Source organism: Leptopilina boulardi, unplaced genomic scaffold (assembly GCF_019393585.1).
Source record: "Leptopilina boulardi isolate dan_hultmark-lab unplaced genomic scaffold, ZJU_Lbou_2.1 LbouV2_389, whole genome shotgun sequence".
Taxonomy (NCBI): Eukaryota; Metazoa; Arthropoda; class Insecta; order Hymenoptera; family Figitidae; genus Leptopilina; species Leptopilina boulardi.
In genome coordinates, this window is record NW_026137961.1 from 150230 (window position 1) to 222318 (window position 72089).

The 72089-nt window shown below is 30.5% G+C and overlaps 2 protein-coding genes across 2 annotated transcripts; both read left to right on the forward strand.

Annotated features, from left to right (window-relative positions):
- Nucleotides 1–22279: 22279 nt before the first annotated feature.
- Nucleotides 22280–22870, forward strand: LOC127288481 (uncharacterized). The gene has a single exon (XM_051315957.1). It carries the CDS (start codon nt 22280–22282, stop codon nt 22868–22870), a length of 591 nt encoding a protein of 196 aa, XP_051171914.1.
- A 3221-nt stretch (nt 22871–26091) lies between these two features.
- Nucleotides 26092–36933, forward strand: LOC127288482 (uncharacterized). The gene is made up of 4 exons (XM_051315958.1): nt 26092–26146; nt 33486–33829; nt 34248–36391; nt 36822–36933. The coding sequence occupies exons 1-4, from the start codon at nt 26092–26094 to the stop codon at nt 36931–36933; spliced, it is 2655 nt and encodes an 884-aa protein (XP_051171915.1).
- The last annotated feature ends 35156 nt before the right edge of the window (nt 36934–72089 follow it).

The following is a 72089-nucleotide window of genomic DNA, read 5'->3' on the forward strand; positions in this document are numbered from 1 at the left end:
TAGGACATTATTGAGTAGTCGTTGGAAAGTGGGGGGTGCATTTTTAATTCCCATTGGCATTCTCCGATACTCGAAATGTCCATTGCGTGAGGAAAATGCAGTTTTGTGTCTGTCATCCGGGTGTGTTTCAACCTGGTGAAAACCGCTCGCAAGATCGAACACAGTGAAGTACCTAGCTTTCCCGAGACGGTCAAAGATGGCGCTGATGTTGGGGAGGGGGAAAGCATCACCTATGACCTTTTCATTTAGGGCCCTATAATCGATAACAACCCTCAACTTTTTCTCGCCAGAGGCGTCAAGTTTTTTCGGTACTATCAAAAGTGGAGAATTGTAATCGGAATTAGAATTCCCGATTATACCGCTATTAAATTGTTTAAGAAGCTGAGTGTCTATTTGCTCTAGGGCTTCATTAGGGGAGCGATATTGTTTTCTTCGGATAACCTGTTCATCGATTGTCGGGATTCTATGTTGGATCAGATGGGTGCACGAAAGCATTTCTCCATTTAAATGAAAGATATCCGCGAAGTCCTCTGCCCATCGATTCACAAAGTCTTTTTCTTCCGGGGTCAAATGGGACACATGTAGGGCATTTTTCACTTTCACTACGCGATCGGAGTACTCGGTTTCGGTATTGATTAAGGGACTTTCCGTATCGGAATCTGAAAATTCTTCTCCTGGAAATTTACAAAAATCAAAAGGAATTATTTCTTGCGGGGTAATATGTACATCAACGTCTTCCTCGGTAGTGTTGATTGCCATTGCATGGCAAATATTGTCTTTGTTAGATACCAAGGCCTCGCCTAGATAAATTCCCTTTGGAGTTTGTATTCGCGGGAGGTATCCTTCACATAGTTCGGGGTGAGTAGTGTCTATTGCCACGGGTCTTCTTGTCCTTGCTTTTAAACTAAGGACTCTGGCAAAAGGTTTTATTTGTGGTTTGAGAATCTCTTTCGCTTCCAGTGATTCTCTATCTATAAAAGGGATAGGGGTCACTCGTTTAGAGATAGTGACAAGAGCATTATGCCTAAATGAAATTTGGGCCTGCTCTAGTCGAAGGTAGGGCCTTCCTAGAATTCCATGTGTAGAAATAGGGAAATTATTTCTAACTATGTGAAATTCTACAGGAATGTCGAAGAGTGTTAGTTCGACAGTGCCTAATGTTTTCACGGTGTGATTCGTGATTCCAGTGATCTCAGCACATTTACTTCGTGTAAATGTGAGGTCAGGACTTAATACACACACTTTGATCAAATTTGTGTCGGATCCAGGATCCACTAGAAAGTTGACCTTGAGTATCCTGAATTCAGGTGCAGCTAATTGCACTACTGGGGAGTCTTCGGCTTGGGATCCTGCTCTAAAGACCCTATTTGGTTGTCCGCAAAGTGGACGCTCCGTTGACGCTGGGGAGTGGGACTCGCTGCCGCGTCTAAGCGTCGAGTCGGCTGAGAGTTTAAATTTCCTTGTGGGGAATTTGAACTTCCTTGCGGACCAGGGGATACCGACCGGGGTGGGGTGACACTTGGTTTAAATCCTGAGTGCTGCCGGTTGTAATTAGGTTGGTATCCCATTGCCTGTCCAGGGGTAGGTTGGTAGACCATGGGCTGCATAGGAGAGGGTTGGTACGCCATCGGTTGAAGAGGGGTTTGGTAATTCATAGGGGGAATGAATTGAGGCATCATTGTCCTGTAAAAGGCCATTGCTGCTCAGGACTAAACTGAGGCGTCTCGTTATTTGATCCTCGTGATGATCTCAGAATCGAGGTCTCCTTTTCGCCGTCGGATTTCCGTTTGTCCGAAGATGGTTTCTCGGCTTGTCTGGAATAAGGGCTGGGGGATCTTGGTCGTTCCTCAGATCTAGTAATGTGATACGAGGATGCCCTGGTTTTATCAGAATATTTTTGGCGCTCTTCTGCGCGAAGGGCATGTTCGCAGGCCTCTTCTAAGTCCACGGGGTTTCTAGTGTCAACAAAAATTGACATTTCTTCCGGTAGTCCGCGAATGAAGGATTCGAGGGCACAATCTATAATCGGTTGTATTAGGAGTTCACTTTCAGGAAACACACGAGTACGCGCGTTGGGGACATCGGCTTCGCGAAATCGTCTATTGTACTTTGCTTCAAGGGCATGTTTTGCACCACTTAGAAGTCCGCGCAACCTATCGTTATAGTCCCGCACAGTTTCGGATTGTTTCATCCTTATTGTCATAATATTTTCAAAATACCATTGGTATTTTTTTGTAGATGCAAATCGTTTTTGCAAATGAGCGACAAGCTCGTCCACCCTATTAAAATGTTTATCTCTAACACTTTCCCTAGCTGCGCCCTTTAATTTGCTAAGGACTGCTTTAAGGAAACCCGGTTCTGTGGCATCGGTGGTGAATACGACACCATTTGCTACATCTTGTAGAAATTCTCTTAAGGGTGGGTTCTTTCCGTCAAAGAAAGGGATGTGGTATGTACTCTGTTGTAGGGTCATACATTCGAGGACAGATGCCATGGCGGCCGTAGTGTCCTGGTTAATTTGTCGAAGTGTTATGTTGGCATGTTCTGTCTCTAATAAAGAGTGATTATTCCCGCCCCTCGCGCCGGGGTTATCTTCGGGATTGTCCGGCATTTTTGCCAAAAGGGTCTTAATTGACAAAAAGGAATAAAAAAAATTGATTTGTTACAAGGGGTGATGATATGCGTGTTTAAACATACATGCATATATTATATATATATATATATATATGCCCACGAACACATACATATATACTTATGTGCCCCTTTTTTTTGTGTTTTTTTTTTATACGCAAACTTGGCAGTCTCTTCTTTTCGAGAGGGGAACAAACTATCTCTCTTATTTTTTTTTTTTTTTTTTTCTTACGCCACCGCGGAATATTCCTGCAAACTTGCTTCAAGGAAATTGAGCATGCGGAAAATTATAATCTGTCGCGTTGGCTGATTTTGTTTGTGTCGCTAATGATGGTACTTGATTTGAAATTTTTGTTTAATTGGGCATAGTCGACGTAGAATCGGTTATTCGCTTTCTTAAAAACCAGTACTAAGGGGATGTTACAAGGCGACGTCGGCATAGGTGTTAAATCTTTGAGTGTTTTGTCAGTCAGAATAGGTGAAACCATTTTATAAAAATTATTAATTATTTTCAATCCAAAATTATTACGTCACTGTCATATGCCGTAGTCTCGTCAGAGTCGTTTGAATTATCGTCTAAATGTTGTTGAAAAAGTTCTATTCTGCGACGAGCCAATTCCTCCTCTCTTTCAGGGTCAATTACTTGAGCTTGTGGAGGGGGAACCTGGGGGTTACTTGGACCTGCTATGGGGAGGACAACCGGGGACAAAGGTTTTACTTTATTAATGGGTCTGATTTTTAATGTCGGTTCAGTAAGGTTATAATAAATTTCCGAACTCGGAACTCTTGTCACTGATTGTTTTTCTGTAATTGTGGGTGCACTCCTCTTTCCCGCAATTTTTCCCCACCTTTTTCCTGCTCTTTTTCCTCTAGGGTTTTTATTGAGCAAAAATCCGTTTATACTGGACATTTTAAAGTATTCATTATCGAAAATTTTCCTTTCTTTTCACTGATTTTCATTAATTCCACGTCAGGAATTCGTTACATTTATATCAACTCAGCAAGAAGCTTTCCTCACGGGGAGATCGTACTGAAACCAGCGCTTTTGAATATTACGAGATGCGAAAGAGAATTTGATTTTCTTCCTATCTCGCTTTTCTTTTCAGAAAATTATTCAAATGCAGCATAGGAATTTCCGATCTCGCGGTGTCGTACTGGCAACAGCGATGGAGAGTAACTGGTTTTATAATCAATTTAATGATTCTAAAACTTCGTTTTGTAACGGTTTTTCTGCATGGATATTAAGGAAATTCTCAGGATTCAGATTTTCTTTTAAGTTTTTCCGTATTAGAGAATTTTCGCAGTGTAACAACTCAGCAAGAAGCTTTCCTCACGGGGAGATCGTACTGAAACCAGCGCTTTTGAATATTACGAGATGCGAAAGAGAATTTGATTTTCTTCCTATCTCACTTTTCTTTTCGGAAAATTATTCAAATGCAGCATAGGAATTTCCGATCTCGCGGTGTCGTACCGGCAACAGCGATGTAGAGTAACTAGTTTTATAATTAATTTAATGATTACAAAACTTCGTTTTGCTACAACTCTTTTAAAGGGAAAACCTTAAAAAAATTTTTTTTTTTTTAAAGAAAATTTCAAACAGTATTTATAAATTTTGGAATGATAGTAATCCCAATTCGATGGCGCTTTGTCTGCCAATTATTCCCGTTGTAATGTGACAATCTTGCGAGAAGAAAGAGTCCACTAGACAAAAACAGATCTCGATTCCATTTACCGGTAGAAAAACAATGCCTAAGATTTCTGCATATTCGTCATTTATGCAGTCTCCCGACGGGAAGCCAAGAATCGCGCAGTCTGTCTTAAGTTGTGTCTCACAAATATAGTTAAGTTTAGTATCGTTATTGACAGGGATTTCTAAACTATTACAGAGGTGTTCTGAATGTACTGTCACAGTTTGTGCACTGTTATATTGTACTCGAATAGTCATAGTAATTTAGACATGACACAAAAAAAAAAATTTGTTTATGAAAAAATTATTCTTCCGTTTAGTCCTTTAAACGAGAAACTGACCGTTTCTATTCTTCGAACTCTAAGGTCTTGTTCAGTCGTATGAGTAAGCACGTCAGCTGATCCAACAAGTGTGAGTGAGAGTCTCTGTAATTCTCGTCGGTTAACAATGCCTCCGTGGTGAAGTGGATGTTTTGGGTTATATGTCACAAAATAATCTAATTTAATTTGTGATTCTGGTTTTGGTCGTCTATTTAAGGGATGAAATTTATATTCTGATTTTACCGAAACTTGATTTTCCTTAACAATTTCGTTTTTAACGGGGGTAGTCTCTATTTTCGTATCTGAAGTTTCCGATTTGTTTTGAATATTTTTATTGCGTGAATTAATTCGTTTTTTTGAGCGACCGCCACGGGGCCTAATTTTATGTGGCATAATTTGAATTATTCATAGCAAAAAAAAAAGAAGAAATAAAAAAATCAATAGTTTTTAATTACTTCTTTAACAGAGTAAAGTGGCCCTTAAACAGAAAAGTTGAAATAAGATTCTTAATAATTCCGTAATTAGGGAGAGCGAAAAGGTGACGATAAGTAACACGAAAGTAAATACAAGAAAAATTTCTATTAAAGACATGTTAAGTATAGAAGAAAAAAATAGGTTTCTTTCTTTTGCAATGAGAATTTTTCTTATTTCAAAATGAAACAAATTTTTAGGACTTCGCTGTTATGAATTTTGATTAGTCATCATCAACGACATAGTCGGAGAGCCAGAATCAAAAATTGAGAATAAGTCATCATCAATGACCAAGGTCAGAGAGCCAAATTCACAATTTTTCGCAATTCAAACAGGTTGTCACTTAAATCTTTGAATACATTAAGAAATTGAAAATTTTCCTTTCGAAAAATTTTCTCTTCTGAATTTTCAAAGTAAAGTATAAAGAATGGAGGAAAATATTAGACAGTTAAAGAAAATATTACTTCTTTTGGTTTTCTCGATGAGAATTTTGTCTTTATTTCAAAAGATACAAATTTCCAGAGTTACTGTTATGAATTTCGATTAGTCATCATCAACGACATAGTCGGAGAGCCAAAATCAAAATTGTGAATGAGTCATCATCAACGACCACGGTCGGAGAGCCAAAATCACAATTTTTCGCAATTCAAACAGGTCGTCATGTACTTTTTGAATGCACTTAGAAATTGAAAGGTTTTTCCTCGGAAAAATCCTCTCTTACACAATTCTCAAAAAGAAGTTTGAAATTAGTTGATTAAAGTTTTTAACTATTCTTTTCTTTTAATTGAAAGAATTTTCGGAACCAATGTCTCAGATAATGTCATCATCAACGACCAAGGTCGGAGAGCCAAAATCATAAATTAGGATTGCGTCATCATCAACAACATAAGTCGGAGAGCCATAATCCAGAATTTATTTTTAAGACAAAGTCATTATGTACTTTTCTTTCAATACAAGGAAAAGAAAATCAAACACTCAATAAATTAGAATGATTGATTTTTAGTTTTGAAATGTTAGTAAGGTATAAGTATAAGAATCTTTCTTATTATATTAAGTTCTAAAACGACCGACACCGACCGACACCAAAAACAACTTTTTCGTTTTCTTTTTGAAATTATTTACAGTTTTCCTTCAAAATTTGAAATCACATGCCTTACATACATGTCTATTCAAAAAAAAATGCCTAATTTTTTTTTTTTTTTTTTTTTAAGTTATTTGCATGAATTTTGCAAAAATTTCTATTATGAAACTTGTATTTAATATTACATCATTTTCTGTCTTTTTTGTCTTCGGATTGAAAAGGTAGAAAATAAATACTATTTATGAAATTCATTTAAATATTGTGGTTTTATTATTAAAAAAAACAATAAATGTATGAACAGTAATTCATGAAGTAAAAGTACTAATTATTAATTTCATTTAGAAACTGTCTTTTTATTAGTATAAAAAATTTACATAATGGTATTATGAAAAGTAATTAATTAACTAAAAGTAACCTGCCTAGAAAAATTAATATTTAAATGTTTTTTACGACATTGATTTTAGGCGCAGCTGCGATTTTCCAGCGCAGCCATTTTATATGTATATTTGTTTGTAAAGCGCAGCCGATGTTTCTGAGCGCAACCATTTATTTTTTATTAAAATTTTTAAAAGGTGCAGCCGCTCTTGTTCAGCGTAGCTTTGTATTTTTTTAACTTTTGAAAGGCGCAGCCGATAATTTCTAGCGCAGCCTTTTATTATTAAATTCTGTATTATCATTAAATTGTTTAGAATAATTTTTAGTGCACTTGTTTGTATTTATGTTCAAACAAGGAGAAGTTAAGTTCTGTTTTCCACATGGTCCATGAATCATAAATTGCTTTACTAAATTAAATAATCGTGGATTAGTTATTTCATCAGGTATTTCTGCTGAAATAAAGTTGTCGACATCGTATGTTGTTCTTATTTTGTCATCTATATGTAAATATAGTAATAAGTAAATATGCGGTAATCCTCTCTTCTGAAATTCTATTACATATGTGTAAGCAATACAAGTACCAAATATTTCTTTCACAGTAATTTTATGAAGCTATTCTTTTACTTTCTGTTTAAATACTCTTGCAACTATATCTGGCCTATTTATTACATCTTCATTTTTTTAATATTATCAGTAATTTCTTTCCATTTAGGATTACATGTCATAGTTATAAACAAATCAGGTTTACCATATTTTTGAACTAAACAAATTGCATCACTAAAAGTTTGTTGTAATGCTCTAGAGCTTCCAACAAAACTAGATGGCAATATAAACATTTTACGAATTTGAACAATTTTCTTCTCTTCTTTTCTCTTATGTAAATAATCCATTAATCCAGAGTATAATTCAGTTCTCAAGATATGTTGTTGTTTCTTTATAAAATATAATCTTGCACCTTCAATTTTTACAAAAGCATCGACAATAAATTGTTGGCTTAATTTACCTAAATTAAGAAATGGACTAAACTCATCTCTAACACTAATTTTAAATGAGTAAAACTGTAAAGCTGTTATATTTTTTCTTTGATCTTTTGATAATAATTTCGGCATCCAACCACTACCTCCTGCAGGATATATTAAAGGATATGTCATTGGATCTACATATCTACTTATTGCAGGGATGCTAATTGGTTTATCAAATTTAGAATATACACAAAAATCGCGTTTTATTGGAGGTTCATCATTTTCATCAACAAATACAACAGCAACTTCATTTGTAACAGGAGAGTTATATCGGTTTTTATCTAAATTAATATCTCTTTTCATAATCATTTTAATTTCTCGAGGTAGATTATTATTATTAGTAACAAATTCTTGTTCTTCTTTTTCTACTTCGTACATCATTTTGTACGCTTTAGCATAAGGGTTAATTTTTCTGATCAACTTATCTAAATTAGATAAAATATAATTTCTGCAGTTATTATTAATATCTTTACGACTTTGTGTAGCTAATTCATTGTCAATTATATACAGTTGACCATACTTTCTGAATTCATTTTCTTTGGGATGTAATGAATATGTGTTATGGTAAATTTGACCACACATTTTAAAGACTTGAGGACCTTTATTTTGTAGAGAAGCATATGTTGCACCAAATCTTGCAAACGCTATTGTATTGTTGTAGCTTCTTATACATTTTTTATAATGATTACTACTTGCAGTTTGACCACAAACTATTTCCTTTAATTCTACCGGGGGTAATGGATATTCAGTTAACAAAACTTTGCCTTTATGACAACATGTACTAAACTTTTTATCCTCTGGCATTTCTGAAAGAAAATGCTTAGCTGGACAAAATTATCAAATAACATCCAAATTACTATATTATTTGCTAACTTCAAACATTTTAAATTAATATTATTATTGGCTTCTAATTTTCTTTTTCTACAATTTTCTCGATATTCTTTACATTTTTCAATATTTTGTAATTTTATTTCTTCATTCTTAATTTTTTTTTCATTTTTCGATATCTTTTACATTTCTCCTTATTTTTTAATTGAATTTTTTAAATAACTTTTTCCTATATAAACATTTTAATTGATTTTTGTCAGAATATAATTGCTGGCATTATTTTTCACAAAAAATGAAAATTTTTAATTTTTTAAAACTAATAGTATAAGTTCTGTTAATCAAGATGAAGAAGCTAAATATTTTCATTAAATGAACCACTTTATTAATGTGTTGAAATCATGGAATTGTGTTATAAATTGTTATTTAAATAATCAGGAAGATTAAAAAAAATTTAATTTAATATAACCGTGGAATATTTCATCCATATCACTGGAATATTCCCTCAATATTTCTTGGATATATATATATTTTTTGGTTTTCTTAGAAAATCATTGGAATATTCCACGGTGATATTCAAGGGATGTTGAGGGGATACACCGTGCTGCTTGGGTTCCTTTATTATATAATATTAAAAAATGGAAATTGAAAATGAAAAAATGTTAATAATTTCATGCATGACTGTAATTATGGCGTCGCAGATGACTTTGACACAAATAAGACTTCTTATGATTTAAGAATTTAATTATTATTTAACAATAATAATTTAAAATTTGATATATGTTTATTTTTTTCGATATAATGAATCAATAAATCCTGTTTTTTGAATAGATGTTTCATGTTTATATTCATTACATTGTATTATAATTTTTCATTAACAGCAACACCATAAAGTTTTTTTAAAAATATTTATAAAATTTGAATTTTAAATTATAAATTCTTGACAATTTTTCTAAAAAACAAAGAATAAAGCATCTCATGTCACTCCCAATTTTACACAAATGCACTCAATCAATGCACACTTCCGAAGATATAACCCTTTTAGATTTTTAAATCATTGATTACGGAGATAGCTAAAACGATTTAACATGCGTTTTGGCTTTGATAAATACGAAGTTCAGTTCGATTATATATTTAATTAAATAATCAATTAATAGTACTAATTAATTATATTGAATTAAAAATATATTTTTAGATTTACAAATTTGAATACTATATAATACCAGTTTTCCTTACATAGCATTTAGTAGCAATTGAAAAAAAGAGAAACAATTTACAATCAATATTGTAGAATAAAATCAGAATTTAAGTCAACAGACATATAAAATTTGTTTTATTACATTAAATTAAATTTTTTTTAAAAAGTAATTTGAAAATTAAAAAAATTGAATTATTATAATTTATAATGAAATAATAATTTAAAACAAAAAATAAATATACATATGAATAAACTACAATACGTAAAGAAAAAAAAGTAAAACTTCAACCGAGCGAGCGTTAGCGAGCGAGGAATATATCGCTAGTTTTAAATTAAAAGTAGACGTGAAATTTTTGTCAAAATTAAATTTTTTTGAAAAACTCTAAGGTGACAATTGATGAAAATCAATTGTTCCGATAACGTAGCTGACAGCAACGTAAGGAAAAATCCCACCGCTGCCACCATCAGCTTGTTACGAACCGAAAAAATATTAATTATAAAAATTATTATTTTCTATGTCCTGGAGGCACCAAGCTGCCGAAATTAAAAAATTCCGTTTAATTTTATGGGATCGTGTATCCTATTTTAAAAGAAACTGCCAAGTTACGTTATTCGAAAATGAATTTAAGGGATAAAACAATTAAGACCCTTTTATACATTTATTTTATATAAGAAATCTCGACTTTAAAATGTTGAAATAATACAATAAGATAAGAAGATGGAACGATACATGTTTAAAAACTTACTCTACTGCTTATTATACCGTCGCAAGCTAACGAGGGCGACTAAGGGTTTTTAACACGTGAACAAGGCGTGAGCTCTGGGCCTGTTACTATGCCAATAATGCTGAGTTTTTATTTTCTTTTAATGGTATAGCCAAATATAATAATATGCACTTGATAAAATCAAGCATAATTATTATTGAAAAGACTTGTTGTCCTTTGGATTTATTTTATGAATTTTCCTTGTTGGAAAATGATTTGATTTTTGGTATTTTTACCCCTTTTTTATTTGCGACAATTACAACTTTGATGTTGTGTTGTCATGAGCATGTAGGATTGTTAGGCCCAGAATACGTTATATATAAAAAAAAAGAGTGGGGGGGTAGAGTAAGAAAGGATGGAAGCTGAAGAATTACGTTCAAGGAAAAGCTCATCGCGTAGATTTATTTGAATTATTATTATTATATCCTTTTTTTTTCCGCGAGAAGTCCAATTTCTAATGTGGCTCCTGTACTTATCCATACTCATTTTAGACCCGCAAGTGATAATATCGTGCCTCTCAAAACAAGGTATCCATTATTATCATTTGCAATCAATAATTCTGTTAAATTTTAAATTATGAACATTGCCGCAGCGTCCAATGCATTCAGGGAGCTGCCGCAATGTTCGTTAACGCACTCGCAACATTCGCAACATTACCATTCGCTACTTCCTTCAATTTTAAGTGGGGAACATTGCCGCAACGTTTAATGCGCTTAGAACGCTGCCGCAATGTTCACTAACACATTCGCAACATTCCCATTTACTAACTTCTACAATTTTCGTTTGGGAACATTGCCGCAACGTCCAACGCACTCAGGGCGCTGCCGCAATGTTCGTTAACGCACTCGCAACATTCGCAACATTACCGTTCGCTACTTTCTTTAATTTTAAGTGGGGAACATTGCCGCAACGTTCAATGCGCTCAGAACGCTGCCGCAATGTTCGTTAATACATTCGCAACATTCCCATTTGCTAACTTTTACAATTGTGGTTTGGGAACATTGCCGCAACGTCTAACGCATTCGGAGCGTTGCCGCAATGTTCGTTAACGCATTCGCAACATTTGCAACATTAAATTCAAAGATTGTCGATTATATTTCATATATATAATGATTTTCACCTTTTAAGGTTATATTTAATTATAAATGCCCGTAGAAATTTGAAATTATATTAGAGTACATGCACATATATCCATTGGTGATATTTGCGATTTACATTTTTATTCTAAATAGTTATAATAATAATATGTGCACACATAACATTCCAAGAACAAGGCCCGAGTCCGTTCCCATCGCATTATGCTGACGATTGAATTTTTATAATCAAAGTATTGTGTTAAAATTTACGAAAAGTAAATTTCAGCACAATACAAAAAAAATTAAATTTTTAGGTACCACCGTGACAGTTCTCATTAAGACCTTGTAAGTCCTTCATGTTAAACTTTGAAATATTTTCGATTATATTTGGACTTAGAAATATTTTGCGTGATTTCGAACTTGGAAATATTTTCTTACAAAACTAGACTTTTTATTTCAGTGTATTTTAAGTTTTAGTTGTAGATAATTAATATACTTTAAAAAATTTAGGAATAAATAATATAATGTACAAAAATTTTATTTATTTATAAACGGATACATGAGTAATTATTAATATTTATTATTCAACTTCTATTCTGTTTACTGGAATGCCAATGAAAATTTCGTTATCAATATCCATATAAATACAAACTTTTAAGATACATGTAATTGGAATAGCTATAGACTCTTTCGTTAATTCACATCTGAACAAAAATGTACTGCTATCAAATTCACAATGATCTCTTTGAGCGTGGAAAGTTTCGCGTTTTATACATTTTTGAATAATAGCATAATGTTGACAAGGACATTGGAACAATAGATTAATCCAATTTGCAAAGTATTGTTCACGTGATACTGTACTGCAAACGAATTTGTTTGTAAATTTTGTTTGTATATTTGTGATACATACAATTTATTACCTTTCAATAGGCGCAAATACTTCAACACTTTCGAATTATGTAATCTAATTCCTGAATTATAAAAAGTATTTTGCATAATTGGTGGCAATACAGTAAGACATTTATAAGTACCTACACTATAATAACTTGAAAATATTTTTTCTATAATCTTAACTTGTCGCTTTTTTGTAAACAGAAATCTTTAACAGCACCATTGTCTAATCTCTCTATTTTGTTCACCATGCTTATAAATAGCTGATGTAATTGTACAATTTGGGTGTCAAGATGATTAGTTCCATGCACAAGTTTTAGTAATTGACCATTAATATTTTCATACTCATAACAAGAATGTACCCATAAAGGACCAAATTTTAGAACATCATCAGGTAAATGCAGTAACTGGTGAAAATTAATTGTACAAAATCTTAAATCATATAAATTAGGAAATTCTCTAACAAATTTATTCAAGAGATCACGAGCAATTTCAATCCTATTGAATAATATAAAATCATGATTTAAAATAGACAAAGCATTAACTAATAATATATAATGTTCAAAGTAGTTGGTCTCCATAACTCCATAAAAAACTGGTAACGAAGAGTAAAAAAACCACAATTTTAATTCAGAAGCTTTCCAGTGAACTAATTCGAGAACTGAACGTGGCATGCGATGTACGAATTTGGGGGGTTTAATTTGACATAATTTATTATTAATAATATTAACAGCGTTTATTAAAGAAAAGTCATATGTTCTATATTTAGTGTCAAATAATAAACTCAATAAAGTTTTCACCACACCACCATCGACCCCATGCATCCGGTCGATGGCCATTCCTTTAATAAAATCAGGCATTAAGCGTGAAAGAATTGTTGGACCTTTAAAGCCCATAATTGGTATATCGGTTGTTGCAACATTACCATATTCCTCACATTCTTTTAGAGTCCTTAGTTGAAATCCATTTGTGTAAGGAAAAACGTGAACATTGCCTCTTGTTTCTGGTACCTGAAGTGTTTCACCCTTATCAAAACAAACTGGACAACCATAGCTACCATTGTATTGTATAAAATTTAAACAGCTAGCCTTTGCTGGCAAATCACACGTACCCGTTAATAATATTCCTTGAACATTTATCGCAGCATTTTGATGTGGTACATAGACTTGAATACCCTGCGCAAGTTTTTGAAACTGAGAATAAAAAGATAGAAAGAATATATTCATGTCCGGCTTTCGATCACCGTACCACAATCCAGCGAGGAATATATTTTATCTAAGCTTTCTTTCATTTGCAGGTAATTCGTTTATACTCAAGTACATCGGCCACGCACTTATTTTTGATGATTTAAAAACAGGTATTCCATCTGTATACCAACTCAATGAAATATTGTTTCTATTATTGAGAAATTCATTTTTTATCCATTCTTCATAAACTGAACCATCGTAAATGTCACTTAATAAAGAATCCTGAACTGGTCTTTGAAATCGATGTTGAAGTTTATTATAAAAATTTTCTCTCTGAAACATTTCTTTTAACTGTTCTAGGAAAGGTAATTAAACAAAATATGAATTTTTTATCGCGGACACGATGGACAATGAGTAACAGCATTGTTTAATTGCCTAATACACGTGGAACAGTAGTAAATTTTTTAATGATTTCCTTTTTTGTCAAGTGAAAAATATTTCTGAAATTTGTACAAACTTTTTTTTTTAATTTTCATTTATACAATGAAAGTTTATAACGGTTATAATGTCCGCAAGACAAGGTAAAGGAACTTTATGATGCAAAAATATAGCTAATATTAATAACATACTTTCCGCAACTGTTAATGGTGCTCTCAAATATAAAGGATTATTATCATTAAAAACTTGTACAAATAAGTTATTCTCATCTTCATCTTCATCAACATCTGAACAAACAAAAATCGAATAAAACAAATAACGGAGCAAAACCAAAAGTTTTAACACAATCGAAATTTAATAATACAAATCATTCAGAAACGCAAACACACTCCCCCCTTCATTACGATGACACTTTAAAATCGAATTGTACCGTTTTCATAGAACGTGATCCAAAATCACATGACGCGAAAAAAGACCTTAATAATATGTCTATAGGACGTATCTTACACTCTACTTTTCCAGAAAAAATTATTGATATTAACCGCAGTGGTTTCGGCAAGGTAAGAGTTATATTAAATTCAGGTAAAGCTGCCAATCAACTCCTTAAAGACGAATCGCTTTCAGCCAGGGGTCTAATTGCTTTGGTTCCTGCGAATTTTGTATCCTGTCAGGGTGTCATGAGTAATGTTCCAGAGGACATGACAATCGACGACCTTATATTCCCGGTCCTCGCATGTGTTTAAAATGCTACAGATTTGGACACATTGCCAAATTCTGCCGTTCAGATCCACGTTGCCAATTTTGCGCATCAAAAGACGCCCACAACATTGACAACCCTTGTCGAGGATCTAAAGAACAACCGAAATGCCTCAATTGCCAAGGTTCTCACTTCTCTTCCTTAAAAGAATGCCCGGAATTTATTTTTCAAAAAGAAGTTCGCACTTATGCTACGATCCACAAGCTCTCTTTTAATGAAGCAAAAGCAACCCTCCGCCCACCAAAACGTCCGACTTCAAATAAAATCTTTAATTTCTTCGATTTTCCTGAATTCGGTGAATCTCCTGCTCCCTCTTATAATACAACTCACAACATTTCTGAACGGCTATTCTCAGAGGCAATCAATGTTTCCTCTCAACATTTTAGAAATTTCAGAAATGTTCCCACTGTTATCTCACCCAACTCACAACAACCGAAATCAACACAATCGCAAAATCGAAAAAGATCTGCAACCAACACTTTTTATGCAGCCCACTGGAACAATGGAAGAACTGAAAGCATCCTTCCTAATGGCTCTGCTTTATCTTCTACTCCATCTCAAATCTTCTCAAATCGAACCAACTAACCACCTCCCCACTCAGATCCTCTTTCAACATTCCTTACTTAGCTCAATAACCAAGTCACACAGATTTCTTCCACTTCTTCTCCGGATATAGCAAAACATAATCAGGATCACCTCTCTAAAATAACAGAAAGTCTGCTTTCCCTTCTAAAACTTACATCTTTTAATAATGACAAACCTCGATAGTTTAAACGTTATGCAATGGAACTCTCGTGGTGTCACTAATAAGACACCTGCCATAATAAGATTATCCAATAAATTTGACATCCTCATTCTTTGCGAAACATTTCTTAAACAAAACAAAAAAGATAACCTCAACTCACTTAAACAATTTAACATCATTAGGTCCGATAGAATAATAAATAAGGGTGGTGGTCTAGTTATCGCCATTCGTAAAAATTTAATATTTTCTAGAATCCAAACTATTTTTTCTCAGAAAAATGAACTTGAAACACTTCCTGTCTGAATAAATTCTTCTAGAGAAGAAATATAATTAGTTTCAATTTACAGAGTCCCTGGAAAACAGACTCCTACTAATCATTGGAAAAACTTATTTAACTCCATAAAAAATTCAGGCATTAAAAATGTCTTGATTTGTGGTGACTTCAATAGTCATAACACCCTTTGGGGCAGTACACATAATTGCACCAATGGTTATAATCTATGCGAAGAATAATATAAAACTGATTTTATTGTTTTAAACAATGGTACTTCTACTCACGTTGGCCGTCCTCCTGATTTAGCTTCTTGTCTAGACCTCACTCTTCTTTCTTCAAATCTCTACTTGGCCTCATCATGGAATGTTCATGACGACTTAATGGGAAGTGACCATTATCCAATTTTTACTACTCTAAGCATTACAATTCCAATTTCCCCTTCCACTTCTTACAAATATAATCTCAGAACAATAAATTGGCCTTTATTTTGTGAAGATCTTTGCTTATCATTGGAATCAAATCTTGTTCTGTTAAACACGCAAAATCCAATTTCCGATTACAATCACTTTGTAGAACTTATTGATAAATCAATTAATGTTGCTTGTCCCCAACGTAAACCGAACCACACCGTATCTCGAAATTCGAAATTAATCAGAAAACCTTATGTTCCAGCACCTTGGTGGAATGGTAAAAGCGATGACGCTGTAAAATCTAGAAAAATAGCCTTATCTACCTACAGAAGAACACCTAATTTCGAAAACTATATTGTTCTTAAAAAATCTGAAGCTATTGTAAAACGCACTTTAAACGAAGCCAGACGCCATTCTTTTAGAGAATTTTGTGATACATTAAACAGACATACCCCCCTTACAAAAATTTGTTCCGTAATAAAATGTTTTAAAAACCGTTATACCCAACCTACAACATCTTCCTGTTCAGCAGACAGAGCAGTAATTGAAAAACTTTATGCTCTAATAGAAGAAACTTGTCCTCCTACTGTTGTTTTTGATAACTTTCCGGATAACTTCAATAAAGAACCTTTCTTAGAAACTCCCTTTACTCTAACCGAACTTTTATTAGCAATCAAATCTTCAAAAATTAAATCATCACCTGGCCTTGACAAAATAGATTATGCCATTATCCAACATCTCCGTAAAGAATCCTTACCAATTCTCCTTTCACTATTTAACAGAATTATCTCTAGTGGCTCCTTTTCTTTTTCGTGGAACAATTACCTTATTTTTTTTATTCCTAAATCCACACCTGGTAAATTTAGACCTATTTCGTTAGTCTCGTGTCTTTTTAAAACTGCAGAAAAATTAATTTATAATAGATTAATCTGGCTTATTGAAAGAGATCACATCCTCAGTCCCTATCAATTTGGCTTCAGAATGAGTAAATCGTGAGCAGAAAACAAAACTTTGCTTTCTACAGAAATTTGGACTGGTCTTGCTGAACGTCAATAAGTAGGTGCTTTATTTCTTGACATAAAAAGCGCATTCCCCAGCGTAATCCCCAACATTCTCATAGAAGATCTTTGTACAATAGGAATCCCTGAAACTATTGCTAAATTTATTTACAACTCTGTTAAATGTAAAAATATATTTTTTAAAATTAATGGAGAAATAATTGGTCCCAGAACAAGCACTACCGGTCTCCCACAAGGAAGTATTCTCAGTCCGATAAACTTTTCAATTTACACTAGAGAATTAAATCATCACATCCCTCCAAATTGCACTTTAATTGAGTTCGCAGATGACCTATCCGTCATTTGTCGTTCTCCTAATTTAAATCAAATAATCACATCTCTTCAACATTGCCTTGAAAATGCCTCTGATTTCTTAACTAATAGAGGTCTAGATATTTGCCCTGCTAAAACTAAATTAATTATCTTTATCAATAAAAAACTTAATTTGGATGACCCAACTCTTTCACTCTGTTTGAGAGGAAATATTATTAAACCATCTCCCTCAGCTACATACCTTGGAATACAATTTCAAGAATCGGCATCTTCCGATTGTCACTTTAATTATTTATGCGACAAAGGCAGAAAATTTTTAAATATCTTTAAAGTCCTTAGAGGCACCTATTGGGGTGCTGACCCCTATATCCTTGTCCGAATTTATGACTCCCTTTTTAGAAGCCAAATAGATTACTGCTCACACGCTACAAAATTTTTATTCCCATAAAAACTTTTCTCGGCTGGAAAAATCCGTAACCAAATTCTAAGACTAGCCGTAGGCTATAGAAACAGCACTCCTATTAACGTCATGTTAGCAGAATGCTGTGAGCCACCGCTTAGAACAAGATTTAATTTCTTATCTAAAAAATATCTTATAAAAATCTACTCAAATTCCGCTCATATTCTACTAGACAAACTTTCAACTCTCTCACGTCTAACTGCCGATTCTAATGTAAAATATAACTACCCCTTATTAATTCCTTATGAAAAAACGAAAAATTACAAAGAATTAATTAGAAGTAAGGATCTTGATCTCTTCTACGAATTCCTTTATGAAGATCATACATTCACTCCTCAAGTTATTCTTGACTGGGGTAATTCACTCCAATCCTCATCAAACTTTCCAATCTTATTTAGTGATCTTATATATCGGGACTTCCCTAACCACACCTTCTTTTTTACTGATGGTTCCAAGGTGGATTCGGATCATCTGGCTGGATGCGCATTCGTTTGCCCTTCTTTAAATATAACCTCTAAATATAAAATTTCAAATTTTGCTTCTATTTTTATCCTAGAAGCATTTTTCATTTTATTTACATTAGATTAATGCCAGTTTAGCAAGGAAAAATTATATTACTTCCAGTGACTGTCCATATTGTCCCGGTGTTGATGAAGATCTTGATCATGTCCTTTGGTCTTGTCCTAGATTTAATGCCTTTCGCCCCAATTTATTGAAAGCTCTTACAAGAGCTTTAAAATGCCTTGCACCCTTTAGTAGCGTACAATTCCTTACAAACCCTCTCTCCTAGAATCGTTTCTCATGTTTTTCGATTCTTAAAACTAGCTGACATTACAATATAAACAAAAAGATTAACTTAATTCAATTCATTTTATTTAAATCAATTAAACCAATTCGCGCCTTTATACTTAAATCTATGCATTACATGGTCATCCCTGGCTCGCGTAAAATCGAGACTAGATATGTATAGAGCTTAACAAATAAAGCTCTTCTCACACGTCACCTGGTCATGGCTTGATATACACAGCGAAAAGCTAGTATAGGCCAACGTCAAATCAAATACTACTACTGCTTGTAGCGAATCGCATGCACCAATACGTCAGTTCTCTGTTTTTTGAGATTCAAATTGGAAGTGTTGTGAAAGTAAGTGACAAAAAATGGTTCCACGAAAAAAGTGCTTTGCTTTAATATGGTGGCTAGGTACATCTTTAAAAGATGTAATAAATTTAAATTATAAACCTAAAGGAAAAAAAATATTGGTGATATTGCGGATATAAAGTGGTCAGCAAATAAAAAAGGAGAAAAAGATACATTTCTGCCCGACTGATATGAGCGCGTGCGGTCCAAGCGAAGAGTCGGTTCTACGATCTAGCTCCTCAATTACTTCTCATTTTCATTTTGAATTCTAATTAACATTTACATGAAAATGGAACCTGAATTTTATTTTGACAAGAAGTTTATTTCTAATGATTCCTTTTCCCCTAAAGATCATTTAAACTAATTTATTTTTTAAAAATTTTTATTCTTCTGATTTTTTAATTATATAAATAAAAGATAATTATAATTTTTTTAACTGCAAGCAATTTAATATTTTTATTGTATTAGAATAAATAAATTTCATATTTTTTTATTACATTATTATTATAGATTATTAAATTATTAATTAATTACATCTAGAGAAAAGATATATCTGTCTCAGAGCCAAATAAATATTTGTGGAAGTACATTTTATCCATTTTATCTCTTCATAATGAGCATTGCGCACTGATTGGTGAGTAAGGGGTTGCTGCGCACGATGAGTCCAGGCTGAGGATGCTTGGGCCTGGTCCGAAACACAGGACTCACTCAAGTCAGCGTTTTCCGCAATCACGGTCCTAATTGAAGGATCTATAGATCTATTTCTGTTTTATATAACTAGACGCGAGGTCTACATATCACGATTCCAAGTTACTGTATTATAAATTATTGTGCAATCTTATTCGGTTATCCAGAATAAAGATATATTAATTTTTTATAATTAATTATTGATTTGTGAATTCCTGCTATTTAATCCTTCTACAAATCAGAAGTGGGATACATACACGCGCTAGTGCATTACAAGGAACAATCACGGAATAATAATCAATGTAAACAAGTAGGGGGTCCTTTATGTTTATTTCATAAACATTATGCTTCCTCATTGTGTGAAGCAAAAAATTCGCTTCCTCGTAAAGGAAGCAATGAATTTGTCCAATTCAATTGATTGATTTAAAAACTTTCGAATTAAAAATGTTTTAAATTAATTAAATTTTTTGAAAAATAAAGAAAATTTTAATTAATTTTGAGTGTAACATAAACTTTATATATACGAATCGATTCGTTTTAATGCAAGGAATACAATTATTTTATTCATCAACTTGAATTTAAAAAAACACAAAATTTTTTAGCTAAAATATGAATTTTCGATTTTTCAATTTTTATTAATTCTCAAATTTTAAATCAAATCTATACTTTATATATACCAACCAATTCGTTTCCATGCAGGGAATAAAATTATTTCATATATAAACATGAATTTAAACAAACACATCATTTTTTAGCTAAAATGAGAATTTTTGATTTTTTAACTTTCTTTAATTCTTTAAATTTCAATCAAATCTATACTTTATATATATCAATCGATTCATCTTGACATAAAGAAGACGATTATATTATATATTACCTTAAATTTTTCGATTTAAAAATTTTTTCAATTAAAAAAAATTTTTTGGAAAAAAGACGATAAAAATTTTTTTTTGGGGTATTTTTAAAAATCCTCTCGTCATTTTTGAGAGATTAATGTGTTAAATAAGCCTACCAAATTTTATCCAAATCCATTAAAACCTGTTAAAGATATCGTCTTCACAAAACCGATCCACACACACATACACACACACACATACATACACACATACATACATCCGGACAATTGATCAGGATCTCATATAACATGTTTCTATATAGAGGAAAATTTGTTTTCACCATTTTTAAAAAGTTTATAAACGAAAGGACTACATAGCTTCCTCCACGAGGAAGCAAAAAGAAAAGTGAACATAGTTTGCAGTGAATTAAACTCAGTTATCAGTGATAATGCCTTCCAAAGACCTACATCGATCGCGATCTATCAGAAGGAAGAGGTATCGAGACGAACGCTCAAGATCGTTTTCACGTGATCGGTCAGTTCGCGTTCAACAAAGAAGAATATCGCGCTCTCGTGAGAGGTCGTCACGCAATCATGAGAAAAGATCACATTCGCGTGAAAGAAGATCACATTCTCGTGAGAGAAGATCACGCACACGTGAGAGATCGTCACGTATGCGCGAGAGGTCACCCTTAGGGATGTCATGGAATAGCAGCCGGGCGAGTGTTGAGTCCGATTTTGCAAGGTTAACCGAGGTGTTATCGGGTATAGTACAGTTAGGTTCGAGGAAGGCAAATAAGCATATTAATGAGAAAATTCTACCGGACTTTGATCCGGCTAGTAAAGATTTATCGGCATCTGAATAGTTAGATAAAATCAATATGTTCGGGTCAATGTATGATTTGGATGATGCACAAAAGTTGTACATGTCAATACTGAAACTTCGTGGAAACGCGAAGGCTTGGTTTGACAGGTTGAAAAATCCTCCGGTTTCCTGGGAAGTTTTTGTAATTTCCTTGATAACACAATTTCCTGGGGAAGAGAATTTCGGCAAATTGTTTGAATTAACAGCCTCGCACTAGGCTACGTCGGGTCAAGACTTGCAAAAGTATAGCTTTGAAAAAGTTAAGAGAATTAATAAATTAAAAATAGATATTCCGGAAAATAAAATAGTAGAATTAGTAGTACCCGGAATTGTTGACGATAATATTCGAATGCACGTAATGTCATCTAAAAATAAGTCGATCGCGGAATTGATACAATGCTTAAGTATGATTCCGATAAATGAAAAGCAATCCGAAAAACAAGATTCTAAGGAATCAAAAGGGTCGAAGGACCACCGAGATTCGGGTGAACGGAAACGGAATTTTAACCGTGACAGCAATAAACCCACGTGTTTCAATTGTAAAAAGGTGGGCCACAAATAAATAAATTGTCCCGAGGCGAGCGAGAAAGAAAAACGGTCAGGCCTCGAAACTAAAAATGCGAGTCCACCCGGTAATAAACCAAAATGTAATTTTTCTGAAATTCCGGGCCACATTGAAGACACATGTTATAAAAAGAAAAACGCGGAAGAGAAGGAAGAAAAAATCAGCATAACTAACCAACAATACTGAAGACCCTAATTTAAGTGTATTGCATGTCGAGGGTACGGGTAAAGTAAATAAACCTCTTAAGATGTGTCGGGTAGAGAGAGAGGAAAGATCTTGCATTATTGACTTAAGTAGTGAATACTCGATAATAAAAGAGAGTGTTGCTCGACACTTTAATTTGCCTCTTAAGGAAACAAAGAAGGTCCTTTCCGCCTTTAATCATGCCGTAGTTGTCCCTCTCGGTTATTCCAGAATGAAAATACATGTCGACAATATACCGTTTAAGGTAAAGGTCTATATTGTGTCTGACAATGAACTCTCAACCGAAATTTTGGTTGGGCGTGATTTGCTATCAAAAACGGGAACGCTCGCGATAACGGACGCTGAAGGGGTCACTTTTACCTTAAAGAAAAACGTGTCTGTCGATGAAAAATTAGATGTTAATCTGGTAAATTCGGATTTGCCAAGGATTATACATGAAGCAGATGTTATCTGCGAGGGAATAAATTTGTCTGAAAGAAATCGTCTAATAAATTTACTAAATAAATATCGGAAAACTATAACCCTCGAAATGAAGGAGTTAGGTCGGACTGCCGCCGGGGAGATGAAAATCGAGTTAACCTCAGACGAGCCGATTTACCGTAAACCATATCGAATGGCTAACGATAAACGCTAAGAAGTTAAGGAAATAACAATGGAACTTGAGCGTAATAAAATGATCCGCGCGAGTAATTCTGATTATTCAAGTTACGTTGTACCGGTACGAAAAAAGGATGGACGAATATGGTTAGCGGTTGATTATAGAGGAATTAATCATATTACGAAACTTATTCATTACCCTATACCCGTAATTGACGATCATATTGATCAACTGGTCGGAAAAACGATTTTTATCCTATTAGATTTAAAGTCCGGGTTCCATCAAATTCCGATGCACCCATATTACGTGAAATACACCGCGTTTTCCACACCCGATGGCCACTGGGAGTATCTGCGAGTACCATTTGGCCTTGCTAATGCACCCGCGGTGTTCCAAAGAATAATGAACAAGGTCATAAAGGGTCATGCATCAATATATTTCGACGATGTATTAATTGCCGCCAAGAATGTTGAAGAGGCGTTCCGAAAGTTGGAAGTCGTTTTGAAATTGTTCTTGGAAAATAATCTGACATTAAATTTTGAAAAGTGCAGGTTTTTCCAGAGCAAAATTGATTATTTATGGAGAGAAATATCGAGTGAGGGCGTAAGACCAGGTGAATACAAGGTTCAAGCGGTTCTAAACGCGGCCGACCCGAGGGACGTGAAGCAAGTTCGTCAGTTTTTGGGATTAGCCGGTTATTTCCGTAAATGTATTCTTAACTTTGCACAGAAAGTTAGTCCCCTAACAAATTTGTTAAAATAGAATGCCGTCTGGGTCTGGGGGAAAAAAGAATCAGAGGCTGTGAGGATTATAAAAGAGCAATTGTCTACTCGACCCGTATTGGAAATTTATGATACGGAACTCGAAACTGAAGTTCACACTGATGCTAGCGCAATAGGTATTGGCGCGATACTAATTCAAAAACATAAAAACGGGAAGCGTGTTGTTGCTTATTACAGCCGTAAAACGACGCCTGTGGAACAGCGGTATCACTTTTACGATCTGAAAACTCTGGGAGTGGTTGAAGGGGGCGATCATCAATTCGCTCCCGTGAGGGGAAGTAACCTTCCTCCACCATGCGGACAGGAGCCTAAGTTCGAGTGTCGGAGCGAACTAGCACCGCGGGAGGCCGGATCCCTTAATCCCTCATAAATTAGATTTTCCAAGTTTTCCTTAATGGCTTTTTCTAAATATAAATAAATTTTTTAAATAACAACATTTTTAAGTTTTTTTTATCAAATTCGAAATCCTTACTTTATTACAATTTCATACATATGTTGTTTGACTTAAAAATGTTGATATTTAAAAAGTTTATAATTCGAACATTTTCTAAATATCTTTCCTCCTACAAATAACCGATTACTTGTCTATTATGAAATACACTATAAAAAACATATTTTCTAGTTCCTTATTTATTTAAAACATAGTTTATAATAAAAATAGATTCAAATAAAAATATTATAAGTCAGTTGTTTTATTATTTATTGAAAGTGAAAAAGTAAATAAATATTTTAAAAAACAATTCTTCCTTCACACTTGTGTTCCAGGCTTAGGACTGTCAGCTTAAAACATTTCTATATACATATCTTAATGCTGGCGTTTTTAAAAGGATTAGCAAAGGTGATGATATAATTCTAAACTTTTTAAAAATTAACATTTTTAATGCAAACAACATATGCACAAATTCGCAATTAAATAAGGATTCCGAATCTAATAACAAAAACTTAAAAATGCTAATATTAAAAAAAAAATTTTTTTAATGAAAATCCATTAAGGAAATCTCCTCACTGAGGGATTAAAAGAACCCGGCTCCCCGCGGTGCTACCTTCGCAGGCCTCTGACCGCGTGATGGGGGAAGGTAACTTCCCCTTACGGGAGCGAATTGATGACTGTCCGTTGAGGGATTGAAGGCCTTTAGAGTATACCTGTTAGGGATTAAGTTCACTGTGGTGACCGATTGCAGTGCTGTCAAAGCCACAGTAAATAAAAAGGATATACAACCTCGTGTGACAAGATGGTGGATATACCTGCAGGATTTCAATTTTGTAATTGTGTATCGCCCAGGTACACAAGCGTCTCACGTTGATTATTTTAGTCGCAACCCGATTCAATGTTTTTCGGTAGATATTACTGAAGTAGAATGGATTAAGGCCGCCCAAGCTCAAGATCCAGATATTGAGATAATTGCGAAAATTTTCAATTCCGGAGAATTAAAGCGAGAAACAAAGCAATACTTTGAGCAATTTGACTTAAAGAGGGGGGTTGTTTTTCGGCGCACTAAGGGGGGAAATAGGTGGCTTGTTCCAAAAATGTTGAGGTTTAACATCGTTAAATTATGCCATGATGATCAAGGTCACTTTGCCTTTGAGAGAACCCTTGAAAAGGTGCGAGAAAATAGCAATTCCCTTTCATACGTTGCACATTGATCATATTGGTCCATTTGTAAAGAGTGTACACAAAAATACACAATTGCTTTCTATTATTGACGGTTTCACAAAATTTTGCATTCTCAAGCCTACTCGTAGTACGTCCGTGAAGGGAGTTTTAAAAGCACTCGGTCAACTAATTGCAATATTCGGCGTACCATCTCGAATAATAAGTGACAGGGGCACAGCGTTTACTTCAAAACATTTTGCGAATTTTTGTACTGAGTATGGGATCAAGCACGTGCTCAACGCAGTAGCAACGCCACGTGCCAATGGACAATGTGAAAGATTAAATCGCACTGTCCTTAGTTCCCTCATAACTACCTGCGCTGGCGAACCGGAGGATAGATGGGATGAAAAGGTGAAAAAGGTGCAAAGTGCCATTAACTGCACAATAAATAGGACGACTCGCATGAGTCCTACACAATTGCTATTAGGGTTTAAACCTCGAAGTCCAGCCGATTCCAGACTGCTTTCTGAAATCCAAAACACCTTGGATCAACTCAACCTGGCTGAAATGAGGGAGGCACCAAGGCTCCCGTGTATACTATAGGGGCGATGATCGTTTCACTGCCGTAAGGGGAAGAGGTATACCCCCACTCTACCAGCCGGGCCATAAACCATCATAAAAAATTTGATTTTTTGGTCGATAACACCGTTTTGTCAGACCCTGTCACATATAAGATTGAAAACTTTTAAAATTTCGCGCAGTTTATTTGACTACTCCAACGCCCTCTTGCGTAAAGGTTTTTTTCTTAGCGCCTCCTAACCGCAAAAAATAAAAATTATACTTTTTTCATTCTTTCATTTGGCATCCGCCACCCGGGTAGGATGGAGGGTCCTACAAATTCTGTTTTGTCCGCAATCGAGTCAACGAGGAAAAGGGGTAAGCCTCTTTTAATTTTTAATGATTTTAAATTTCATTTTCATAAATCATATGCTGGCGGTGAAGAACGATGGATTTGTTCGGTAAAAAGTTGTAAAGCTTTTTTGCGTACTTCTTGTAATATACCGCGTGAAATTTTTTTTGTAAAGTCTTTTTTTTGCAACATTTGAATAACCATTCTCCAATGGATAATATTTCTTGCCAAAAATTATCCCTTGTTGAAAGTGTTAAACGAAAAGCAACTGATGATCCTTGTGAAAAACCATCTAAATTAGTACATTCGTGCATAACATCCGAGCATCGTGATTTAAAAATTGAAGATTTTAGAAATGTAAAAAGAGTTTTGTATCGTGCGCGTCGAAAAATTTTACCAACTTTACCAGTCAATTTAAATGATAATCACGTTGGTTTAGATAAAATGTCAATTAAAACTAAATTTGATGAAAATTTTTTATTGTTAAATGACCCTCAGTCAAATATAATAATTTTTGGTACAGAAAGAAATTGAAATTTTCTTGCCTCTTCGGAAACGGTTTACGTTGACGGATTTTTTTATTACGTAACGTCTTTTTTTAAACAAATTTTTACATTGCATGGTTTTTTTAATGGTCATTATATTCCGCTAGCCTTCTGCTTACTAAAAAATAAACGCGAATCTACATACCTTGATTGTTTATACAAATTATGTTTTTTATGTGAAGAAAAAAATTTTTTTTTTAATCCTTCCGCGGTAGTTGTAGATTTTGAAACGGCAATTCACAATGCCATAAAAAATATTTGGCCAAATGCAAGGATCATTGGATGTAGGTTTCACCCTTCTCAAGCTTGGTTCCGTAAAATACAAGAACTTGGTCTTACTGTAGATTATAAAAATAAAAATTCTATTATTAGGGAATGGTTATGCGTTTGTTATGGGTTAATGTTTTTAAGCAGTGAAGAAGTTAAATATTGTTTTGCTTTTGACCTACTTCCATTAATTCCGTTAGATGATAGAGTTATAAAATTTGCTGAATATTTAACTACTAATTACGTTCGTGATGAAGTACGATTTTGCCCTAAAATTTGGACCGAAAAAACTCCTGCATTAACACGAACAACAAAAGCGTGTGAGTCGTTTCACTCGCATTTTAATAAATCATTTTATTATACACATCCGTCTATCTTCAAAACTGTTGAAATTTTACTGCAACTTCAAGTAGAATCACATTTTAAATGTAACAGTATTGATACTCCTTATACTCAACAAAATTCGTATTCTAAAAAAAATATGATTATATATCGAGAAAGATTAACGAATATAATAACGCAGAAATTTCTCGTATTAATTTCGTTATATCCGTGTCCCGTTATTGCAATGTGCAATAATTAATTATATACAAAATGTGCTTTAAAAGCATAGCTTCATATACATTTATATTTTAATAATAAAAAAATTAATTATTACATATTTATATATACCCAGATACCACGTTATTTCGCGGAGAGTTCGCAACGCGAAGTTCGGTAACTCGCATTGCGAACTCCCTGCGAAGTAATGGTGAATATCAAAATGTCCTCCTACTGTTACAGTGCGAACTAACTGAAAAGTATAAATGCGAACTAACTAAAACGTATATATGCGAACTTGCTGAGAAGATTAAATGCGAATTCGTTGAAAAGTTCAATTGCTAATTATGTAACATGAGCAATTTTAATGCGAATTTGTTAAAAATTTAAAATGTTAATATAAATGAGAAATTTTTGAGAAAATAATTGAATAATAAAATGGATATTAAAAGGATAGGATGGGAAAGACAGAAGAAACAGCAATATTTTTATAATTTTTGAAACTAATTTATTAAACGTTGTCTTTTGCGTGTGTTTGCAAAATTAAAATAAAAAAGTTAAATTTAAAGAAAAAAAAGAAAAGTGAAACCCCAAAAAAAGACAAAACAAATAATTTTTCTCATTTATATTAACATTTTAAATTTTTAACAAATTTGCATTAAAATTGCTCATGTTAATTAGCAATTGAACTTTTAAACGAATTCGCATTTAATCTTCGTAGCAAGTTCGCATATATACTTTTTAGATAGTTCGCATTTATACTTTTCAGTTAGTTCGCATTGCAACTTCTCGGCAGTAGGAGGACATTTTGATATTCACCATTACTTCGCAGGGAGTTCGCAATGCGAGTTACCGAACTTTGCGTTGCAAACTCGCTGCGAACTCGCCGCGAAATAACGTGCTATCTGGGTATATATATATATATATATTTCACTGATTTCTTCAGTGATACATATCGCCTAAAACTAAAATGGGCGAATGTGGAAGTACATTTTATCCATTTTATCTCTTCATAATGAGCATTGCGCACTGATTGGTGCGTAAGGGGTTGCTGCGCACGATGAGTCCAGGCTGCTTGGGCCTGGTCCGACACACAGGACTCAGTCAAGTCAGGGCCTTCCGCAATCACGGTCCTAATTGAAGGATCTATAGATCTATTTCTCTTTTATATAACTACACGCGAGGTTTACATATCACGATTCCAAGTTACTATATTATAAATTATTGTACAATCTTATTCGGTTATCCAGAAGGAAGATATATTAATTTTTTATAATTAATTATTGATTTGTGAATTCCTATTATTTAATGCTTCTACATATTTATTTGTAATTAATAAACTTTATTTTATTTAAATAAAAATTTTAATTGAAACAAAAAAAGTTATTCCATTCTGAAATAATTATATAGTATACTTTATTATTAGTGAATTATTAAGTTATTAATTAATGTAAAATTATATTAAATTATTATTATTATTGTTATTAATTAATATTAATTTATTTTATTTATTAATTAATTTTAAATATTACTAATAAATAAAGTATATAATCTTTTAATGAGATACAGATTATTTTTAAATCTTTCAACGATAAATTAAATTTCTTTAAAAGAATCAATTAGATTGTATAGTCGTGTTATATTGCAAAACATTTACAGAGCACATGGAAAAAATCCTTTATTTTTTTCAGTCTTTGTGACTCATCGGAACGCTTCAAATAAAATCTCAAATTTCTTTTTCCGACGTCTTCACAAGACATATTGCTTCATTATTTTTCCTAACACTACAGAATGACTAAATAAAATTCACAAACATATATTTTTTTAACAAGTCCTCTAAAATAAAACCTGTAGAGAGTTGAAAGAACGAATTAAATAAAAAAAAATTTATTTTATCAAATAGATTTAATAAAATAATTTATAGGGTAAATGCACTAATTAAGGCACGATTGAAGTCAAAACACCTTTGAAATAGAAAATTTGACATTTGGATTGTATAAAGTCAATTTACGACTGTACACATATATGATATAAATATGAGAAATTAAATCTAATACCGTAATTTTCTATTACGGCGCGCTTGTATCAGCTTCAGTGTATTAATTACGGTGACCAAACTTACGTGTATTTTGAAGATACTTTACCTATCGTAATTGGAGCCAATGTAAATCTTAAATTTACAATTAATTTTAATTTTATCACTTTAGAGAACAGAAGTAAATTGGATAACTAATAAAGGAGAAATAAGAGAACAATCAAATAAAATTTTTTCAAAAAAAATTATTGAAGATAGGAAACTTCAAAGAAAAATGAAGCTATTAACAAATGACATAATAAAATCAAATAAACGACAAGTAGATTAGAATATCATTGCTCAGAAACCAATATTTTTTGTTGCCACTGATTTAAAAAAATCACATAATTTGCATGAGACAAAAGTTTGGAACAATCCACAGTGGTCTGAAACCCGAATCTAGCTGGACAAAACTGTTTTCTCCAAATTGCTTCGATGAATTCTTATGAAACTTGTTACTCGGGAGTTTTTTGGGTCGCTGATTACGAATCTGAGGTCAGTTTTTAAAAATTCAAAATGGCGGATCCAATATGGCGGACAAAAATTGAAAAATTGTTTAGATTCGACTGAAACTTGTTACTCGGGTGTTTTTGGGGTCGCTGATTACGAATCCGTTGTTAGTTTTCAAAAATTCAAAATGGCGGATTCAATATGGCGGACAAAAATTGAAAAATCGTGTAGATTCGATTGAAACTTGTTACATGGGGGTTTTTGGGGTCGCTGATTACGAATCCGGTATTAGTTTCCAAAAATTCAAAATGGCGGATCCAATATGGCGGACGAAAATTGAAAAAATAGAGCTAATTTCGTAAAAATGTCTACATAGGGGTTTTTTTGGTCGCTGATTACAAATCCGATGTCAGTTTTAAAAAATTTTTAAATGGTTGATGACAAATCTCTATTTAAAATTCAAAATAGCGGATAGAATTAAAAAATTAAGCTAGTCTTGTGATAATTAATTAAATAATCCTCACGTAATTTCCATAAAAAGTTATCTGGCGTTGTATTTGATAAGTTCAAATGGCACCTTTTTACATTCAATATAAAAAAGTTAGATCAATTTTTTATATTTTGGTCTGCCATTTTGAATTTTTAAAATCTAATAACGGATTTGTAATCAGCGACCCCAAAAACCACCGAGTAACAAGTTTCAGGCGAATCTAAACGATTTTTTAATTTTTGTCCATCATATTGGATCCGCCATTTTGAATTTTTGAAAACTAATACCGGATTCGTAATCAGCGACCCCAAAAACCCCCGTGTAACAAGTTTCAATCGAATCTACACGATTTTTCAATTTTTGTCCGCCATATTGAATCCGCCATTTTGAATTCTTGAAAACTAACAACGGATTCGTAATCAGCGACCCCAAAAACCCCCGAGTAACAAGTTTCAGTCAAATCTAAACAATTTTTCAATTTTTGTCCGCCATATTGGATCCGCCATTTTGAATTTTTGAAAACTAACACCGGATTCGTAATCAGCGACCTCGAAAACCCCCAAGTAGTAATTTTCACGAGTCTAGCTCAATTTTTAATTTTATCCGACATATTTAATCCGCCATTTTGAATTTTTGAATTTTGAATGGAGATACGTTATCAGTTTGTAAGTAAAGTATGTTGTGGTTATTTTTATCGTCATATGTGAAGCTTTAAACAATAATATAGATCATATTAGTGGATTTTTTGTGTTTTTTATGTCGTTTAGGCGCCATATTTAAGTCGCCATTTTGAATTTCAAAAAGCGCCCAACTGGATTAAAAAGTAGACATTCCAAGCTAATTTTTCCAATATGATTAAATTTTTTTAAATTAAACCAATTATGGAGAGATGGGGTGGTCCGGTTGACAAAGAACGTCCCATATATATATATATATATATATATATATAATTTTTTTATAATTATTTAAATTTTTAGTATTATTAAAAGAATACATTAAAATCACATTAAGGGTATGTGGGCAAAGGATGTTTTTTGCGGTTTGAAACTTTCTTTAAAATAAAAAATGATTTCGGTTTAAAATTTTTGAAAAATGATTTAGTTTGGTGCAAGGAATCTCGATGTTCTTCACATTTACTTTAACATAACGCAAAAATAATAAATATAAAGCAATAAATAGTAAAATAATGTATTATATTATAGTTCACTCAGCGGACACTTGCTCGAATTGGCGCTGTTTACTAGAGCACTGACACACTCAAGCAACGTCTGTGTATGCGTCTCCATGTTTGTTTTCATTTTCCTTTAAAAATGACACTTTTTAAACTTTATTTTTTAATAATTTAACGCAAAATTATGTATTTCTCGGAGAACAGCAAGATTCCTTGAACCCAAATGTATTATCCCTCAAAATTTTAGACAAAATTTTTTTTTCATTTTAGATTAAGACGTATACTACCAAAACACATTTTCTCACACTAGGACACGTAGGAGGTTCCCACATATCATTAATTACAAAGTTTCTTATTAAACTGTATTAAAATTTCGTATCCGGATGAAAATTTAATATAATTAAAAATATTTTAATTATTTATCTACATTTGCAATGAATTGACATAAAATATTCTTATCTCTAAAGTTATTTAATTAAAAGAAATAAAAGAATATTTTTTTGTTCCCTTCAAAGGTATACATATTTTATCTGAATAGAAATGCATTAAATGTAGAAAGCAACTATTTTCATTTCTAGTCAATAAAAAAAATTAAGTAATCATAGAACTAATTTGATTAAAAAGCATTCAATGTAGCATTAAAATTCGAAATATGAATTCTTTATAATGCAAGCCTTCTTACCAGGTAGCGAGTGGCTCACGTTATGGCTTTATTGTCACATGAGTTACAGAAAGTAAATGATGTAAATTCTAATTTGTTTCTTTCTACTCCATCAATATCAAATGCAGATTTAAATGATAATATGCCATTTAAATCAAACAATGTTGAAAATTATCTAGGTTCGATGAATTTTTACTGCACACATTGTCAAGCTAAACATTTTAAAGACGAAAAAGTTGCCACTAAAAAAGGTAGTTTTAATGATTGCTGTGGTCATGGTGATGTTGTGATAGGTTCAGTAGAATATCCCAATGAATTAAGGCTTTTGCTAGAAGGTATTCATAAGAAATCTGGCCATTTTAAAAAAATATAAGATTGTATAATAATTCATTTTCTTTTGCATCTTTGAATGCTAATGTAATTAACTTTAATGGCAGGAGAAGGGGACCATTCTGTTACAAAATTCAAGGTCAAATTTACTATCAAATTAATAGCGCTTTATATCCGGATAAAGGTGAAGATCCATGTTTTAGTCAATTATTTATTTATGATCCTGAAGAAGCAATTTGTTACAGAAAAAAAAGTAATTATATTTTGGATGAAGAAGTCTTAAAAACTATAGAAAATATTATGCGAAATTCTAATGTATACACAAAATCTTTTATGATGATGTCAGAAATAATTAAAATGGAAGCTGAATTAGCAAGAAAAAGAAATGAAGATATTCCTGAATTACAATTATTATTTACGTTGAAGAAAGGTTTAGATAAAAAAGATACAATTTTCAAAGTTTTAATGAAGTTGCTGCAATTTTTAATACAAACTCAGAAGGAGAAATACCAGAATCCTATGTAACGGTTTATAATAAATCTACAAAGGAATTAAAATTAGTAAGTAATTTGGATCCCAATGTTGAACCTTGGATTTATCCTATATTTTACCCACTTGGAAATAAAGGTTATAATATTAATATGATCCGTAGTGATAGTGATTATAGAAGAAGAAACCTTACTATTTCTAGGTCTGCCTATGTGAAATACAAAATCGCAATAAGAGATAAGGAATTTAATCATTTCTTATATGGCGGGCGGTTGTTTCAACAATGAGTAGTTGATAATTATGAAAAAATAGAAAAAGATAGATTAAGATTCTGTGCAAATATTCAAGCTCAATTGAGAAGTGAAACATATAAAGGACTGATTGATTATTTACATAATCGTGAGTTAGAAAATGATGTACACGTTGGAAAAATGCTTATATTGCCTTCTACTTTTATAGGATCTCCTCGCAATATGATGCAACAATATCAATATTCCATGGCTATTGTTGCTCGTCATGGTAAACCGGATTTATTTATTACAATGACATGTAATCCAAATTGGAAAGAGATAAAGGAAAATCTATTACCCCACCAAACTGCTGCTGATAGACCTGATATAGTAACTAGGGTTTTTGGATTAAAAGTGAAACATCTGCTAAAAGTTATTGTTGATAATAAATTATTTGGAGAGGTAAAGTCTTATGTTTATGTTATTGAATTTCAAAAGCGAGGATTGCCACACATTCATTTGTTAGTTATATTGAAAGAAAATTCTAAAATATTGACAGTTGAAAGTATTGATCGTTATATTTCTGCAGAAATTCCTGATGAAAATATTAATCCTACCTTACATAAAATAATAATGCAAAATAACATTCACGGACCTTGTGGAGATTGGTGTTTGATTGATGGAAAATGTTCAAAAAATTTTCCAAAACCATACCAAAATGAAACTACAATTAAAGAAAATTGCTATGTTCACTGTCGTCGAAGAAATAATAATAGAACGTATGAACGACCAAATGGATTTGTTGTTGATAATTCTAATGTTGTTCCGTATTGTCCTAAGCTATCAGAAATATCTAATTGTCATATAAATGTGGAAATAGTTTGTTATCTCAAATGCGAATGGTGAGGTAACTGTGAATTACAATGAAATAAATCATTATGAAGAAAATAGATATGTTGGTCCTGTTGAGGCAGTTTGGAGAATTCTAAGTAAACCTTTAGGAAAAAAGAGTCATAGTATTAATCGTTTACCCATACATTTACCAAATGAACAGAATGTTATTATTCGAGAAGGAAAAGATAGTAACGTTGTTTCTTTTGATTTGAAGAAAAATACAAAATTACTGGATTACTTTAAACTTAACCAACGTGATAATAATGCTCATCAGTATTACTATTCAGAAATACCAGAACATTATACGTGGATAACAAAATCTGTTGAAAGGAAACAAAGAATTCGTAAGGAAAAAGTATTGGGAAGAATGTATTCAGTTAATCCCTCTCAAATGGAATTATTTCACCTGAGATTATTGTTGCTTACAGTAAAAGGAGCAACTTCTTTTGAAAGTTTAAGAACAGTTAATAGAGTCGTGCTTGAATCTTTTACATCTGCTTGTTTGGCATTAGGACTTGTGGAAGATGATACTGAGTGGATTAGAACAATAGAAGAAGCTACTTTATGGCTGATGCCTCATTCACTTCGCCAATTATTTGTAAGAATTTTAATTCATTGTCATCCTGTTCACCCGGATAAACTTTGGGAACAATTTAAGAGGCATCTGTCAGAAGATTTTTCAAAAATTAACAATATTGAGGCTGAAAATATGGCTTATAGAAATATAAAATCACTGTTACTTAATGAAGGATACAATTTAACTGACTTTCAAGGATTATTAGACATAGAAGATGAAAATCGTTCTATACAAGTTGACGATATAAATATGTTAGAACATATTAAGATAGGAGAACAAAATTATGATACATTAAATGTAAAACAGAAAGTTGTAGTTGACTATATGCTTCAAGTCATAAAAGATTCTTCTTTAAATGGTTCTAAATGCTTATATGTCAATGGTTGTGGAGGATCTGGAAAAACTTTTTTATACATTACACTATGGCATTTATTAAGAAGCAAAGGAGTGAATGTTTGTAACATGGCATTTACGGGTATAGCTGCCACTTTGCTTCCTAACGGGAAAACTGTTCATAAAGTTTTAGGATTACCTGTTCCACTGTATAGTGATTCAACTTCAAACATTAAAGTTCAGTCAAAAGAGGGACTCTTTTTAAAAAATATAGATGTTTTTATTTGGGATGAAGCACCAATGGCTCCAAAATATGCCTTAGAAATTATGGATTATCTATTAAGAGATATAATGAAATCAAATGTTGCTTTTGGTGGTAAAATTGTAATTCTAGGAGGAGATTTTAGACAAACTTTGCCAATTAAAGAACGAGGCACTAGATCAGAAATCGTAAATTTATCCATAAAGAACAGTAAACTATGGAAACATTTCAAAAAATACACTTTAACAGAAAATATGAGAGCCTTACCACAGGAGACGGAATTTGTAGATTTTCTACTTAAAGTGGGCAATGGTGAATTAAATGATGTAGATGATAATGTTAAATTACCAGAACATATTATTCAACATGGAAATGTAGATATTGCTGAAGAAATGTATGGTCATTTGATACAACAGAATAAATTTAGAGAGTTGGCAGTGTGTGCAATTTTAGTACCTAGAAACGTTGACGTTGATGATATTAATAAGAGAGTGGTGCGTCTCTTAGACAGTAATGGGGAAACAATGTATAAAAGTATTGATTCTACTGAAAATTGTGATAATGGAAGTTTTGCGGAAGTCTTGTTACCAGAATATTTAAATACTCTCTCTCCGCCTGCTTTACCACCACATGAATTACATTTGAGAATTAATTCAGTTGTAATGCTTATTAGAAACCTTAGTATTAATGAAGGTTTATGTAATGGAACAAGGTTAATTATTTTAGATTTATCACATAATGTTATTAAATGTCAAATATTGACTGGAGATAAGAGTGAAAATATTGTTTTTTTACATAGAGTAACTCTATATTCTGAAAATTTATATCCATTTACTTTTAAAAGAAGACAATTTCCTATAAAATTGGCTTTCGCAATGACTATCAATAAATCTCAAGGGCAAACATTCAACAGAATATTCATTGATTTGAGAAGAGATGTCTTCAATCACGGTCAGATGTATGTTGCATTATCAAGAGTTAAATCATTTGATTCTGTAAAAATATATTTAGGAGATAATAGAAGTAATAAATATATAAAAAATTATGTATATAGTGAAAGTTTTGAATAATTTTAATTCAGTTTAGTGTAATATATCTTTATGTATTTATGGTTTTCAATATACAACATTACATTAAAGGGTACGATCAGTATGGAATTTTTTAAATATTCGAAAATATCCTCTCCTAACCATGCCAAAAGATTTGACTTGATTGGGTTGAAAAGATTAGTCTCCAAATGTGAATCAGTTCAATAAATGTTTTTACGGATGTTTTTAATAGTAAACAATATTACTGTTTTATAACTTTAAAGGAGAAAATAAAAATGGCAAAAATATATAGCATAAATTTATTTCTTGGATTATCTTAATTAACATATTTCATTAAAGGAATGAAATTATTTCAAATGTAATATATTGGAATAAAGGTAGAATTGCAAAATGGTTTGGTTATATTGGATTAAAGGCAAAATTGGAAATTGATTTGGTCATTTTGGAATAAAAGCAAAATTGGAAATTGGTTTGGTTATATTGGAATTAAAGCAAAATAACATTACCTTGACATGAAAGGTAGTATTAATGTAATATTACTTTTTGAACTAAGAATCATGTTTTTAATATGCAAGGGAAAAATAGATATGAAAACCCAATACATTTTTTAAAATAATTTCAAAGTTTCTTAATTTAGCATGTAATATTACCTCAATATTATTATTGTAATAATAGGTACAGTGTAATATTACCTTTGCATTACCATGTAATATTACTGTAAGATAACTGTAAAATATTATTTTATATAATACAGAATTTATATAGTTTTATAATTATATAAAAATTAATATATTAATCAATAAAATTGATATGATTAATTCTATATATTAATACAAATATAAGAATCCACGTGGGAAGATTTCCTAAAAATTTTCAGAAATAAATTTTTTGACGGAAATGCTTTGGAAATTAATTTTTTGACAGAAATTCTTCTACAAAATTTTCGGTATTTAGTGATGCTCGAGAAAATGATAGTTCTGAATATTTATTCAATTTCATTTTGCCTTTTCTGCAGTGAAATTGAAGATAAATATTAACCTTTTTGTAAGTTACTGATGGTTAAGTTTGTCATGGATGGTAAATACATTATTATGCAATTAAAAAGATCATAGAAATTCCATGTATCTATTGGATTCAAAAAAATCTTTATTATATATGAATATAAATTACCGACATTTTTTCAAAATTGAAAAATATTATAATGAAATGGACACAAGCGAATAAGTGGAACAAATTTTTATTTTCGTTTATTGAATCTTTTGTTTTCAAAATTCATAGAACTGGATGTTTAGAATTAGAAGAAATATACTTGAACATTTTTGATGATAAATAATAGAAATTGTTGAAATGTTTCATTATTAAAATGTCAAACGTTGTTTCTTTAAAATGATACCTTAATATAACCAAAAGTAGAACACAAACATTAATTTTTTTATAAATTTCAAATGTTTAAGGAATACTGCTTTAATAAATATTAAAATCCTATATGAAACGAGTTTAATTTTTCGGGTTTTTAATATTATAATAATAATGTTCTTTGAAAGTTATAATTGATTTTTTATAGACATTTTCAATTATGAATATATCAAATAAATATCAACCCAAGAAAACGTAGAAATGCATTGCAGTAACAGCAGAGCAATTTTTTTGAAATTATATTACAAAAAGAAAATTCTAAATAATAATAATAATAATAATAATGTTAGAAGCTCTTTAATTTTCAAATAATTCTATTTTACATAATAAAAACAAGGGCGCGCGTAGCGCGCAAGTATTAGTGACTAGTATTATTTAATTTTTGTTAACTGCCTTCTGTATAAAACAGTTAACATGAAATCACATGTGATTTCCTATGTTCAAATCCATGTGAAATCATATGTAAGAATGCACATGAAATCCCATATGGTTTCCTATAGGGTAAGTCCGGGGGAGTTGGCCATAGTTTTTTTAAAGGCCTGTAAAAATAAGAAGAAAGTGATTTATGTATTAACTTTTATTGCTAATTAAACATTGAACATTTAACTTACAAAAAAAACAGAAATGAGAAATTTTTTAAATGCAAACAATCTTAAAATTAATATTTTATAAAAAACGCGTTTGGCCATCTCTCCCGGAATGTACGGGAGAGATGGCCAATACTTTAAAATCATTCTTTGGCTTTCCGCTTTATCAGAATTCTTAATTTAAAGTGATTAATACTTCTTTTCTTCTTCTGACCACATTTCGAACATTTATCATTAAATTTAGTGCAATTTTCATGAAGCCAAAGATGACAATCATTGCACTGAATTCAGTCTTCGATAAGCGCTCTCTGTTTGTCTGTCTCACCAACACAACAAGTCTACAAGGTATTTTTTTGAGATATCAGAGTAGTTTCCAATTTATTTTTGTGTCCTGAAAACTATCCCGGGTTACAAAATTGCGTATCACGTCAGGATTTTGAGTAAAGTGGGGGTAAAGACTCCAAAACCCGTGTTTTTGAGGGTTTTCAGTATTTTTTCTCCTTAACCTGACGTGATACAGACTTCTATATAGGTTTAAATTAAAGCTTATATCTTACACTTTAAGATTCATATGCATGCGCAAGGAAAAAAAATTTGAAATTTAAAAAAAAATTAGGTTGAAGTCACCTAAAAAGATTTTTGGGGTATTTACCCCTATTTTTTTCAAAATTTAAAATTTTTTTTAATCCTGCGTAAATGAGTCTTAAAGTGTACGATCTGAGCTTTAATTTAAGCATATATAGAAGTGTCTAGCACGTCTGGTTAAGGAATAAAAAAATAATGAAAACCTTCAAAAACACTGTTTTTGGAGACTTTACCTCCACTTTATTCAAAATCCTGATGTGATACGCAAATTTGGAACCCGGAATTCGGTTCTGCACACAAAAATACATTCAAAACCACTCCGCTGTATATAAAAAAGTCTTACTTTGTAGACCTGTGTTATGATTGTTTATAAACGTTTTTAAGATTTAATTACACAATAGTGATTATTTTATCTGATCGTATTTAAATTTGAAAATCTTTTTTGGAGTGTCTTGTTGTAATATATGTCATAAAAAATGTCATTTGCCACAGAATTAATGTTTTTTTAGCGAACACACGAATCTCAAGGGTGCCAATAACTTAAACAGTATGGCCATCTCACCTCGACAAAACATGGCCATCTTTCCTAATGTCAGGAGATAAATTGACACAACTAAAATTTAAATAAATAAATACATTTTTTGAATAAATATAAATTTATGACAAAGCTTGGGTCATGTACTTTACAAAAAAACATGAAATTCAAAATTATTCTATAAAATAACATAACACCAGTGAGAAACGTAAACTCATCACTTTTTTCCGAACTAGTCAAAATAACAAATCAGATTTTTACATACTTTTTCAATATTTTTCGTGAAGTTTTTTTTTAATTGTGTTTTGCCACAAAACAAAGCGATTTAATCTTTAATAAGCGATACCTAGCAGCAAATTCTATAAAATATTTGAATTGGCCATCTCTCCCGCATGGCCAACTCCCCCGGACTTACCCTATTAAAACTTGTATGTAAGATTTCATATAAAGAAATCTTTATAATTTTATATGATATTTTTTATAAGATTTGATGTGAGTTGATTTGGAAGGAAATTGACAAAAATAATATGCCAGAAAAATTATAGGAAATAATGTAGAAATTCACATAGATTTCAATGTAGAAACAACATCATAAATTCCTACATGAAATCATACACCAAATCGTGTCCGAATTTCATATATAATTTTACATGGAATTCTATGTGGATTCCTATGTCGACCTAGGATTTCATAACGGTTTTTATAAAGGAACCTATATGGAATCATATATAGGATACCATGTGAGGATTTTCAATAGGGAACCTCGTTGCGTCGACGCTCACTTTTTATCAAATATTAAAAAACTAGATAAATTAAATGTTAAGATCAATACACCATTGAATGCCTAGATAAATTTGGATCATTTAAAAAAATACGTATCGATATCGTTAAAAATGCAAAAAATAGACCAAATAGTGTAAACATAAAAACTTTCACATAAGTGACGCCAAAGCACCAAATTACTAACAGCTAATTATTCCGTGAAGCAAAAAAAATCAAAATAGTTGCCAAAGATGCGCATAAGTAAAACAATACTTCTCTCAATTCCACTTTTTAAAAAGAAATTTGTTTTTGAGATATTCCTATCGGCACAACTTACCCCCGGCACTTTCAGCCCCGGTCTCCCCTACTCTCATTATGTGAGACCTACAATTTAAAAAATATATTTATTTAACTCTCATAGTATTCGAGGTATTTATGAAAATGTAACGTATATATATATGAAACTTCGTTTTTAAAAAATGTGATTTTTTTAATAATAAAAATCGAAAACAAAGATACATCAATAAATGGAAATCGAAAAATTTTGGTTCTGTAATAATTTCTCTATGAGGAAGCAAAATTAATTAATTTGAATATTATATAGATTCTTCAATTTGTTTCTAAATGTAATATATTTTTTCAAAAATGTCAATCAACAAATAATGTGAATTTGCAAATTTGTTAAGTTAAAAGAAATATGAATATTTTCAAATTCTTCCAAAGCGAAAAATCGCTATTATTTATACAAATTTATATTAAAATATACATTTTATATACGAACCGTTCATACATCAATAATTATATTGTGATTAAATAGAATAATTTGAAGTGTTTACTTAAAAATTCATGAGTTATTTAAATTTTAATATTATGACTTAAAAATTTAAGGTTATACTCTTAACGTATTATTTTTTAAGAAATAAATTACCACAACAGCAGGACTTGAAAAACAGGTATTTATTTTGCAGAATAAAATGGGACTATTTATGTTAAAATTAAAAATTTATTATTCTTAATGTTTGAACCTTTCAAAATTATAAAGGTCAAAATTTTTTTCATCCTTTTATACAATAGTCATATACATATGAGGCAAAATTCCTGAAGTGATCCAACTTTAAAATTGAAGGTTTTCGGAGTAGGTTGAAATTTGCACAAACTTTAGTACTATGAGTGTGTATGTACTTCACCCCAAAATTATTATTAAATTATATGCAAAACTGTAGAGGGGGGAGGAAGTTCAAGTTTTTCGTCAAATGTGAAAAAAGGATTTTTTAAAAAATCATAACTTCTATATAAATGGATGACAAAAATTTTGACCTATATCACAGGTTTACAAATTTCAAATTTTTTTTTGTCACTCGAACAAAACATTTTTTTTCGATTAATATGTGTTTTTTGAGTAAGAAAATCATATTTTAAATTTTTTTCCCTCGTGCACTTTTTTTGGAACAGCAAATTATGCATTTTTAGGTGTGACGTCAAATAAAGTCACTGGTAGAGAAAGCAGTTAATCCAAATGTAAAAAATAAACCACCATTTGAAAGATAATTAAATTACCTCTCAAACCATTGGTGAACCAATAAAATCCATTCAAAATTATTGTCAGAGTTACAGTCGATCAAAGTTCAAATTTCAAGCAAATTTTAAAGATTTTTAGACATTCGTCTAACTTTCGCTAATTTTTTCAAAGTAAAACAACTTAAAAAATGCAGGTTTTAAATTTTTTATTAATAGTATATTTAATTATGAAACTTTTAAGCCTTTATAGACCTCGATCGGATAAAAAATGACAATTCTACACTAGATTTATTGAACAAAGTACTTTTTCACTTTTAGTTTATTTTTCTTTATTTATTTATTTTTACACGGGCAGTGCCCTTTCGTACAAATGTACTTAATTATAAAAATATAAGATGCAATGACTCGGCGAAACATTGAAACATCAATTCTCAATTAGTACCAAATATCTCAGTGCGCAAGTTGCTTATAAATCTACTTAAAGAAATACCATAAAAATCTATGCTATTATGGTGTTCGTTGGCTTCTCTTGTAATTCTGATCACAACAGAGTTATCTATATAATTTAATCTTGCACTGACTGCCTGAACAAAATTGAATATCTAGATGGTTTATAAGGGACAGCAAAGTTAAGTAGTGATAGAAGCGGAGGACAATTTATAATACCATTGATACTTTTGAACATGAATAACAAATCAGTAAATAAGAATCTGTCCCTCAATAGAGGAATGCCCAATATACGTCTTAATTCAGTGTAATCATGACTATATCTATCATATGGTATCCCCGTTCTTCTAGCAACAAATCGCATGAATTTATTTTGAACACGTTCAAGAGCGTATACGAAAAAGCAGAGATTGTTGGGATAAAAGATATTACTGACGAATGGATTTTCTTATTCACAGAATGTATATATAACGAGTAAGATCATTTTTTTGTGAATTGATAGTAAAAAAATAAGATTTTTAAGCAAAAATTTTAGAATATAAATATTAAAATTTTAGAAATAAATATTTTTTATAAAGTCAATGTTAGATGATTTTTTATAATTTTTGAAATTACAAAAAATTAGTTTTGCTAAATATTTTTTTGTATTTTCTATAAATATTTCGTTGCAAATGAAAATTTTAAATTTATGTTTTTTTCAAAAAATTTAATTAATTGATAATTAATAAATATTAAAAAATTATGTAATCAAAAAGAAAATTAAATTAAAAATTAAAATCAAATTGAGAATTTTTTAAAAAAGCAAACTATTTTTATATTGTTTACAGATAAAAAATATAACAATTTAATAATTAATAATAAAAACAAATTAATATTAATAAATTTATGAATAATAATATATAATAAATAATAATGAATAATGGAAAAATAATTAAAGAAATAATAATTATAAGTTAAAATGTTCTAATTATCTGTAATAATCATTATATTTAAAAAAATGTATATATAATATAATAAATTTATAAATAATCCCGTGTGGAAAAAGCCACGATCTTGCCCTCAAGAGTTCGGGGCCCCCGGCGGGGGCCCATGAGGGCTGATCCATATGGCGAATCCATGAGGGGCCCCGCATGGATCGCCCTCATGATCGATTAGCAAAATTTTCTAAGTCCAAAAATCAAATATTTTTTTATCACCAAAAAATTAATGTTTATAATGATTCACAACAATGAAAAACGCGTTTTTAATTAAAATATATTTTCACTTTTTTTGAAAATAACACTCACACTTATGGCGAATCCATGAGGGGCACCGTAGGGGCCCCGCATGGATCGCCCTCATGATCGATTAGCAAAATTTTCTAAGTCCAAAATTCAAATATTTTTTTATCACCAAAAAATTAATGTTTATAATGATTCAGAACCACGAAAAATGCGTTTTTAATAAAAATATATTTACACTTTTTTGAAAATAACACTCACACTTATGGCAAAATAGATGAGGGCCACCGTAGGGGCCCGCATGGATCGCCCTCATGATCGATTAGCAAAATTTTCTAAGTCCAAAATTCAAATATTTTTTTATCACCAAAAAATTAATGTTTATAATGATTCAGAACCACGAAAAATGCGTTTTTAATAAAAATATATTTACACTTTTTTGAAAATAACACTCACACTTATGGCAAAATAGATGAGGGCCACCGTAGGGCCCCGCATGGATCGCCCTCATGATCGATTAGCAAAATTTTCTAAGTCCAAAAATCAAATATTTTTTTATCACCAAAAAATTAATGTTTATAATGATTCAGAACCACGAAAAACGCGTTTTTAATAAAAATATATTTACACTTTTTTGAAAATAACACTCACACTTATGGCAAAATAGATGAGGGCCACCGTAGGGGCCCGCATGGATCGCCCTCATGATCGATTAGCAAAATTTTCTAAGTCCAAAAATCAAATATTTTTTTATCAACAAAAAATGAATGTTTCCAATGATTCAAAACAACGAAAAACGCGTTTTTAATAAAAATATATTTACACTTTTTTGAAAATTCGCCTGAGATGATTCATGATAATAATCATAAAGCATATAATTAATTATATTTTTTAAATTGCATTTGATTGGAAAATATAATTTAATATCTTAACTTTAACTAAATGATGTTAAGCACTTTTCTTTGTTAGGTATTTTTCAAGTTTAAATAGCATCAAGAAGTTAGCATTCGTTTTGAAGTAGCGTACGTAGCGTAGTTGGTAAAGCGTTAGACTCATAGTCCGTAGGTCGTAGGTTCGATTCCCCCCATGCGTTAGATTTATTTATTTCTCAGGTTTGCGTTTAATCATTAATTCTATGTATGAATTAATTGAAAAATGAAAATATCGATTAATAGTATGCATAAATTACATATTTTTTTATTTTTTAATTAATTAATTTATTATTACTTTTAATTATATCCGACAGTTAATTAATTAGAACGTTAATTAATAAATTCAATTTGAGTAAGAATTTAATTTAAAATTGAATAATTATTAAATAAATATGTTATTTATTCATAACTTAAGCTTATTTATTATTAATTAACTTTTATTATTAATATTATTGATTAAAAAACATTATGGCAAACTTGAGGGCAAGATGAGGGCAAACGTGAGGGCCCATAAGGGCGCCCGTAGAGGCACCCTCATGGATCGCCCATGCGGGCGCCCTCATCGATGAGCATGTCGTTTCCATGAGGGGCCCCTATGGATCATCCATATGCGGCCCTCATGGCATGAGGGCGATCCATAAGGGCCCCCGCTGGGGGCCCACATCACTTTTCCACACGGGATAATAAAAATTATATTATAATTGAAACTTTTTTTTCTATAAATACCAAGTAGGAAATATACTGGTGCAGCACACAATGAACAGTATTTTTTTTTACTTTAAACTGATACTTAGCATATGACTTAATTAATGACGATGAATAAAAATATCCGTCGCGTTAACCATAAAATATTACGAAATCAAGAATTGTCAAAATTTTAGAAAAACAAAAGGAACAAAATACGACTAACTTCAAGTGTGGACAGACGGAATGAATGAATGAATACGGAAATTATTATAGTTATTATAGTTAATAATTAATTAATTCTTTATAATGCAAGCCTTCTTACCGGGTAGCGAACGGCTCACATTATGTCTTTATTTTCATATTTGATTTCACAATGCCCTACGAAATTTATTTCATAAATTATAATTATTCTTATTCATGGTGTCTAACGGTCAGGGAAGTCAGGGGAAAGTCAAGGAATTTTTCTAATTTTCTGGAATTTTTTATGAATAAATTAAAGAAACTATTAGTTTCAAAATTTTTTTTACTTTTTTCCTAAAGCAAATGCAAATTAAAAAGTTGTTCTTCACACTCAATTATTAAGAATGTGATATATCTTATATTAATTAAGTAAATAACTATTTACTACTATTTATTGAATCTAATAAATGATTTTTTAAACTTGAATAACAATTAATTAATTTTTATAGTGAAATATTTGGTTTTTTAATATCCTAAGGAGTAAAATACCTGTAGCGTACTAAGTGATAAAAAAAGTTGATCGGATCGGGCTGTAAATTGCACATAGTTTAGCCCTAGGGGTGAGTACTTTAACCAGGAAGTATTGTTAGGTTTTTTCAAAAACTGTAGGAGAAGGAAGGGGTTGAATTTTTTTGAAAAATTTAAACAGTGAATTTTTGAAGACTTGTAACTTTTAAACAGAAAGATGAAAAAAAATTTGACATATATGTTTTCGAAAGGATTTTTTCTGCTCTTTCAAATTGTGCAAATTTTTTTTTTAAAAACTCAAAATTTACCCCTTTTTCAAAATCAAAAATATTTTTGACATTTTTTTTAAGTTCGGTCTTTTTTTTATTTATTTTTTTTTTTTTTGAAACTAAAAATGTGTATTTTCACCACAAAAAATATTAAGATATTTATTTCAAATGGTAGCTTGAGAATTGCAATAATATATATATTCTTTGAAAATTCAACTATCTGAAACCATTTTTCAATTAAAAATGATTTTCAAATTATTGTATTTTGTCCGCATTTTCTAATAAATTTTTAGTGAAATCATCTAAAATTTTAATTACAAAACACTTAAAGTTTCAATTAATTTCAAAAATCTCAATTTTAAATCTTTGAAAATTCAATTAAATTTAATAAATGTTTTCCAAAAATTGTTTGATAAATTATTTTTAGTTCTGTAAAATTTAATAATTGTTTGAAAATTAACAATATCTTTGGAAATTTAATTATTTCTAAAAATTTCAACTTTAACCCTTCGAAAAGGATTATTATTAAAAAAAAAGTTTATTTAAAATCTGTAAAATATTTTTGTTAAAATAAAAAACAAATCCACTTTTTTTTGGAATATAAATCGACTAAAACGACTTTTTTGTGTCTTTAAGTTGATTCGAGGCCTGTGTTTTTATAATTATTTAATACGTATTCGTTGGCCCCTGGTACCTTAAAAATAAATTTTTTTCAAATTACTATCTTGTACGAAATTTCCTGGCGCATCTTTTTTCTCATCATAAATTTATTGTATTTGTATACAATTTTTGAATCAATATACAACTTTAAAAAAAATTTCGTTGGTAAACGTTGTTTACTTCAGCTCCGTGAATAGAATTTTCGAATTTGGAATTTAAAAGAAATTTATTCCGAAATGAGGAAACACAATTATACAACTTTGGCAAAAATGAGAAAAAGAAATGTCAAAATTTGACACGTCATAAGATTACTATTCAAAAAAACACGTGAAATCAGAAAAAACCAACTTCAAGTTAGGAGAGGACAGACCAAGCATTTTATTATTATATAATATTACAAAGTTATTTTGATGTTAAAAAACTATCTCTTCAAATACCCAAAAATACAACTTAACACCTTCTTAAAATTATTATAATACTAAATAAGTTACCATAAATTGATCACAAAAAATCTTCATGGGGAAGCAAAATGTTCATTTTATGAACACAAAAAGTTCATACTTCAACTTGGCAGCGGTTTTTTTAAACGTTCTTAGGCTTCTTTTAAATAAATTTTGTTCAGTGTTTTTATTATTTACAAGCGTAAAGAAGGGATAATTGAAATTTCAATCCATTGATATTTACGTTCTTGATATATTACAAATTAACATCACAATGAGATATTATTCTACTTGTAAATTAAGAAATTTTTCAAATTGTTATTCGATTTTTTTTATTTTGTACAAATTTTTCAAGATTTTGTCAAAAAAAAGTTTATTTTTGCATTTTTGACTGAAAAATGAAAATTTTATGAAAAATAGTAGATATCTGTATCAATAAATTTTAAAAATTTGAGTGAGAAAAATGTGGCCCTTCTGAGAAAAAAATTTTTTTTTCGAAAAATTGTATTTTCATCCTTTTTAAGGTTCCGTACTCGGTTCGAAACCCTATTAATATATGTATTTTCGCGTGTAGATTACAGGCAAAATATAGCGAACCTGAAAGGAATTGATTATCATAGCGTTGACAAGGAAAAACCATGAATTTTTACGAAAAATGACTATGTACCCCCCCCTAGCAAAAAAATTTTTTAAATATGTCCTGTATTTTTATACCAAATAAGTTCGCTTTGAGTACGGAACCCTCGATTTCAGAGCGAGTGTAACTCGCACTCGTTCGATTTTTTTATCAATAATTTTCATTCTACGTAAATTTTTTTTAAAAGAGTTTAAAGTCTTGTACAACATAAGCCTAAGAAAAACAAAAATGTTGAAAATTACGGAAGTTATGATATTTTTATGTCAAAAATGAAAAAATTTTTAAAAATAAAATAGACAAATAACAATACAATACAAAAGACAAAAAAAACAAATATATTAAAACAAATTCTTTATTTTAAAAATACATTATCATATCTCATTGTGAAATTAATTTGTATTATATTATTGGATTGTCCGCATGATTTGTCATGGACAGGGTCAATTATTAAATTATTGCAATATGTAAAATTAAATTTATGAAATATAAAGAACTCACAAGAAATTGGTTAAAATTTTAATAAATAAAATATTTGTGACGCGTCGCGAAAAAAGGGACATTAGAAGCAAAAAAATATAGGTTATATTTTGAAATTTTTAAGTGTAAATACACAAATAGGATTAAATTTTAATGCAAACCAATGATGTTTAGGTCTTTATTATATCTAAAACAATCAATAAAAACTGATTTTGATGTTACAGAAACGAAAAGAAACTTTTAATTAATGTAAAACTGTCTTAAATATAACCTATAAGTCATTTGCTTCTAAGGTACCTTTCTTCACGATGCGTCACATTTATTATTTTTTATCAAAATATTTATGAAAAATATATTTAATAGATTTTGTTTTTATTTGTATGTAATATGTTAGAAATAAAAAGACAAGACATAAATGGTCAGGAATGTCAGGAGTAGAAAAAAATTCAAAGTTGATTACGGTTTTGCAAGTGCTTAAAGTAAACCTTATTTATTAGGAATGTTGAAAAAGGAAAAAAGTTGTAAGAGTGAGAAATGTTCAGCAATCCTGAAAATTCGTCTCTACTCGTGAAAAGATGTATTAAAGACAAATAATAATTCCAACGTATGAAAATGTGGTGGCCCTGAAAAGGGCCGTTTGTTTTTTTCCTTCCAAATTTACAATTTATGTGAATGCATATGCTTTTGCAATGCTTTCATAAATTGTCCATTTAATGTGCGCCATCTTCTTTCTGTCCTTGGAGAGCTTTCAACATTGGATATATCTCCCCTTTCCTTCATTCGACCTTGAATGGCAAGGACCCTCTTTATATAGAAACAAGTTGTACAGCGATGCATGTTACTTATTTCTATTAATATTCTTTTTCCTGTAGTTCTTGTTCGAATGGATCTGGAAAAGCTCAAGATCTGTATTTATAGAATTCCTCAAGAATACTCCCCACTTTCGGCGATTGTGCGAGGCATGCGCAGTATAAAGGCGTCGCGTCAGTTATCGGTTCGCTCTCTTACCGTGAAGAACTCTAAAAGGTATAATCTTCCTTAGCTCAGAAGTACGCTTATTTTATTTTTTTTATAAAATATTTTATTTTTACTAACTTCTATTAATTAAGTAATATCTAAAATACAAAAAAGTAACATTTTCGTTCTTCTCGTACTAAAAGTGCAGATAAATCCATTATAATTCACCATAAGTCGTTGCTGCCAATTTTTAGAAATGTATAATTCGTTATAATAATTTTTTATATCCGTAGAATTCATTTTTGATAATTATTCGTTAAAATTTTGTACATTTATCTAGGAATCTAATTTTTAAGATGAATTGTACGAAAAAAGGTTAATTTAACAGGTGTCAAAATTAAATAAGAAGCACATAAATAATATAGATAATATACTTCTTTCAAGGATAATTGTTCAAAAAGTCTAATTTATGTATATTAATTAATTATTGTATAAAAAAGAATATATTATTAGGTAATAAATAATTTTTAAGCTTACTTGTTGCATGTCAAAATTTAATATATTTCAATTAAATTTTTCTATAAAATTTGTAGATAAATTTTCATTAAGGACGTTTATCCACGGAAATGCAGACATCCAGAAAAAGTAATTAACATTTAAATAATTAAAATGATATTATAAATTTTACTTTCTAAAAAAAGAAATATCAATTTTCAAGAAAAAAATGTAAAACCTTAAAAATTTATTTGTTTATACAATTTGCATAGGATAAAATTTTTTGTCACATCGCTTCTACCGTGGGGATTTTCAAACAAGGAAGCTGTTTGGAAAATATGTCTATTTGTTTTTAAAAATCTAAATTTTTCTTCTAAACAAATAACTTTAAAAGTTTTCAATGCATTGATTTAATATTTTGCAGAAAACTTGAACCAAATGAAACATTTTTTTATATTTACTCAATTTTTTTGGTTAGTTCATACAAAATTTATTTAATTCTGTTTTAAACTGTATATCAATGCATTTATTTTGTTGATTTAACCAAAATTTGGTTGCTGGAAACGAATTTTTTCTGAGTGTAGATGAGGGCGAGCTGATTAAGAATCATCTCCATTTTTACAAGTAATTGTGTAAAAAAGTATTAAAAATCGTTGTTATAAAAGTTGTATTTTTGACAGAAGTGGGGACAGACATTGAATCTATGTGTCAGTGGCCCAGAAGGTGGCGCCAATTCTAGCTAGTGGCCGCTGCTGAAATAACTTACCCAAATTACTCCACTTTAAATCTTTAATAAAATAATTTCCTCACAATATTATTGCAAAAATGGAGAAGATCCCCACTCAGTGACCCTTCCTCTATTATTCCTCCAAATGCCAACTCGAAATTCTTTATCCTTTAAAGATGAGAAGAAATTTACGAAACCCCTTTCTGCCAATGTTTAAACATTTTTTTCAATAATTATTTATCAAGATTATGCAAAATTCCGAAAACATTATTTATTTCGTTCAAATACATATGAAATTAATGGATAATAGACAGATAAATTATTAAATTGTATCAAAAATAAAAATTTTATAGTGTAATTTAGGTCAGGGAAAAGTCAGGGAATTTTTTTCCTAGCAGTTGTTAGACACCCCGTTATTGTACCATTAATATACTATATAATGAAAAATTACAACATAATTTATAAAAAAAAAATGGAAAAATTAACTCCTGCATTAACGGACATGTTCAAACGCGCGGACGGTGAAGAAAGCCCTCAAAGCAAATACTTTGCTTAAATTTTGGTATTAAAAACAAAATTTTTGGAAATAAGACAATAAACTTTTTTTGTTTTTTTTTAAATCGATCTATCAATTTGGAAATATTAATGTGATAAATTAGCCTATTAAATTTTATCAAAATCTATTAAAACCTATTAAAGTTAACGTGTTTACAAAAATGAAATCCACAAATACATACATTCGGAAAATTGTTCAGGATCTCATATAACATATTTCAATATAGCTGAAAATTCTTTTCCTTTTTTGAAAAAATTAAAAGTTTAATTTTTGTTATTTAATGTTTCATTTTACTATATTTTACTGTTGCTTAGTTTGAAAGAGTTACCAAAAATTGGTCACAAAAAATTTCAATGAGGAATAAAAGTTTTCATGAAATAAACACAAAAAATGCATACTTTATCTTCGCAGTGATTTTTCATATAATTTATTCAATTTGATTTAAAATGTAACTTATTTTCTTTCAAACTAAGCAACAGAAAAATGTAGTAAAATGAAACATTAAATGACAAAAATTAAATTTTTAATTTTTTCAAAAAAAGGAAAAGAATTTTTACGCTATATTGAAATATGTTATATGAGATCCTGAACAATTTTTCGAATGTATGTATTTGTAGATTTCTTTTTTGTAAAAACGTTAACTTTAATAGGTTTTAATAGATTTTGATAAAATTTAATAGGCTAATTTATCACATTAATATTTCCAAATTGAAAGATCGATTTAAAAAAAAAAACAAAAAAAGTTTATTGTCTTTTTTCCAAAAATTTTGTTTTTAATAGCAAAATTTAAGCTAATTTGTATTTGCTTTGAGGGCTTTCTTTACCGTCCGCGCGTTTGAACATGTCCGTGCTCCCCAGAGATTATTATTCATTTCTGTCTTTTCAGTCGAATAACGTTGACAGTTAATGCAGGAGTTGATTTTTCCACTTTTTTTTTATAAATTATGTTGTAATTTTTAATTATATAGTATGTTAATGGTACAATAACGGGGTGTCTAACAACTGCTAGGAAAAAAATCCCCTGACTTTTCCCTGACCTAAATTACACTATAAAATTTTTATTTCGATACAATTTAATAATTTATCTGTCTATTATCCACTAATTTCATATGTATTTGAACGAAATAAATAATGTTCCGTAAAAAATAAAATATTTAAGTAAAATAAATAAACCAATTGGGGACGTATAAATATTCTCAACATTTAATTTAAAAGAATTTTTACGGAATCAAATTTTTATTTAATAGAATTATATAAAGCAGATTTTCTAGTACATCGAATTTCAAATTAATATAATTTCAATTTAAGGAAATCAGGGAAAAAATAATGGATTTGTAGATTTCTTCTCATTTGAAAAGAATAGAATATTTTAGGTTGTAATTTTTTGGAAATAATAGAGGAAGGTATCCTGCCATGGGCTCTTCTCGGAATTTTGCATAATCTTGATAAATAATTATTGAAAAAAATGTTTAAACATTGTCAGAAAGGGGTTTAGTAAATTTCTTCTCATCTTTAAAGGATAAAGAATTTCGAGTTGGCATTTGGAGGAATAATAGAGGAAGGGTCACTGAGTGGGGATCTTCTCCATTTTTGCAATAATATTGTGAGGAGATTATTTTATTAAAGATTTAAAGTGGTGTAATTTGGGTAAGTTAGTTCAGCAGCGGCCACTAGCTAGAATTGGCGCCAACTTCTGGGCCACTGACACATAGATTCAATGTCTGTCCCCACTTCTGTCAAAAATACAACTTTTATAACAACGATTTTTAATCCTTTTTTACACAAGTACTTGTAAAAATGGAGATGATTCTTAATCAGCTCGCCCTCCTCTACACTCAGAAAAAATTCGTTTTAAGCAACCAAATTTTGGTTAAATCAACAAAATAAATGCATTGATATACAGTTTAAAACAGAATTAAATAAATTTTGTATGAACTAACCAAAAAAATTGAGTAAATATAAAAAAATGGTTCATTTGGTTCAAACATATCCTTTTTCTGAGTGTAATTAATCCATCAAATCCGAACAAGATATTTCAAGTTATTTACGAGTAATATCTCGCGCGGGAAAACTCTTTTAGGTTAGGGATTTTTCCCGGATGGCCTTAACGGAATTTATGTCAAGAAAAATTGCACAAAGAAAAATTTTTTTTAAACAAAATTGTAGTAGTAAAATGAAACAATAAATGACAAAAATTAAATTTTCAATTTTTTCAAAAAAGGAAAAGAATTTTTACGCTATATTGAAATATGTTATATGAGATCCTGAACAATTTTCCGAATGTATGTATTTGTAGATTTCTTTTTTGTAAACACGTTAACTTTAATAGGTTTTAATAGATTTTGATAAAATTTAATAGGCTAATTTATCACATTAATATTTCCAAATTGATAGATCGATTTAAAAAAAAAACAAAAAAAGTTTATTGTCTTTTTTCCAAAAATTTTGTTTTTAATAGCAAAATTTAAGCTAATTTGTATTTGCTTTGAGGCCTTTCTTTACCGTCCGCGCGTTTGAACATGTCCGTGCTCCCCAGAGATTATTATTCATTTCTGTCTTTTCAGTCGAATAACGTTGACAGTTAATGCAGGAGTTGATTTTTCCACTTTTTTTTTATAAATTATGTTGTAATTTTTAATTATATAGTATGTTAATGGTACAATAACGGGGTGTCTAACAACTGCTAGGAAAAAAATCCCCTGACTTTTCCCTGACCTAAATTACACTATAAAATTTTTATTTCGATACAATTTAATAATTTATCTGTCTATTATCCACTAATTTCATATGTATTTGAACGAAATAAATAATGTTCCGTAAAAAATAAAATATTTAAGTAAAATAAATAAACCAATTGGGGACGTATAAATATTCTCAACATTTAATTTAAAAGAATTTTTACGGAATCAAATTTTTATTTAATAGAATTATATAAAGCAGATTTTCTAGTACATCGAATTTCAAATTAATATAATTTCAATTTAAGGAAATCAGGGAAAAAATAATGGATTTGTAGATTTCTTCTCATTTGAAAAGAATAGAATATTTTAGGTTGTAATTTTTTGGAAATAATAGAGGAAGGTATCCTGCCATGGGCTCTTCTCGGAATTTTGCATAATCTTGATAAATAATTATTGAAAAAAATGTTTAAACATTGTCAGAAAGGGGTTTAGTAAATTTCTTCTCATCTTTAAAGGATAAAGAATTTCGAGTTGGCATTTGGAGGAATAATAGAGGAAGGGTCACTGAGTGGGGATCTTCTCCATTTTTGCAATAATATTGTGAGGAGATTATTTTATTAAAGATTTAAAGTGGTGTAATTTGGGTAAGTTAGTTCAGCAGCGGCCACTAGCTAGAATTGGCGCCAACTTCTGGGCCACTGACACATAGATTCAATGTCTGTCCCCACTTCTGTCAAAAATACAACTTTTATAACAACGATTTTTAATCCTTTTTTACACAAGTACTTGTAAAAATGGAGATGATTCTTAATCAGCTCGCCCTCCTCTACACTCAGAAAAAATTCGTTTTAAGCAACCAAATTTTGGTTAAATCAACAAAATAAATGCATTGATATACAGTTTAAAACAGAATTAAATAAATTTTGTATGAACTAACCAAAAAAATTAAGTAAATATAAAAAAATGGTTCATTTGGTTCAAACATATCCTTTTTCTGAGTGTAATTAATCCATCAAATCCGAACAAGATATTTCAAGTTATTTACGAGTAATATCTCGCGCGGGAAAACTCTTTTAGGTTAGGGATTTTTCCCGGATGGCCTTAACGGAATTTATGTCAAGAAAAATTGCACAAAGAAAAATTTTTTTTAAACAAAATTGTAGTAGTAAAATGAAACAATAAATGACAAAAATTAAATTTTCAATTTTTTCAAAAAAGGAAAAGAATTTTTACGCTATATTGAAATATGTTATATGAGATCCTGAACAATTTTCCGAATGTATGTATTTGTAGATTTCTTTTTTGTAAACACGTTAACTTTAATAGGTTTTAATAGATTTTGATAAAATTTAATAGGCTAATTTATCACATTAATATTTCCAAATTGATAGATCGATTTAAAAAAAAAACAAAAAAAGTTTATTGTCTTTTTTCCAAAAATTTTGTTTTTAATAGCAAAATTTAAGCTAATTTGTATTTGCTTTGAGGCCTTTCTTTACCGTCCGCGCGTTTGAACATGTCCGTGCTCCCCAGAGATTATTATTCATTTCTGTCTTTTCAGTCGAATAACGTTGACAGTTAATGCAGGAGTTGATTTTTCCACTTTTTTTTTATAAATTATGTTGTAATTTTTAATTATATAGTATGTTAATGGTACAATAACGGGGTGTCTAACAACTGCTAGGAAAAAAATCCCCTGACTTTTCCCTGACCTAAATTACACTATAAAATTTTTATTTCGATACAATTTAATAATTTATCTGTCTATTATCCACTAATTTCATATGTATTTGAACGAAATAAATAATGTTCCGTAAAAAATAAAATATTTAAGTAAAATAAATAAACCAATTGGGGACGTATAAATATTCTCAACATTTAATTTAAAAGAATTTTTACGGAATCAAATTTTTATTTAATAGAATTATATAAAGCAGATTTTCTAGTACATCGAATTTCAAATTAATATAATTTCAATTTAAGGAAATCAGGGAAAAAATAATGGATTTGTAGATTTCTTCTCATTTGAAAAGAATAGAATATTTTAGGTTGTAATTTTTTGGAAATAATAGAGGAAGGTATCCTGCCATGGGCTCTTCTCGGAATTTTGCATAATCTTGATAAATAATTATTGAAAAAAATGTTTAAACATTGTCAGAAAGGGGTTTAGTAAATTTCTTCTCATCTTTAAAGGATAAAGAATTTCGAGTTGGCATTTGGAGGAATAATAGAGGAAGGGTCACTGAGTGGGGATCTTCTCCATTTTTGCAATAATATTGTGAGGAGATTATTTTATTAAAGATTTAAAGTGGTGTAATTTGGGTAAGTTAGTTCAGCAGCGGCCACTAGCTAGAATTGGCGCCAACTTCTGGGCCACTGACACATAGATTCAATGTCTGTCCCCACTTCTGTCAAAAATACAACTTTTATAACAACGATTTTTAATCCTTTTTTACACAAGTACTTGTAAAAATGGAGATGATTCTTAATCAGCTCGCCCTCCTCTACACTCAGAAAAAATTCGTTTTAAGCAACCAAATTTTGGTTAAATCAACAAAATAAATGCATTGATATACAGTTTAAAACAGAATTAAATAAATTTTGTATGAACTAACCAAAAAAATTGAGTAAATATAAAAAAATGGTTCATTTGGTTCAAACATATCCTTTTTCTGAGTGTAATTAATCCATCAAATCCGAACAAGATATTTCAAGTTATTTACGAGTAATATCTCGCGCGGGAAAACTCTTTTAGGTTAGGGATTTTTCCCGGATGGCCTTAACGGAATTTATGTCAAGAAAAATTGCACAAAGAAAAATTTTTTTTAAACAAAATTGTAGTAGTAAAATGAAACAATAAATGACAAAAATTAAATTTTCAATTTTTTCAAAAAAGGAAAAGAATTTTTACGCTATATTGAAATATGTTATATGAGATCCTGAACAATTTTCCGAATGTATGTATTTGTAGATTTCTTTTTTGTAAACACGTTAACTTTAATAGGTTTTAATAGATTTTGATAAAATTTAATAGGCTAATTTATCACATTAATATTTCCAAATTGATAGATCGATTTAAAAAAAAAACAAAAAAAGTTTATTGTCTTTTTTCCAAAAATTTTGTTTTTAATAGCAAAATTTAAGCTAATTTGTATTTGCTTTGAGGCCTTTCTTTACCGTCCGCGCGTTTGAACATGTCCGTGCTCCCCAGAGATTATTATTCATTTCTGTCTTTTCAGTCGAATAACGTTGACAGTTAATGCAGGAGTTGATTTTTCCACTTTTTTTTTATAAATTATGTTGTAATTTTTAATTATATAGTATGTTAATGGTACAATAACGGGGTGTCTAACAACTGCTAGGAAAAAAATCCCCTGACTTTTCCCTGACCTAAATTACACTATAAAATTTTTATTTCGATACAATTTAATAATTTATCTGTCTATTATCCACTAATTTCATATGTATTTGAACGAAATAAATAATGTTCCGTAAAAAATAAAATATTTAAGTAAAATAAATAAACCAATTGGGGACGTATAAATATTCTCAACATTTAATTTAAAAGAATTTTTACGGAATCAAATTTTTATTTAATAGAATTATATAAAGCAGATTTTCTAGTACATCGAATTTCAAATTAATATAATTTCAATTTAAGGAAATCAGGGAAAAAATAATGGATTTGTAGATTTCTTCTCATTTGAAAAGAATAGAATATTTTAGGTTGTAATTTTTTGGAAATAATAGAGGAAGGTATCCTGCCATGGGCTCTTCTCGGAATTTTGCATAATCTTGATAAATAATTATTGAAAAAAATGTTTAAACATTGTCAGAAAGGGGTTTAGTAAATTTCTTCTCATCTTTAAAGGATAAAGAATTTCGAGTTGGCATTTGGAGGAATAATAGAGGAAGGGTCACTGAGTGGGGATCTTCTCCATTTTTGCAATAATATTGTGAGGAGATTATTTTATTAAAGATTTAAAGTGGTGTAATTTGGGTAAGTTAGTTCAGCAGCGGCCACTAGCTAGAATTGGCGCCAACTTCTGGGCCACTGACACATAGATTCAATGTCTGTCCCCACTTCTGTCAAAAATACAACTTTTATAACAACGATTTTTAATCCTTTTTTACACAAGTACTTGTAAAAATGGAGATGATTCTTAATCAGCTCGCCCTCCTCTACACTCAGAAAAAATTCGTTTTAAGCAACCAAATTTTGGTTAAATCAACAAAATAAATGCATTGATATACAGTTTAAAACAGAATTAAATAAATTTTGTATGAACTAACCAAAAAAATTGAGTAAATATAAAAAAATGGTTCATTTGGTTCAAACATATCCTTTTTCTGAGTGTAATTAATCCATCAAATCCGAACAAGATATTTCAAGTTATTTACGAGTAATATCTCGCGCGGGAAAACTCTTTTAGGTTAGGGATTTTTCCCGGATGGCCTTAACGGAATTTATGTCAAGAAAAATTGCACAAAGAAAAATTTTTTTTAAACAAAATTGTAGTAGTAAAATGAAACAATAAATGACAAAAATTAAATTTTCAATTTTTTCAAAAAAGGAAAAGAATTTTTACGCTATATTGAAATATGTTATATGAGATCCTGAACAATTTTCCGAATGTATGTATTTGTAGATTTCTTTTTTGTAAACACGTTAACTTTAATAGGTTTTAATAGATTTTGATAAAATTTAATAGGCTAATTTATCACATTAATATTTCCAAATTGATAGATCGATTTAAAAAAAAAACAAAAAAAGTTTATTGTCTTTTTTCCAAAAATTTTGTTTTTAATAGCAAAATTTAAGCTAATTTGTATTTGCTTTGAGGCCTTTCTTTACCGTCCGCGCGTTTGAACATGTCCGTGCTCCCCAGAGATTATTATTCATTTCTGTCTTTTCAGTCGAATAACGTTGACAGTTAATGCAGGAGTTGATTTTTCCATTTTTTTTTATAAATTATGTTGTAATTTTTAATTATATAGTATGTTAATGGTACAATAACGGGGTGTCTAACAACTGCTAGGAAAAAAATCCCCTGACTTTTCCCTGACCTAAATTACACTATAAAATTTTTATTTCGATACAATTTAATAATTTATCTGTCTATTATCCACTAATTTCATATGTATTTGAACGAAATAAATAATGTTCCGTAAAAAATAAAATATTTAAGTAAAATAAATAAACCAATTGGGGACGTATAAATATTCTCAACATTTAATTTAAAAGAATTTTTACGGAATCAAATTTTTATTTAATAGAATTATATAAAGCAGATTTTCTAGTACATCGAATTTCAAATTAATATAATTTCAATTTAAGGAAATCAGGGAAAAAATAATGGATTTGTAGATTTCTTCTCATTTGAAAAGAATAGAATATTTTAGGTTGTAATTTTTTGGAAATAATAGAGGAAGGTATCCTGCCATGGGCTCTTCTCGGAATTTTGCATAATCTTGATAAATAATTATTGAAAAAAATGTTTAAACATTGTCAGAAAGGGGTTTAGTAAATTTCTTCTCATCTTTAAAGGATAAAGAATTTTGAGTTGGCATTTGGAGGAATAATAGAGGAAGGGTCACTGAGTGGGGATCTTCTCCATTTTTGCAATAATATTGTGAGGAGATTATTTTATTAAAGATTTAAAGTGGTGTAATTTGGGTAAGTTAGTTCAGCAGCGGCCACTAGCTAGAATTGGCGCCAACTTCTGGGCCACTGACACATAGATTCAATGTCTGTCCCCACTTCTGTCAAAAATACAACTTTTATAACAACGATTTTTAATCCTTTTTTACACAAGTACTTGTAAAAATGGAGATGATTCTTAATCAGCTCGCCCTCATCTACACTCAGAAAAAATTCGTTTGAAGCAACCAAATTTTGGTTAAATCAACAAAATAAATGCATTGATATACAGTTTAAAACAGAATTAAATAAATTTTGTATGAACTAACCAAAATATTAAGTAAATATAAAAAAATGGTTCATTTGGTTCAAACATATCTTTTTTCTGAGTGTAATTAATCCATCAAATCCGAACAAGATATTTCAAGTTATTTACGAGTAATATCTCGCGCGGGAAAACTCTTTTAGGTTAGGGATTTTTCCCGGATGGCCTTAACGGAATTTATGTCAAGAAAAATTGCATAAAGAAAAATATTTTTTAATGAAAATTGTAGTAGTAAAATGAAACAATAAATGACAAAAATTAAATTTTTAATTTTTTCAAAAAAGGAAAAGAATTTTTACGCTATATTGAAATATGTTATATGAGATCCTGAACAATTTTCCGAATGTATGTATTTGTAGATTTCTTTTTTGTAAACACGTTAACTTTAATAGGTTTTAATAGATTTTGATAAAATTTAATAGGCTAATTTATCACATTAATATTTCCAAATTGATAGATCGATTTAAAAAAAAAACAAAAAAAGTTTATTGTCTTTTTTCCAAAAATTTTGTTTTTAATAGCAAAATTTAAGCTAATTTGTATTTGCTTTGAGGGCTTTCTTTACCGTCCGCGCGTTTGAACATGTCCGTGCTCCCCAGAGATTATTATTCATTTCTGTCTTTTCAGTCGAATAACGTTGACAGTTAATGCAGGAGTTGATTTTTCCATTTTTTTTTATAAATTATGTTGTAATTTTTAATTATATAGTATGTTAATGGTACAATAACGGGGTGTCTAACAACTGCTAGGAAAAAAATCCCCTGACTTTTCCCTGACCTAAATTACACTATAAAATTTTTATTTCGATACAATTTAATAATTTATCTGTCTATTATCCACTAATTTCATATGTATTTGAACGAAATAAATAATGTTCCGTAAAAAATAAAATATTTAAGTAAAATAAATAAATCAATTGGGGACGTATAAATATTCTCAACATTTAATTTAAAAGAATTTTTACGGAATCAAATTTTTATTTAATAGCATTATATAAAGCAGATTTTCTAGTACATCGAATTTCAAATTAATATAATTTCAATTTAAGGAAATCAGGGAAAAATAATGGTTTTGTAGATTTCTTCTCATTTGAAAAGACTAGAATATTTTAGGTTGTAATTTTTTGGAAATAATAGAGGAAGGTATCCTGCCATGGGCTCTTCTCGGAATTTTGCATAATCTTGATAAATAATTATTGAAAAAAATGTTTAAACATTGGCAAAAAGGGGTTTCGTAAATTTCTTCTCATCTTTAAAGGATAAAGAATTTCGAGTTGGCATTTGGAGGAATAATAGAAGAAGGGTCACTGAGTGGGGATCTTCTCCATTTTTGCAATAATATTGTGAGGAAATTATTTTATTAAAGATTTAAAGTGGAGTAATTTGGGTAAGTTAGTTCAGCAGCGGCCACTAGCTAGAATTGGCGCCAACTTCTGGGCCACTGACACATAGATTCAATGTCTGTCCACACTTCTGTCAAAAATACAACTTTTATAACAACGATTTTTTAATACTTTTTTACACAATTACTTGTAAAAATGGAGATGATTCTTAATCAGCTCGCCCTCATCTACACTCAGAAAAAATTCGTTTGAAGCAACCAAATTTTGGTTAAATCAACAAAATAAATGCATTGATATACAGTTTAAAACAGAATTAAATAAATTTTGTATGAACTAACCAAAAAAATTGAGTAAATATAAAAAAATGGTTCATTTGGTTCAAACATATCTTTTTTCTGAGTGTAATTAATCCATCAAATCCGAACAAGATATTTCAAGTTATTTACGAGTAATATCTCGCGCGGGAAAACTCTTTTAGGTTAGGGATTTTTCCCGGATGGCCTTAACGGAATTTATGTCCAGAAAAATTGCATAAAGAAAAATTTTTTTTAAACAAAATTGTAGTAGTAAAATGAAACATTAAATGACAAAAATTAAATTTTTAATTTTTTCAAAAAAGGAAAAGAATTTCTACTCTATATTGAAATATGTTATATGAGATCCTGAACAATTTTCCGAATTTATGTATTTGTAGATTTCTTTTTTGTAAACACGTTAACTTTAATAGGTTTTAATAGATTTTGATAAAATTTAATAGGCTAAATTATCACATTAATATTTCCAAATTGATAGATCGATTTAAAAAAAAAACAAAAAAAGTTTATTGTCTTTTTTCCAAAAATTTTGTTTTTAATAGCAAAATTTAAGCTAATTTGTATTTGCTTTGAGGGCTTTCTTTACCGTCCGCGCGTTTGAACATGTCCGTGCTCCCCAGAGATTATTATTCATTTCTGTCTTTTCAGTCGAATAACGTTGACAGTGATCATCATCACCTCTTGTCTCGACCGTGCTACGAGTCAGTCAAAGATTCTTAAACGTAGAGAATTTCTCTTTTCATCAGTTCTTTTCAGGACTACCCATCCACAAGATTTACTTGTTGACCTCTTGGCCTCGTGTCTGTAAATCACACTTTTGAAACAAAATGGATTTGCAGTCACCTGAAATTCCGCCTTCTCAGAGGGAAAACCAACTAATCTTAGAAAATCAAAAACTCCATCAACATGTTGTGTCCCTGCAAAACATGTTGCAGACTCAATCAAGTCAAATAAATGAATTGACACTGACAATTCAGCAACTATCAGCAAAACTAGATGCCAGAGATCTTCTAGATGCTGAAAGCAATGACTTCTCTTCTAGCGAATCCGTCTTGTCTGCGTTCTCTAAAAACAGAAAGCGCAAAAAATCGAAGGTCAAAAGCAAAACTAAAATCCCCGAAATCACTCAAACCTCAAATCAGTTCTCAGTTCTACAAAATGAAAACGAAGAATCCATGGAGATCCAAGACAGCGGGAAGGACCAAGACCCTAATAAAAATACTACTGATTACACTCCAAAGAAAGAAAGAATTCCACCTATTGTGCTCCACAACAAAGAAAAATGGTTGCAAGTAAGTGCTAAACTCGCTTCTAAAAAAATAAGCTTCTCTAAAGCTAAAACAACAGCAGAGGGTATTCGTGTAGAACCTTGCACGTCGGACGACTTTAGAAAGATAATTAAAGTCTTAAACGAAGATAAATTACAATACCATACTTGGCAACTCCCCTCAGAGAAGTTACTGCATGTTGTACTCAGAGGCATCCCTGAACCAATAGAGACAGACTTAATTAAGACAGAGCTTCAAGAGCTGGGATTCCACCCGTCAACTGTACTACGAATGAAACGAAGCAAGGATAAAGCACCAATCCCACTTGTGCTTGTCACTCTCCCAAAAAGTGAAAAAGACATTTATCAATTATGCCATCTAGTTAATGTAATTATTACAGTTGAAAGCCAACATCAAAAAGCCACTATTGGACAGTGTTACAGATGCCAACGTTTCGGACATGCACAAAGCCGGTGCACGGCAAATCCGCGATGTGTCTACTGTGCTGGTAGTCACCATACATACGAGTGTCAAAAAGACAAAGTAAAAACTCGCAAGTGCTGTAACTGTGGTGAAGAACACACAGCATCTTTCAGAGGATGCAAAAGTTGGCCGAAACTTAAAACCAAACCCGTTCAGAAAATCACATCTCCAGTTAGTAATTCTTATGCTAACGCAGTAAAAACTACTCTCGTGGACCCAAACGTAAAAGTCAATGATGCAGCCGCACACAGCGAAGAAATGTCCCTAACTCAACTGTTTTCCAAATTCACCTCTATGTATAACCAAATGCAAGAAGTCGCCTTGCAGCTAGGCAAAATGTTCCTGGGAAACCAAACAACAGATGAACATGGACTCAAGACCTCAAAGTGATTTAAAAATTTGCTACTGGAACGCTTGTGGTATTTCAAACAAGAAGCACGAACTAATGAACTTCTTAACTGAAGAAAATATAGATATAATGCTGCTGGGCGAAACATGGCTCAAGAACGGAAACAACTTGAATATTCCAAATTACAGAACGTATAGAACTGATCGCACAGTGCAACCTCACGGCGGAACAGCAATTTTAATAAAGAAACATATCCAGCATACTCTACACCAATCTCAAGACTGCCAAATCGAAAACACGGCTATAAAAATACATAGATCCTCTGGACCAATTCTCATCGTCGCCGCCTACTGCTCGCCAAACAAGAAGATAACAAACGACGACTTGGACGCCCTTTTCTCTTCTGACAGAAAAATACTTCTTATGGGGGATCTCAACGCTAAACATAGGCACTGGGATTGCAATACAACGAACACATCAGGAAAATCTCTACTTAAATATTTCGAAAACAATGACATTCACCTTCACATCCCAAACTCTCCAACCCACTATAGTGCAAATGGAAGGCCTGATATTCTCGACTTAGCAATAACGAAAAATGTACATCAAGATCTTGACCTGCAAGTCATTCAAGATCTCAGCTCTGATCATAACCCCATCCAAATCACACTTTCTGGAATTCAGCAAATTAAACCACTCTCCACAAAATCATTCGTTGTATGGAACCGTTTCACATACCATCTAAAAAGCAATATGGAAAACATCAACACACTGAAAACAACAGAAGATATAGACACCGAATTAGAAACCCTCACTAAAGAGATTCAGCACTCCGCACAAACTTGCACAAAGAAGATCTCAGCCGAAACAACAAACATTGTCATCCTACCAACTGATTTACGACAACTAATAAAAGATAAAAGGAAAGCTCGAAAGAAGGCGCAAAGAACGTGCCATCCAAATGACACACAGGCTGCTACCAGATTGAACAATCAGGTCCGCTCACATCTTCAAGACTTCCATAATAATCAATGGAACGACAAAGTAGAATCTTTCAACTCGGATCGTTTTAGTCTATGGAAGCTAATCAAATCACTGAAGACTAAACGCTCAACTATACCTCCCTTACAAGGAACACACGGAATCGGCTACACTGATAATGAAAAAGCAGAGATACTTGCCGTCAGTATAGAAAATCAATGCACTCCCAACGAACCAAATTACGAAGACGACGACGCAGAAGATCTTGAAGATCAAGTCCTTTCTTCTGTGAGCAAAGTAGACAACTGTCCAGCTGAACCAATTACTACGGCTACATTTCAAGAACTGGAAAACATTATTAAACGACTTAAAAACAAAAAAGCTCCGGGAGAAGATAGCATATCCAACAAGACTATAAAACATCTACCTCGTAAGGCAAAGGTTAAACTATTGAATATTTTAAACGCAAGTCTCCGATTAAACTATTTTCCAAAAGAATGGAAGAAAGCAAACATCATCACCATTCCAAAATCAGGCAAGGATCACAGACGACCTGAAAATCATCGACCAATCAGTCTTCTCCCCGCCTTCTCCAAAATCTTCGAACGCATTATACAATCAAGGCTTCTGAAGCAAATTGAAGAATTAAACTTGCTGCCACCAGAGCAATTTGGATTCCGCAAAAACCATTCCACTAACTTGCAAACCCTCAGATTAGTAGAAACAATACATAATGGTTTCACCCACAAAGACTGTACGGCAATCGCGTACCTGGATGTAGCTAAAGCTTTCGACAAAGTGTGGCACGAAGGACTCATACACAAATTAATCGTCGCAAAGATTCCTACAAATCTGGTGAAAATAATTCGTTCCTTCCTCCAAAATAGAAGTTTTAAGGTAAAAATAGACGGATGCTTATCAACAAGTAAAACTATCCAAGCAGGCGTTCCGCAAGGATCCGTTCTCGGACCAATACTATACAATTTATACACATCTGATATACCAAGAAACAACTACACAGAAAAAGCCTTGTTCGCAGATGACACTGCCATCATATCCCAGTCTCGCAGCCCCAAACTGTCAGTATCCAGACTTCAAAAATCTCTAGATGAGGTTGTAGACTGGATGGACACATGGAGAATTGGAATCAACAAAGAAAAAACACAAGCTGTATTTCACACCACAAAACGTGTTCTGCCTCCGGACAAAATTAATGTTGTGGATAAGACCATCCCTTGGTCAGAAGAAGCCAAATACCTTGGATTACACATCGACAAGAAGCTGACATGGAACAAACACACCAACGAAATCAAAAAAATAGGATTTGCAGCCATCTCTAAACTATGGTCACTTCTAAACAGTCCCGTCTTAAACCTAAATATAAAGAAACTAATCTACATAACCATAATTCGGCCAGCCCTGACATACGCAATTCCTTCCTGGGGACAAGCAGCAGACACACACATAAAGAAAATCCAAGTCATCCAAAACAAAATTTTGAGAATAATTACCAACGCCCCATGGTTCGTTACTAATGAACAACTACACAGGGATCTTCAAGTACCAAGCATACGCAAATTCTCTCGTGATGCAGCACTGAAAATATTTCAACAAGTTGAAAAGCATGAAAATATACTTCTTCAAAATATTCAAAACTACAATCCTGAAGACTGCCGGCCAAGAGCTCGGCGCCCACGAATAGTAGAAATACTTGACGTGGGTTCTTTTTAAAATATCTCCTCGACCATCTACTAAGAATCAATAACCTTACATTTTTGGATAACAAGGGTAAAGATGCAAATGCATCAACCTAAAAAAAAATACATTAGAGATCACAGATCAGAGTCGAATAACGTTGACAGTTAATGCAGGAGTTGATTTTTCCATTTTTTTTTATAAATTATGTTGTAATTTTTAATTATATAGTATGTTAATGGTACAATAACGGGGTGTCTAACAACTGCCAGGAAAAAAATTCCCTGACTTTTCCCTGACCTAAATTACACTATAAAATTTTTATTTTGATACAATTTAATAATTTATCTGTCTATTATCCACTAATTTCATATGTATTTGAACGAAATAAATAATGTTCCGTAAAAAATAAAATATTTAAGTAAAATAAATAAACCAATTGGGGACGTATAAATATTCTCAACATTTAATTTAAAAGAATTTTTACGGAATCAAATTTTTATTTAGTATCATTATATAAAGCAGATTTTCTAGTACATCGAATTTCAAATTAATATAATTTCAATTTAAGGAAATCAGGGAAATAATAATGGTTTTGTAGATTTCTTCTCATTTGAAAAGAATAGAATATTTTAGGTTGTAATTTTTTGGAAATAATAGAGGAAGGTATCCTGCCATGGGCTCTTCTCGGAATTTTGCATAATCTTGATAAATAATTATTGAAAAAAATGTTTAAACATTGGCAGAAAGGGGTTTCGTAAATTTCTTCTCATTTTTAAAGGATAAAGAATTTCGAGTTGGCATTTGGAGGAATAATAGAGGAAGGGTCACTGAGTGGGGATCTTCTCCATTTTTGCAATAATATTGTGAGGAAATTATTTTATTAAAGATTTAAAGTGGAGTAATTTGGGTAAGTTAGTTCAGCAGCGGCCACTAGCTAGAATTGGCGCCACCTTCTGGGCCACTGACACATAGATTCAATGTCTGTCCCCACTTCTGTCAAAAATACAACTTTTATAACAACGATTTTTAATACTTTTTTACACAATTACTTGTAAAAATGGAGATGATTCTTAATCAGCTCGCCTTCATCTACACTCAGAAAAAATTCGTTTCAAGCAACCAAATTTTGGTTAAATCAACAAAATAAATGCATTGATATACAGTTTAAAACAGAATTAAATAAATTTTGTATGAACTAACCAAAAAAATGGAGTAAATATAAAAAAATGGTTCATTTGGTTCAAACATATCTTTTTTCTGAGTGTAATTAATCCATCAAATCCGAACAAGATATTTCAAGTTATTTACGAGTAATATCTCGCGCGGGAAATCTCTTTTAGGTTAGGGATTTTTCCCGGATGGCCTTAACGGAATTTATGTCAAGAAAAATTGCATAAAGAAAAATTTTTTTTAAACAAAATTGTAGTATTAAAATGAAACATTAAATGACAAAAATTAAATTTTTAATTTTTTCAAAAAAGGAAAAGCATTTTTACGCTATATTGAAATATGTTATATGAGATCCTGAACAATTTTCCGAATTTATGTATTTGTAGATTTCTTTTTTGTAAACACGTTAACTTTAATAGGTTTTAATAGATTTTGATAAAATTTAATAGGCTAATTTATCACATTAATATTTCCAAATTGATAGATCGATTTAAAAAAAAAACAAAAAAAGTTTATTGTCTTTTTTCCAAAAATTTTGTTTTTAATAGCAAAATTTAAGCTAATTTGTATTTGCTTTGAGGGCTTTCTTTACCGTCCGCGCGTTTGAACATGTCCGTGCTCCCCAGAGATTATTATTCATTTCTGTCTTTTCAGTCGAATAACGTTGACAGTTAATGCAGGAGTTGATTTTTCCATTTTTTTTATAAATTATGTTGTAATTTTTAATTATATAGTATGTTAATGGTACAATAACGGGGTGTCTAAAAGCTGCTAGGAAAAAATTCCCTGACTTTTCCCTGACCTAAATTACACTATAAAATTTTTTTTTTGATACATATCTTTTTTCTGAGTGTAATTAATCCGACAAATCCGAACAAAATATTTCAAGTTATTTACGAGAAATATCTCGCGCGGGTAAGCACTTTTAGGTTAGGGATTTTTCCCGGATGGCCTTAACGGAATTTATGTCAAGGACAATTGCATAAAGAAAAATTTTTTTTAAACAAAATTGTTATTTTAGTAAATTTTGATTTATCAAAATATTTACTTATCAGAATTGTCATTCAATAAATCCACAATTAACAGAATTTCTCTTTAACAAAGTTTTTATTAAAGAAAATTTTAATTAAAACCAATTCTTATTTAACAGAATTCTCATTTAAGAAAAATTCTACTTAGTTTTTTTTGTCACTTTGTATGGACAAAAATTTCGTTTAATTGATATTATATTAATTTAAAATTTTAAAAAAGTATTAGAAAAAATGCTTTATAAGAGTTCTGCTAAATAGAAATTCTTTTAAATCGAATTTTAGTTAAATATAAATTCTTCGGTATGAAAATTTTTCATATTAATATAAAATCCACTTTATACAATTTTGATGAATAGAAATTCGATAATTTAAGATTCAACGCAGTAAAAATTTTTATAATTTAATTGTGGGTATTAACATTAAATAATAAATTATTCGTATTAATGAATAATTTACTTTATTTGAAGTTGAACCGATAAAATAAAATTCTATCAAATAATTTTTATTTACGGGGTAAATTTTCTGTAGCGTAATAAGTGAAAAAAAAGTTGATCGGATCGGGCTGCAACTTGCACATAGCCCTAGGGGTGAGTATTTTAAACAAGAAGTATTGTTAGGTTTTTCAAAAACTGCTGGAGAGGGAGGGGGTTGAATTTTTTTGAAAAATTTAAACAGTGATTCAAAAATATTTTTGACTTTTTTTTAAGTTCGGTCTTTTTGCTTCCTCGTGGAGGAAGCTTTGTAGTTCTTTGGTTTATAAAACTTTTCAAAGTGGCGAAAACAAATTTTTATCTATATAGAAACATGTTATATGAGATTCTGATCAATTGTCCGGATGTATGTGTGTGTGTGTGGATCCCTTTTTTGTTTAGAAGATAACTTTAACAGGTTTTAATGGATTTAAATAAAATTTGGGAGGCTCATTTATCATATTAATATCTCAAATCTGACCAAAGGATTTTGAAAAATACCCCAAAAAAAAATTTTATCGTCTTTTTTCCAAAATTTTTTTTTTAATCGAAAAATATTTTAAATAGACAAATTTAAGGTTATATATAATAAAATCGTATTCCTTACGTCAAGACGAATCGATCGATATATATAAAGTATACATTTGAGGTAAATTTAAAGAATTAATGAAAGTTAAAAAATCAATAATTCACATTTTGGCAATAAAATTTTGCTTTCTCCACGAGGAAGCAAATTTTTTTGCTGATCGTAAAGAGGAAGCAAAATGTTGATGTAATGAACATCTGAATTTACAACTTGTTTTAATTAATTTTCGCCAAAAAAAACTAACTTTTTCCTAAATCAAAATGTTAAATTCGACTTTAAAAAAAAAATTTATTCATACAGAAGGCACTAATGTACGATTAAAGAAAAAATTTTGTTTTTGATAAAAATTGTGGACCCTACATTGGACGAAATGAGAAAATTTCAGCAGCGAGTATATGACGTTTATTTTATTATTAAATTTTATTTTTTTCAATAAAACAATTATATTTCGAAGGTGTAAATATATAAGAAAACAAGCACAAAAACTCGTATCAAGTTATTTCTATGCGTTTGAGAAAAAATTCCTGAAATTTACACATTTTTTGACTTTCTATAAAGTAGATTTGTAGTTTAGATAACAAAATAAATATAAAATTAAATAAATTAAATAAATATATTATATGATATATATATTAAATGATAAATATATATTTTTTTTTTGAAATATATGTTTCTTCTTCTCAGTAATTGTTGCATTTAACCTAAGTAAAATTATTATTCAGATAAAAATGCATAAATAATTATTATATGTATTAATAAAAAATAAAATTACTAAATAATTAAGGACACCTTATTCAATTAATTAATACCTATTTTATATTGTAATAAATAATCAACTAAACTGATTAAAAACTGTCGAAATTATAAGATTTTAAACAAAAGATGAGCAAAAACATAATTTTTCCCTAATTCTTAAAGTATCTGTAAAACATGTTTTGCACATTAAAAAAAATACGTGATTCTTTTATTTTTCAAGCATAGAAACATATTTTGTCGCAATTTTAATTCTCAATATTTACCATCGGACTGTTTACATGATTTGAGATGTATCTAGTCTCAAATTAGCTTTAAAATAGTGTTTGATACTTCTATTAACAAGGATAAATGTAGCCTTTGTTAATTGAAACATCAAATTTTATTTCAAAGCTAATGTGATGTTCATTTACTTCACATAAAAGAACTATTTTTATTGATTATTGGATCGCATGGAAATTCCCCAATTAGACTCGCCGCAATTTTTATGGTGTCGAATTAAAAAATATCGAATTTACATTTTACAGAATTTTAAGGGGACTTTCTGTTTCAGAATTCCAAAAAAATCGATTTTTTTTGCTTGAAAATGTTCCTTAGTATCATAAAATTACTGTCCTAAAACTTTTTTTTTTAAAATATGTAAAAAAACAAAAGTTGTAATCAAAATTTGTTTCATAGTTCTGGCTCAATTTATTATGTTATGAAAACTTTAAATGCGTTTTTCTCGAAAACTCATTTTTCATACCGGTGCACGGCTTTTCTCGAAATCTACTAAACCGATTTTAAAAAACCAAAAACCATTCGATTCTTTAGTTTAAAAACTACAGAATAAACCTTTGAAATTTCATATTTCTACCCCCTGTTTTTTTATACTGGGGTAAATTGCCTCAAAAACTCAGCGTTTTTTCGAATTTTTCACAAAAAATAAAAAAAAAAACCTTCTATAAAATAGTTTTTTAGTTTTATTGTCTATAATAAACCCTTATGAAGAGATTCGCATTTGGAATTATATATTACAGGTTGTCCGCGATCACGTGCACCAAAAAACGCACCTTTTAGAAGACGCCACCTACATCTAAGAAATTGAACTAAATAACTAAAAAAAAAAATTTTTAATTTTCTTTATGTAATGTGCAACAATTTCTAAAAAGAATTTTTGCAATTTACACTACCGTCGGAAATTGTACGACCTCTGCTTTTTCAACAACTATAAAACTGTCCAAATCTGCCGATTTGGAATAAGAAATATATAATTTAAAAAAAATAAATGAAAGCGAGGTGTGACAGATTCACCGACAATTTTATCAAGTCAGTACTACTCATATGGTAAATTTATCATATGAACACTACTCACTTGATAAAATTGTCGGTGAATCTGTCACACCTCGCTTTCATTTATTTTTTTTAAATTATATATTTCTTATTCCAAATCGGCTTTTTTAGACTTCGAAGCATTTATTTTATTCATTTATAATGCAAACTCGAATAAACAAACGTCAATTCAAATGTTTAAGAGAAAAGAATTCACGGTAAGAAAAAAATAATTCACCGTAACGTTCCAATTCGGTTTTTTCGCCAAACCGAATTCAGCTTAAGTTACCACCAATTCTTATCGCTTACTCCCAATTCTTTTTTTTTACTGGGATATTAAAACTAAAATTTTTCCTCTTTATTTTATTAAAGCTAATAAAATTCTGAAAGAAATGACACCTTGATTAAGAGAATATGATAATTTTTCAATTATTTATCTAAGAAAAACCCAATTTTCAATGTTTTTACTATTTTTTTTATTTCTCTGACAAAAATTAATATTTTTAAACGTTCTTGGGCTCATTGAAATCGTAGTTTGTTGTGCAATTCAAATTATATAAAACAATTCATGTACATATTCTTCCCTAGC

Excerpts from the sequence above, each read along its gene's own strand:
- LOC127288482 (XM_051315958.1), top strand. The coding sequence starts at position 26,092 with ATGGAGGGTCCTACAAATTCTGTTTTGTCCGCAATCGAGTCAACGAGG. Across the intron at positions 26,147-33,485 it reads CGAGTCAACGAGGAAAAGGG|CTCAATTGAGAAGTGAAACA; the intron begins GTAAGCCTCTTT and ends CAAATATTCAAG. Across the intron at positions 36,392-36,821 it reads GTCTTCAATCACGGTCAGAT|GAATGAAATTATTTCAAATG; the intron begins GTATGTTGCATT and ends ATTTCATTAAAG.
- LOC127288481 (XM_051315957.1), top strand. The coding sequence starts at position 22,280 with ATGTGTCGGGTAGAGAGAGAGGAAAGATCTTGCATTATTGACTTAAGT.